The sequence below is a fragment of the Sciurus carolinensis genome, chromosome 11 (assembly GCF_902686445.1).
Source record: "Sciurus carolinensis chromosome 11, mSciCar1.2, whole genome shotgun sequence".
In the NCBI taxonomy this organism is placed as follows: Eukaryota; Metazoa; Chordata; class Mammalia; order Rodentia; family Sciuridae; genus Sciurus; species Sciurus carolinensis.
The window spans coordinates 18,900,169-18,972,257 of NC_062223.1; the positions used below are offsets into that span (position 1 = coordinate 18,900,169).

The 72,089-nt window shown below is 36.5% G+C and overlaps 5 protein-coding genes and 1 pseudogene across 5 annotated transcripts; 5 read left to right on the plus strand and 1 right to left on the minus strand.

Annotated features, from left to right (window-relative positions):
* Nucleotides 1-9,274: 9,274 nt before the first annotated feature.
* LOC124960484 (olfactory receptor 1019) lies at nt 9,275-10,207 on the minus strand. Its single transcript, XM_047519274.1, has one exon. It carries the CDS (start codon nt 10,205-10,207, stop codon nt 9,275-9,277), a length of 933 nt encoding a protein of 310 aa, XP_047375230.1.
* A 14,906-nt stretch (nt 10,208-25,113) lies between these two features.
* Nucleotides 25,114-26,061, plus strand: LOC124960593 (olfactory receptor 1020). Its single transcript, XM_047519452.1, has one exon. The coding sequence runs from the start codon at nt 25,120-25,122 to the stop codon at nt 26,059-26,061; it is 942 nt and encodes a 313-aa protein (XP_047375408.1). The 5' UTR covers nt 25,114-25,119.
* A 5,698-nt stretch (nt 26,062-31,759) lies between these two features.
* Nucleotides 31,760-32,707, plus strand: LOC124959099 (olfactory receptor 5M10-like). The gene has a single exon (XM_047517741.1). It carries the CDS (start codon nt 31,760-31,762, stop codon nt 32,705-32,707), a length of 948 nt encoding a protein of 315 aa, XP_047373697.1.
* Nucleotides 32,708-40,245: 7,538 nt separating this feature from the next.
* LOC124959100 (olfactory receptor 5M10-like) lies at nt 40,246-41,193 on the plus strand. Its single transcript, XM_047517742.1, has one exon. It carries the CDS (start codon nt 40,246-40,248, stop codon nt 41,191-41,193), a length of 948 nt encoding a protein of 315 aa, XP_047373698.1.
* Nucleotides 41,194-46,034: 4,841 nt separating this feature from the next.
* On the plus strand, nt 46,035-49,003 carry LOC124959102 (olfactory receptor 8J3-like; annotated as a pseudogene).
* Nucleotides 49,004-58,746: 9,743 nt separating this feature from the next.
* LOC124959982 (olfactory receptor 8K3-like) lies at nt 58,747-59,688 on the plus strand. Its single transcript, XM_047518488.1, has one exon. The coding sequence runs from the start codon at nt 58,747-58,749 to the stop codon at nt 59,686-59,688; it is 942 nt and encodes a 313-aa protein (XP_047374444.1).
* The last annotated feature ends 12,401 nt before the right edge of the window (nt 59,689-72,089 follow it).

Here is a 72,089-nt window from a genome sequence, read left to right on the forward strand (position 1 = left end):
TGGATGATGGAGTTGGAGAATATCATGCTAAGTGAAATAAACCAATCCCCCAAAACCAAAGGTCGAATGATTTCTCTGATAAGTGGATGATGATACATATTGGAGGGGTCTAGGCAAGAATGGAGGAAGGATGGATTGTACAGAGAAAAATGAGGAGTGGGACAGGGATGGGGCAAGGAAAGATAATAGAATGAGACAAACATCATTACCCTATGTACAAGTAGATTACACAAAAGGTATGACTCTACTTAGTGTACAACCAGAGAAATGAAAGTCATACCCCATTTGTGCATAATGAATCAAAATAAAAATTTTAACAAGAGAATCTTTTCAGTAAAATAATAGGAAAAACTCTCCCAAATCTTAGAAATGAAAAGGACATCCACATCCAGAATGCCTATAGAACACCAAACGGACAAAATCAAAGAAGTTCTCTGACACATTACATTCAGAATACATAACAAAAATAATAAAGAACAAATGCTAAAATAGTCAAGAAAAAAACATCAGGTCACATTTAGAGTCAAATAAATAAGGTTCACTTCATATTCTTTGACTCAGACCCTAAAATCAAGGGGGACATAGAATGAGATATTCCAAGAATACAATTGTTTGACAAGATTGTTGTATCTAGAAAAGCTACCATTCAGACTTGAAGAAGAAATAAAAACTTTGCTTGATAGGTTGAACTAAAAGAATTCATGACCACTAAATCAGCACTGCCAAAAATATGGATGCACTAGACACAGAAGAATTCAAAAACAAACCACAAAGCTCCCTAATGAATGAAGCTCTCTACAAGAGCCATTACAATTAAAATCTTCCAACAAAGAAAAAAAAAATCCAACAAAAACAAACAAACCAAAAAAAAAAAAAAACTCTGCCATAAGGCTCATAGAACTGAAAAATTAATTCAGCAATGTAGAAAGATACAAGATCAATATAAATCTATAGCTTTCCTATGCTGCAATAATTAATTTGCTGAGAAAGAAATTAGGAAAATTCTCCCATTTATAATAACTTGAAGGAAATAAGCTGAGGAATAAATCCAATCAAGCAGGTGAAATAACCCTATGATGCAAACTACAGAATATGATAAAAAAAAGTAAGTCCATAGGAGACCTACCATGTTCTTGAATAGAAAGACTTGATATTGTCAAAATGGTCATATAACCAAGAGCATTATATACCTTCTGTGCAATTTCCATCAAAACCAGTCACCATATATGATAAGCGGGGGCAGGGGGGGAAGAGAAGAATGAAGGAAATTTGGATGGTGTATAGGAAAATGGGGTGGGAGGGGTGGGGGACAGAAAGATAGTAGAATGAGACAGACCTCATTACCCTATGTATATGTATGATTACATGAATGGTGTGAATCTAAATTGTGTACAACCACAAAAATGAAAATTGTACCCCATTTGTGTACTATGAATCAAAATGGAGTCTGTAAAAACAAAACAAAAAAAAAAGGAAAAAAAAAAAAAACCAGTGATGTTCTTCACAGAGTTAGAAAAAAAATCTGTAAAATTTATTTATTTAAAAAATAAAGGACTTGGAATAACCAAAGCAATTCTGAACAAGAGGAGTGAAACTGGAAGCATCACAATATCTGATCTTAAATTATAGTACAGAGCTATAGTAACAAAAACAGCAAGGTATTGACATCAAAATAGGCATGAAGACTAACGGAATAGAAGACACAGAGACAAACCCACAGAGTCTTAGTCATCCCATACTTGACAAAGGTGCCAGAAACATACACTGGAGAAAAGACAGCCTTTTTAAAAAATAGTACTGTGATAACTGGATGTCTGTGTATAGAAGAATGAAACTAGATCCCTATCTCTTACTCTGCAACAAGTCAAATCAAAGTGAATCAAAGACCTAGGAATGAGATCAAAATTTGCAACTGCTAAAAATATATAAAAGTTTCAACTTCACTCCAACATATTGGAATAAGGATTGGCTTGCTTAACAAGACTCCTAAATCTCAAAAAGTGGGATGGCATCAAATTAAAAACTTCTTTCATAACAAAAGAAACAAGAGTGTGAATAAAGAGCCTACAGAATGGAGAAAATCTTTGCCAGCTACTCATCCTATAGAGGATTAATCAGAATATATAAATAACTGAAATGCTTAACATCTAAAAATAAAATCTAATCAGGAAATATGTTCAATAACAGACATTTCTCAAATGCAAAAATACAATTGGCAAAGAAACATAAGAAAATAATGAACAACATCTCTAGCAATCAGGGAAATCCAAAATAAATCTAGATGAGATGTCATGTCACTCCATAAGAATGATAATCCCCATGAGTACAAATAAAATGTTTTCTCTGATAAGTGCATGACAATATATAACGATGGGGGGTGGCAAGGGGAAGAGAAGAATGAGATTTGGATGATACAGAGGAAAAAGGGGTGGGAGGGGGTGGGGATAGAAAAACAGTAGAATGAAACAGACGGTATTACCCTATATATATGTATGATTACATGAATGGCATGAATCTACATTGTGCACAACCATAGAAATGAAAAGTTATACCCCATTTGTGTACAATGAATCAAAATGTGTCTGTAAAAATAAAAAAAAAATATTTTAAAAACTAAATAAATACTGGTGAGAATGTGGGAGGAAAAGTTACGTTGATACATTGTTGGTGGAACTGCAAATTTGTGCAACCACTTTGGAAAGCAGTAGAGAGACTCTTCAAAAGACTAGAAATGGACAATCATACAACCCAGTTATCCCTCTCCTTATTTTTTATCCAAAAGATCCCAAATCAGCATGCCTCAGTGAAATAGGCACACTGAGTTTATAGCAGCACAAATCACACTAGTCAAGTTATGGAATCAGCAATGTGCCCATCAATTGAGTAATGGATGAAGAATATGTGGTACATATACACAATGGAGGTTTATTCAGTCATAAAGAAGAATGAGATCCTGGAATTTGCTGATAAATGGTGATAACGGAGAGCATCATGCTAAGTGAAATACTCAGAAAGCCAAGGGTGAAGTGTTTTCTCTCCTACGCAAAAGCTAGAACAAAGTAAAGGGAGAAAGAAGAGTGGGCGGATTCCATGAGAATGGAGGGAAGATCAATGGGGTAGAGGAAAGAGATTGAGGCAGTGGGAAGAGAGACAGGAAAAGGAAGGAAATATGAAATGAAATTGATAAAATTATGCTGTGTACTTGTATAAATAACCACAGTGAATTCTATCTTAATGTATATTTTCAAAATACCAATGAATAAAGTTAATAATAAAAAGAAGGAAGACCAGTGAACCAGAGGAGGGGGAGCAGGCATAGGGAGGAGGGTAGGGAAAGAGGAAGTTCGGATACTGATTTGGAGTCATTATACTCCATGCATGTATGACTGTGTCAAAATGAACCTCCCTATTATGGGTAACTATAATGCACTAGTAAAAAGCATTTTTAAAATAAATAAAACAATCAAATACATTGATGTAAACTAAAAAAAGAATGAGACTCAGTTTTCTGCATTACAAAACAACAATTTTTACCTATTTTAAAGGCTTATAACAATGACATGGATATAATTTGTTAAACTCATTCTTCATGAATTTTTTTTTCCGTTGTGCTAGTTGACATTTGCATCAGTGCTTCTGTGGCATCTTTATTTCTTAAACTATGCATCAAGAGGTTCCACTCTGGAATCACCACAGCTCCAAACACAGCACGATTTCTTCCCCCTGTTCCAGGTCACAGCGAGGAGATGGTAGGAAGTAAATGAGTAGGAATAAACCATAACACAGGTGACAGTGGAGCAGATATGCAAGATGATTGTGGTGATGAAGAAGTAGGAACAGTGGAACGGGGACAGATCCCAGAAGACAGCTGTGCTATTGCTGCCTCACAAGCTTAGAGTGAATGCCTCACTGGTGGTGATTCTCGAGTTACCACAACACGCACCCTTGGACATGGGGACATAATGTAAGGGGCTATACCTGGGAATAATGTAAGGGGTTGGAGATGGCCACATAATGGTCATAAGCCATGGAGGTCAACAGGTAACATTCACTATAGACCAGTCCAGCAGAGAAGAATTGAGCCAGGCAGCCAACAAAGGAGATGCTTTTGTCTTCAGAGATGCAGGTCATCAGGATTGGGGGAGCAGACACAGAAGAATACAGTTCTCCTGTAAAAAAAATACCTGGATGTGTAGAGCCAAGAATGAGCACAGATCAGAGAAATCAGGGTGATGATCCCTGAGACATTGATGGCATGAATGATAAGATAAAGAACATTTTTAACAAACACGATGATAAGATAAATAACTTTATATAACAGAACTGAGTTGTCTAAAATTTTACAGTATGTGATTTTCTCCACCATACTCTTAGATTTTTTAAAAATATTCTTTCTTCTTTATGGGAAATCTTTGTAAAAAGAAAGAAAATGTATCATATGGTTTGCTTTCATAGCGTTTGAAGTTTGATGAGAAAACTTAATTTGATGAAGAAATGATGAAAGATGGTTAGTAGCTTGCTAGAAATTTGCTCAAGATATAAAAAACTGTATTTCTAGTAAGCTGCCCTCTCTGCCACATCCTGCATTAGGGGGAAAAGACACAAAGCAAATTGAGGCAAACAACCCCAAACCCCATGATATTCTACACAGGATTGTTTTCTTATACAAGACTTTACAAAGAAACTTATGACTCAATATTCAGCACATTGTAGGTTCACTGAGATCTTCTACAGTACTTTTTACAACACAGCAATTTAAGGATTACAAATTATGCTTTACAAATGATGACATTTCTGCTCACAGTTCAAAGCTTTGTTCTGAAAATTATAGCTATTACTGGAATTGCATTGTAGAAAAATGCACTGAAGTTAAAAGTTTGGACAAATTGTTTTATTTGCTTCACCTTTTGCATTAGCTTGGATGTTTTTGGTGCTTCCTTTTACCTGCATTTATTTGTTAGCACATCACTTCCCCTCTATCTTCTATTAAAAAATTAATCATGTTTAATCCATGAGCAAAATGATTGATGATATTATCACCACAGAAATTCAATATAAATATCTTGCTGGTTAATATTACTGTACTGACAAAACTCAGGAATATGGAACCAAACAGATCCACACTGCTGCAAGGAACCTATAGAACTTCTAGTATGACCTTGAGCTGACCAGGCCCTAAGTAAGGGACTTTATAAAAGCTTTACTATAATAACCGTAAATCCTTAGGATACAGTGTGTTATTCTGGTACAGGAATTCATTGCCTGTTGTTCAACTCAGGATGCCTAAGTCATCTACTCTCTAAAAAATTTACCATTTCTTTTTTATGAAAACATGGAACATAACTTGGTATTTTAAGACTTTTATTTATATATATGCATGACTATAATATAAATACATATGACTTAATATGACTACACATTAAGGGATTTTGGTGTTCATAAGATAATGTTTTCTAGTGGCTCAGGAAATTAGAGACAGAGGGTTTCTGAAGAGTGGTATAAAAGCTGGTTCATAAAGAAAGAGTTTGGACATCCTGAGTCAAGGAGCTGAGACAATCAAGGAATCACGATGTGTGGAAGGAAGAGAATGGACATGGAGAGAGAGCAGGATGAGGTAAGTGCCATCTCTAAAATAGTTTTATAGGAGAGCCTGATGGATGATTGGGAGTAGGGAGAAGTATCACAGAGAGATGGTTTAGGGAATAGAAATGTGAAGACAAGCAAAGGAGTTTGGTAGTTGTTGGCTCTGATCTGGAGAATAGGGGTAACTGTGGGATACATCAGCAACCTCAGACCCTTATGATTCCAGGACTTCTCTACGATGCATATAGCAAAGGCATAGACTTTAGCCTAAATACTTCCCTTGGGAGAAGACAAGACCTGGAGCTAAGTGTAAGAACTTTATGCAAGCCCTTTAAGAAAATTGCCTGACCTATTCCATTAAACCTAATTCAATAGCCAGTGGCTGCACAGATTTACTAGCCCAATGACTATGTTGCTCTGCTGGTTTCACCAAAGGTTGCTGACTGATTGACTGACTGATTTAATGACAGTATATGTGACAGCATTCCAGAGCCCAAGGAGGGATGCTCCCTGGAATCCAGAAGAGATGTTACCCTGATCCCCAGGATGTATATTCCATGACTTCACATTGGTGCCTGATGATTGAGTTGTGCTCCAGCTTACTACCAAACCCTCCCAATGGGAGCCTAGCACAAATGGCCCATAGGTGTACATCTCAGATTTTGACCACTTTGCTTCTGTTCCACTCTATTTCCTCACTGTTTTATGTAACCTCTACCTTATCTGCCTCCCTCTTTAATATTTGGTCCATGTTTTAAAGACAGTTCACATTCTCATCCTCCACAGACCCTTCCTCACCCTCCAAAAGGACATGCTATCCTCCAGGGAGCTACCATAACAATTTGCCTATGATTCTCTCTTAACACTTATTACTTTTTCCCTGAGACAAAAGGCAATTGCATTTATCTTTTCTCCCTACAAATATAAATTCCATGATATTTTATATATATATATATATATATATATATGTATATATATATATATCCCATATTTCTTAACAAATAATAAGCATAGATTGAAAAATTATCACCTGGTTTTAGGTTATATAGCTCAAAAATAGGGAAAGTATTATTGAATCTCAGCTTTATCTCACTCTGACATGTTCACAGTTAACCTCTTCCACATCCAATTTTTGCCTTCAAAACTGCTAGTTATGCTACCAACTCTTTGTTAACCAAAAAAACCCAAATTAATATGACTTTTGGAAACTATTACAGAGAATATGATTGACTTTTTCCTTGTTATGTTATTATTTTTTGTGAAAAATTTGTAGTTTGTAATTCATGAAAAAGAAGCAGATCTTTTTAAACCCAAATGATTTATTGATCTTGTATTTGTGCAAACTGATAGTATGGACATAGTGTAAATAACTCTCATTTTATTGATGAGGAAACTAAAGTGCAAAGATAGTAAGAAATTTCTGTAAGTTACTTATTGATGGGCTCTGTACTAAAACAAAGATGATTGAATTCATATCCATTTTTCTTTTACCTTTAAAGTTTATGTAAATACTTCTACCAAATCTATGGGAAATAAAATAACTAGTTTTTATTAAATCACATGGATGAAATAATTACATATATCCATAATATGGATAGGAAACATAAATAAAGGAAAATACAAGAAGTAATATTTATTCAGCATTTTCTATGTGGCAGATGCCTTATGGAGATTTCAGTATACCTTTTGAAAAATGTTCAAAATTAAGTGTTATGATTTCCACTTAAAGAAATAAGAATCTGGGTCTTAGAGAGATCAAGTAGCTTACCCAATTTCACGCAGCTACAACCTGAACCTTTGCCACTTGTTCATAGAAAGTACATCCTTTGAATGAGTTTTTAATTATATATTTTGGTTAGTTTGTTGGACTGTCTGAGCTTATGGTTTTTCACCTTTAAAGTGGAATAACACTTATCTCTCATGGTGTTGTAATAATTGTATGAAATTTAAGGTATTTGGTTTGTTGAATAATTACTGCAAACACTAATAAAAAAGAAAAGTGTTCTTCAGCAACAATCTTTCTAAAGATATAGAAAGAGAATTCGATGACCTTTCTAATTCCAAAGCAACTGCTCCTTCAATTCTAATATATACTTTGCTTGTAGTTAATTGGATAGGAAAGTCCCATTCTATTTCACACGGCATGTACGATTTACATATTTGATTGCAAAAGAGTCCGAAGGCTAGACCTCTAGACTCTGTCTGGATTGTAAACTTCATATCTGCCCATCAGCCACAGGCTGTTCTATCCCCACAGTGTGGTATCAAGGACATGGTTGGAAATTCATGATATGACTGAGTAAACCAAGTCAATTTCCACAGTGGCACCATTAGAAAACTTTGCAAGTCCCAGTAGTTTTAACTTTAAAACTCTTTGATCCCTTTCATGATGAATACGACTGGTCTACCTGTTAAGGAAAGGCTTTTAATTCCCTGACCTTTAATTACATCACACTGGAGGAAGGATTGAGAGAGAATTATCAATCACAAATATATTTAAAACTGCTGGTACAGTGAAATTGTGGCATACACCCTGCCCCCCAAATATAGTGAGCTTTCTCCATCTCTGTCTGCTGCCTTTACCTATTGCTGTTACTTGACATTTTGTTTTATTTGAAGATTTGTAGACTTAAATCCATGCAAGTAGGATCTATAGTCACATTTCTGGTCACTCATTGGCACATCAGATTATTAAGACTTCTTTGAACATTGCCTGGGCATGATGTGGAATCCATGGAGAGCTGCAGAAAGTGCCAGGGACTAACTAAGATTGAAGAGAGAAAAAATTAAAGCTGGGAGCACATAAACGAATCTGATAGACATCGCAATCTTGAAAAAAAGAATAAAGCCTTTAAATGGCTCCAAACTTGCTCCTTCTTATGGCATCAGAGTCCCAGGGCTCTGAGGACTGAAAGCATATCAGTATGTGAAGTTGAAAAGAATTCCTATGTTCACCTCTTTAAGACAGAGGAGATCAAAGAGATCTTGTGAAACCAACCACTTGATTAAAGGAAAAATCGAGAACACAAAAACTAATACACAGCTTGCGAACCAGAACTGCCTTAGATTACAGCTCTTTTTGTTAGACTGAGCAGTCCCGAATTTTGTGTTGGGGAGCCAATTTAAAGCAGTAATACTGCAACTCTAAGTACAACACACTCCATGTTGGCAATGCATGTTTTCTAATTCTATCTCTAAGAACCTGGCACGCACCCAGCACTTGTAAGTTTTGCTGACATGAGAGGATGGAACCCGGACCAAGCCAAATCATCTTTGGCACCAAGCCCATTCACCATGATTTTGTCTATATTTTTTCTGACTTTGAAAGCAGACACATTTTCAACTTTTGACCTGGTATCCCTCATGACACTTTAAAAAAAGTTATGCTTTTGTGTGGCTAGCTAATTTTTCCCCATAAAGTTCCACCTCGATTTCTAAAAATATGAGAATCAAATTTAAGTCAGAACTAATGAATCTTGCTCCAAAGTCTTTAAAGATATTAATTTAATTTATATTTCTTTCAGATTGTAGGGTGATAGAAAACTCTTCAGAATTTTAGATTTACTCAGCAAGGAGAGGGGAACATGGGTGATGTTTATTGAAGGGTCATTTGCATTTTCTATCCCCTGCCACCACCTTTCTTTCACAATTGTTTATGTCTGACAAAAACAGAATTTTTGTTTTTTTGGTATTATTGAGGTTTTTTCCCAAACAGCTTTTTGAAAGCAGCTTTCACATCCTTGTTCCGCAAGCTGTAGATCAAGGGGTTCAACATGGGGATGATGATGGTGTAGAACACAGAGGCCCACTTGTCTTGGTCCAGGGAGTAACTGGACGTTGGCCTCAGGTACATAAACATGACTGTGCCGTAGAAGAGGGTGACACCCGTAAGGTGAGACCCACAGGTGGAGAAAGCCTTAAGGCGGCCTTCAGCAGAGCGCATTCTGATGATGGCAATGAGGATGAATGAGTAAGAGATGAAAATGATGAGGATGGTGCTGAACTCGATGAAGCCGCACAGACTGAACAGCAGAATCTCACTGATGTAGGTGTCTGAGCAGGAGAGGGCCAGGAGCGGTGGGATTTCACAGAAGAAATGGTTGATGATGTTGGAACCGCAGTAATTGAGGCTGAACGTGAGTGAAGTGTGGGCTACTAAGCTCACTAGTCCAGCCAGGTAAGAGCCCAGCATAAGAGCCAAGCAGACCCGCTTAGACATGAGTGTGCTGTAGTGGAGGGGTCGACAGATGGCCACAAAGCGGTCATAGGCCATGGCGGCCAGGACATAGCACTCGGCATCCACAAAACCTACAAAGAAAGCAAACTGCGTGGCACAACTGGAGAAGGAGATGACTTTGTGCTTTGTCAGGAAGTCAGCCAACATCCTGGGGGCAATGGCCGAAGAATAGCCCAGGTCAACAAAGGAGAGGTTGCAGAGGAAAAAATACATGGGTGTGTGCAGCTGAGCATCTGATATGATCAGGATAATCATACCAACATTCCCCACCACATTGACCAGGTAGACAATGAGAAAGACCACGAAGAAGGTGATCTGGAGCTGAGGGTCTTGAGTGATGCCCATAAAGATAAACTCCGTCACTGTTGAGTGGTTTTCTTTATCCATTACTCTGATTGTATGTATATCTGGATTTGATTTATTGGTGAGTGTAGTAAATTTCCTGTCGCTAGCAATATTCAAACTAAAGAAGAGCAATCATCTGCTTCACATGTTATATATATTCCTGTAATAAATGTAGGCTTTCTTTGGGGTGAATCTCAAAAACTCCTTCCACTAATCAGATTCCATAACTGGTGGAGTGACCAAAATGACTTGGGTGAAAGTGATGGTTCTGTCTTCTCCTGGTGCCCTCACAAGGCGGGAACAGATGTTAGCTTCTTGGGAATGGTGAGTTCTGCTTCTCCAGTGACCTTGGAGCTCCTGACACCAGATGTTTGATGTGGCCAGGGCAATTATCCATCTTACTAACTAGTAAGGAAGATCAGTATTGAGGGTCACTTCCATCTTTCTAAAACAAAGGAAATATAAATGTAGATAATATGTGCACATTAATTGTCCTCACAGGTAAGGATGGAGAGGGAAATGGAAGACCCAGGGTTCTCAAAGTATAACATATCATAAGCACGAACAAGAAGGGTAAATACTTAGTGAAGAGGGTCAGGTATAGAGGATAAGGTGGTGAAAAAGAATGATTTTTAAAAAGCTAGGACTTACTGAGGATTCACTATGGGCCCAAATTTACTGAGTGCTTTATAAGTGTGACATAATTTCATCCTAACAACTACTGTATGAGAAGAACAAGGCTCTATATTAAGCAATTTAAACAAAGTGAACAACCATCAGATAGAAGTAAAACTGGGCCTGTCTCACTCTAGAGTCCATTATTCCCTTCTCTGCGTATGTGATTTCATGAAAGGTAACTCTATTTCTGTGCCTGACTTTCCTTTTCTTGTTCTTCTTGTCATGCATGGGAACAAACATAATCCTTTTGCTTTTCTGATCTGTAGATGTCCTCAGGAGTAAGGAATGGAACTTAACCAGGTAAAGCACAGCTGAGTCTCTGGATAATTGTATTGCTTAATCAATAGTCATTGCATAAGTGATCTCAAGTGTTAAGAGTGAAGGTTCCATACTCAGGGGAATACAGTGGTTCACACAGGACCATACATTTGTGATTTTTTTTTCCTGTTGGTTGGATGAGTATCTACTTAAATGAAACATTGAGAACTGTGTGCAAAATTAAACCAACCAGTCAACCAACCAAACAAAAAGACAAACACAGATAATTTAAAAATAAGTAGCATCCATTAGCTAAAAATGGAGAAGACAGACTGTACTGGCTCTAATTGGTTTACTGATCAGGAAAGAAAAGAAGGCAGAGCAGTACAATGTGTCATGCATGGTCTGTGGACATTCATAAGTTATTCTAAATCCTAGGATTTAGAAATGATGAAAGCTCTTAACCCTAGCTTTCACTCTCTCCATAGAATATAAGGAATCACAACAAAGGAAAGGAAGGGATCTTTCTTCACCATTTTATGTCATATGATGGCAGACACTTTTACAATTTCTCTTAAAATTAAACATATATATATATATATATATATATGCCAACTTGATATTCAGATATTAAAAAAATAAAACCTAGAAATAGCCTAAATGCTTGTGTTCATAGAATGGAACACACTGCTCAACAATTAAAAGGAACCAGGTATTGATACATGTGTCATGGTGTATGAATCTCAATATAATTAGGCTGAGAGACAAATAAATAAATAAATAAATAAAATATTAAAAAAAAATAAAAAGAGAACACTGGGTTCATTCATAAAAATCTAGAAAATGCAAAACAGTCAATCGTTGCAGAGGAAAGCAGATCAATGATTGTACTTGTAAGAGGTGTGTGAGAGGTGTCAGGGGGCAGGAAAGGAAAAGGCCCAAGAAAACTTTTAGGTGTGATGAATTAGCATACAGTATTGTGTATTTCATGCATACATACATATACTAAAACATATTGTATTTTATTTTTTCAATACATTGAATTTATTCTGTCAGTTATACCTTGATACAGATATCTGAAAAGACAGAGTACTCATCCTACTCCAGTTCAACTCATTACTAATACATGTTAACAAGTACTTCATTCATAGGTTAGGTTCATTGAGAAACAGAAACATATGCTGAGAGGACTTTACATTGTGAGCTATTGTAAGGCCAGAATTGAATCTGGGACTGTGAGTTTCCCAGAGGATGCTGTGTTCATTTTTTTCTCTGATGCTTCACATAGGAAATTAAGAGTAACCCACCAGGAACAATGACAATGTGTCCATAACTTGTTAGCATGCCCATCCACTTCAACAAGAGGAAAACAAGCCTATTGAACACGGAAGCCAGCTACATAGTTTTATAGATAAGAAAGCAGAGTCATACCTCAGTCTCTACAATGTAGGCTTATACCAGGCTGCAGAAATTAGAGTAAGAGATACCTTGTAAGAGCAGAGCAACAGCAATCAGGAGTCTGCCCCACAGCTGGGTAAGCACCACTCAATTCATTTCAATCATTTCGAAAATGTGATTAGAAAATCACTCTTGTCTTATGGAGGCAAGATTCTGGGTAAGTGAGGCAGGTATGAGAATTTTCACCAACTGAAAATCACTTGCCTGTTGTCTTTTATAGTGGTCTGATAAATGTATTGTATGCTATTCTCTGTTAGTATTGCTTCCCACTGCACTGCTTATCCACTTGGAGTATCTTGGATTTTCATTGGTTATTTGGGGTTAATACACTCAACTTAATAATTTTTTTCACAAATTGATTAAACTGAGTATAAAGTGCTGGATTTAGTAGCTGTCATGTGGCAAGTGCTTAATGCACTTGACCATGGTGTGTAAATATTGATGTTTTAATTTGGTAGATGAGTGCACTCATAACTCTAAAACATATCCAGTGCTTATTTCATAGAACTGATGCATCATGGACTGGTTATCCTTTAGGAAGACATAATTTTTAAATCTATAGCTCTTCTGTTATATGAAAAAAAAAACAAGTATAAGGTAGGCTATAATATCCAAACTCAGCACTTAATAAGGAAAAAGAAAAACTTCATTTTTCTTTTTAATCTCACATACTATTCAACCCATCTGATCCTTGAAGAAACGGTAAGATATTGAGAAAATGAATATATTTCTTTTTTAATAGCACACTGAAATATTTAACGAGACCAGCAAAAGTATTTTTTACAGAAGCGACTTCAGAGCAAATATATTTTAGATTTCTATGTATCACCTGAGTTTGTGAATTTATATGAAAAGAATACTAAGGGAAGAGGAATCTGGAGACTCTAGTTGCAGTCCTACATTTCAGTAATTAATTGATTTTGGTGAATTACTGCACTGGATACAGATTCTGGATCTGTTAATTAGATAGGATAGAGAACATAAATAACCCAGAACCCTCCAATCCATTTTATGAATTCAGACTTATGAGATAACTAAAAGTAAAGCCCATGGCCTATGTCTCTTTCTGAAATCTTAACATGTCAGGGACCTGGTGTCAAGCAGAATCTGTGCTGAGAAGAAGAATCAGGCAGTGTAATATTTCATCCCAAATAGATCACAACTCTTTCCCCTTCTGTCCCAAGTGTGATCTGACCTGTTTCCCACTTGTTGGGAGAGGATGAATGTCTCCTCTTCTTTGAGGAGCAGCACTGAAAAAATATCCTGAGAATAATTCCAAAATATGAATCACCCTGGTAGCTGGTTCAGAGCTTCTTACTCATCCCATCCTTGATCCTGAGTGCAGGGGGCATTTATGTCTCTGAGTCACAAGTAATTTCCCAGAAGAAATATGATGAAATAATTGTCTGCATTCACAGGAGACTCAAAGATTTGATGAACTATCGTTCCCTGAGGAACCTCACTTTCTTTTCCTTCAGTCTTAATGATAAACACAGGGATACATTTTTCAAGACTCTTGAGTGATGATTTAATCTAATGTAAGCATGACCTGGGTAAGCACTACCTGGGCTTTTTGCAGTCAAAGATGCCTACAGGGATGATTTGGGGATGACTGAGAAAGGTCTTTCTGCTGATGGTAAAAGTTCTTTGAAAGACGATGGTACTTTTCATGTCCTACAGGGTGACATTAATGTACTACTATAATGGTTAAAGAAAAATAACTAAACAGTGAATTTTACTTGGAATAAATAAAAGAAGGACACAAGGAATCTCTGGGAGGTGTTGAATGTGTCCATGGACTCTGTGAATACTGATGGTGCCATGGATGTTTGCATATATCTAAGCCCATCAAATTGTGCATATTGACTTGTGCAGTTATTTGCAGTATATTAATTATGAATTGATGTTTAAAAATCACTTCAAGTGGCACACAGTCTAATAGAAGTTCTCTGGAAAACCCAGCATTTACCTATGAAGAAAAATGAAGGATACATTAAAAAAACATTCCTTCAGAGTTCAGTATACCTGTCTCTGTGGATATAGTCATGTGCCTTTGTTCACTTTCAGGGAAAGAGTTTCCATTTCCTTTCCTTTTTTTACATGAATGAAACTGGATGCTTCCTTTGGCAAAGAGAATTTTAAGATCCCAGGTATGAGCAGATTGAAGAGCTTCCTTCTTTTTATTTTTTCAATTAAAAATAATGCCTATTTTAATAAACAATTAATCAGACCCAGTCACAAAAGGAAAAAAAGGTCAAATGACTGCACACGTTTGAAAAATCTCCATAAATCTAACTGCTAAAAATTTAGGCTGATGTAAGTTTACCCTATGAGCATCCAAGGTAGTCTTGCAACATTCTAGCTCAGGATTCAAATTTCCAAAATGATGAAGGCAGGTAAAGCTCTAAGACATTTTCTTCCTTGAGTTATGCAGTAAATGCCCCATGACAAGATTGTTTTATATAAAGTCCATTCAATAATACACCAATTTAATATTTAGAATGTTTGTACATGTAAAAACGGAGGAAGCTTTAAGGCTGACATTCGATAATTCTATCAAGTACATATGTAACTAGTGGGATATTTGGCAATCCCATGGGTGTGAGTGAGTCTTTGTGGTTGAAGATTGTCCTGTACCTTGCAGTCCTCTCATCCACTTGGTTCTGTGGTGCATTGATTGTCCGGTCACTATGGGAATCATAAATTTCCAGAGTGTTTCTGTAGGATAAGTACTTCCTCCACTGATACCTCCTTTAGATTCTAGGCACCTGGTGTCAAATAACTCCTTTCAACCAAGAGGAGATGAAGTGCACTAAGTGGGACATTGAACCATTCTACTACCCCCTATAACACCTTCCATTCACCCTTTCTCCCAGCAACCAGCCTCATCCAGACTCTCAACAGGTTGCTCCAGTCAGCCAGTTTTCCCCAGAGGAAACTGAATAAGTTTTTTTTTTTTTTTTTAATTTGTTCTCATTTGTTATACATGATAGTAGAATGCATTTTGACACATTGTACACAAATAGAGCACCTTTTCTCATCCTCTGGCTGACTATGGTGCAGTTATACCAGTAATGTAATCATACAGGTATATAGGGTAATAATATCCATTTCATTCCACATTCCTTCCCATCCCCACACCCCTTCCTCTCTCCTCGCTCCCCTCTGCACAATCCAACGTTCCTTCATTCTTCCCTACCCCACACACCATTATGGAATAGCATTCATTTATCAGAGAAAACATTCAGCCTTTGCTTTTTTGGGTTTGGCTTATCTCGCTTAGCATGATGTTCTCCAGCTCCATCCATTTACTGGCAAATGTCATAATTTCATTCTTCTTTAAGGCTAATATTCCATTGTGTATTTACACCACATTTTCTTTATGCATTCATCTGTTGAAGGTTGTTTAGGTTGGTACCATAGTTTAGCTATTGTGAATTCAGCTTTTATAAACATTGATGTGGCTACATCACTCTACTATGTTGATTTTAAGTCTTTTGGTTATAAACTGAGGAGTGGGATATCTGGGTCAAATGAAGATTCCATTCAATGTTTTCGGAGGAATCTCCATATTGCTTTACAGGTGGTTGCACCAATTTGCAGTCCCACTAGCAAATGTATGAGTGTACCTTTTCCCCCACATCCTTGCCAACAATTATTGTTCCTTGTATGAATTCCATTCTGAAAAGAGTGAGATGCATTTTAGAACAGTTTTGATTTGCATTTTTCTAATTGCTAAAGATGATGAACATTTTTTCATGTATTTGTTGATTAATTGTATTTCTTCTTCTGTAAAGTGTCTGTTCAGTTCCTTAGCACTTTTATTGATTATGTTATTTGGGGGTTTTTTTGGTGCTAAGATTTTGAGTTCTTTTTATATCCTGGAGATTAGTGCTCTATCTGAGGTGTGGGTGGTAAAGATTTTCTCCCATTCTGAAGGTTCTCTCTTCATGTTATTGATTGTTTCCTTTTCTAAGAAGCAGCTGTTTAGTTTGAATCCATCCCATTTACTGATTCTTGATTTTACTTCTTGTGCTTTAGGGAGTCTTGTTAGGAAGTCAGATCCTAAGCCGACACGGTGAATATTTGAACCATTTTTTCTGCTCTTAGGTGAAGGGCCTCTTTATTCAAGTGCCTATGTTTTTGATCCACTTTGAGTTGATTTTTGTGCAGGGTGAGAGATAGAGTTTGAAATTCATTTTGCTATGGATTTCCAGTTTTCCCAGTACCTTTTGTTGAAGAGGTTAACTTTTCTCCAATGTATATTTCTGGTGCCTGTGTTTAGTGTGAGATAACTGAGGGTTGGGGATATGGCTCAGTGGTTCAGTGTCCTTGAGTGCAATCCCCAGTACCAAGAACAAACAAAGAAAGAAAACCCCCTGTATTTATGTGGGTTTGTCTATGTGTCTTCTATTCTGTACCATTGACCTACAAATCTATTTTGGTGCAAATACCATACTATTTTTGTTACTATTGCTCTGTAGTATAGGTTAAGTTCTGGTATTGTGATGCCTCCTGCTTCATTCTTCTTGCTAAGGATTGCTTGGGTTATTCTGGGTCTCTTATTTTTCCAAATGGATTTCATTATTGCTTTTTCTAGCTCCATGAAGAATGTCATTGGGGCCTACTCTCTTTCTCAGCAAAGGATACAATCAATAATGTGCAAAGAGAGGAAACAGAGTGGGAGAAAATCTTTTCCATATGCACTTCAGATAGAGCACTAATCTCCACAATTTATAATGAACTTACAAAACTTTACATGAATAATTCAAAGTACCCATTCAATAAATGGGCCAAGGAACTGGACACACACTTTACAAAAGAAGACACATAGGCAATTAATAAATATATGTAAAAGTGTTCAACATCTCTAGTAATTAGAGAGATGCAAATTAAAACAACTGTAAGATTTCTTCTTACTCCAATTAGAATGGCTATTATCAAGAACACAAACAATAATAGATGTTGGCATGGATGTGGGGAAAAAGGCACACTTTTACATTGCTGGTGGAGTTGCAAATTCATGCAACCACTGTGGAAGGCAGTGTGGAGAATCCTCAGAAAACTTGGAATGGACCCACCTTTTGACTCAGTTATCCCACTCCTTGGTTTATACACAAAGGACTTTAAAAATAGCATACTACAGTAATGCAGTCACATCAATATTTGTAGCAGCTCAATTCACAATAGCTAGATTGTGGAACCAACCTAGATGCCCTTCAACAGATGAATGGATAAAGAAACTGTCGTGTATATACACAATGGAATATTATTCAGTCATAAGGAAGAATATTATTATGACATTTGCAAATAAATGGATGGAATTGGAGAATATCATGCTAAATGAAATAAGACAATCCCAAAAAACCAAAGGCTGAATGTTTTCCCTGATAAGTGGAGAATGATATATAATGGGGGTGGGGGGTGGGGAGTGAGAGAAGAATGGAGTAACTTTAGATTATGTAGAAGGAAATGAAAGGGAGGGGGGTATGAAAAATGGTGGAATGAGACAGACATCATTACCCTATGTACATGTATGATTACACAAATTGTATGAATATACATGGTGTACAAGCATAGTAATGAAATAATGTACCCCATTTGTGTACAATGAATCAAAATGCAGTCTGTAAAAAATTTAAAAATAAATAAATAATTAAAAAGAAAAGAATGTCTTTGGGATTTTAATAGAAATTGCATTAAAACTGTATAACCCTTTTGGAAGTATGGCTATTTTGTCAATATTAATTCTATCTATCCAAGAGCACAGGGGATCCTTCCATCTTCTAAGATCTTCAATTTCTTTCTTTAGTGTTCTGTAGTCTTAATCGTAGAACTCAGGACCAAACAGATTCTCAACTGAGTTATACAAGACCTTCAAAGAAGAATTAATGCCAATACTCCTCAAATTATTCCATGAAACAGAAAAGGAGGGAACCCTTCCAAACTTATTCTGTGAGTCTAGTATCACCCTGATACCAAAACCAGACAAAGACACATCAATGAAAGAAAACTTCAGACCAATATCCCTGATAAACATAGAAGCAAAAATTCTCAATAAAATTTTGGCAAATCACATACAAAAAACATATTTAATAAATAGTGCACCTCTATAAAGTGGGTTTCATCCCAGGGATACAAGGTTGCTTCAACCTTGTATAAAATAAATGTAATTCATCATATCAATGGACTTAAAGACAAAAATCATATGATCATCTCAATAGATACAGAAAAATCATTTAACTAAATACAATACCCCTTCATGTTCCAAACACTAGAAAAACTAGGGATAGTAGGAGCATGCCTCAACATTGTAAAAGCTAGCCATGCTGAGCCCAAAGCCAACCTCATTCTAAATGGAGAAAAATTGAAAACATTCCCTCTAAAAACTGGAACAAGACAGAGATTCCCTTTTTCACCACTTCTCTGCAGCATAGTACTGGAAAATCTAGCCAGAGCAATTAGACAGATGAAAGAAATTAAAGGGATATAAATAGGAAAAGAAGAACTCAAATTATCACTATTTGTTGATGATATGATTCTATATTTAGAAGATCCAAAAAATTCCACCAGAAAACTTCTAGAACTAATAAGTGAATTCAGCAAAGTAGCAGGATATAAAATCAATACTCACAAATCAAATGCATTTCTACACATCAGTGAGAAATCCACTGCAAGAGAAATTAGGAAAACGACCCCATTTACAATAGCCTCAAAAAATACATAAAATACTTTGGAATCAACCTAACAAAAGAGGTGAATAAGTTGTTAGTGATTATAGCTTATTTGTTATTCATATTTAAGGGAGAAGATATATTTAGTATCCTTTTTTGGTATTTTGGGGCTACAGCAACCCAAATGGTTAGCAATGCACATTCTGGAGTAAGAATAAACCTGTGCCTGAATCCCCACTCTGATTTGAATCTACTACTTGAACAAGTTTCTTTACAAAGTGCTGGTTGACTTACCTAGGGTTGGGGTGACAAAACTCTCATGTTCAGGAGGGTACTCTGCAAGTAGCACCTGTATAGTAAATATTAGTTGCTATTATAATTTGGCTCAGGTTTCTCCTACTGATGACTGGGTAGAGGACTGGATAAATAAGTTCTCACCTTCATTAATAATTCATATGAATGCCTAATCTCCTCTAGAGTGGAGATCCCATCTTTATTAGTCAACATTATGTCTGTTAGTTGCTCAGTAAGTTCTCATTGCTTGGTTGCTGGATTTAAGGGTCCCATGATTTTTATTTTTTTCCCCATTGATTCTGTTTATTTATTCAAAACATTGTGATTCATTGTGACATAATTGTAAAGATAAGGAATATAATTTGATCCATTTCAACCTCAGTTTTCTCTTCTCCCTACCCTTCCCCTCTACCTCCTGCCTTGCTCCCTCCCTCTACTGATATTTCTGTTAATCACTTTTAGATTATTTTTTTAAGTTAGTGTCCTGGGAATGAACATGATGGTGAGATTCGTTGTGGTATATTCATGCATGTGTGTAGGAAAGCTAGGTCAGATTTATTCCACTGTTCTCTTATCCTTTCTGACATGTGAAATTTGGTCAAAATAAAGGGGAGGAGAGACAGAGAGAGACAGAGGGAGAGAAAGAAAAGGAAGAGGATTTCATGGTTGGCTCTTAGTACAAATTAATTGTGACTTAACTGTCAGTAATCTATTCCTATAGATCCATTCCTTGTATCCTGTATCCAGTGTGAATTCTTCATAAGTTCCATAAATATAACATTTCATGCTAATTTTTGATTGGTCCCATTCATTTCAGGGAGATGTAGCATCACCTGGTGCTTCTTTGATAACACTCAAGGTAAAATAGAAATGAGCTATCATCTTCTTATTCCAAGTTCTTTTGGATGTCCTGATTCATAGCCTGGGAGTAACTGGGTTCCATTGCTTATCCCATCTTTGACCCAATTCCTCCTTTGTAGTCCAGGTCTCATTTCCCTACTCTGATCTCTGATGTTACCTAATCTTCTCATATCCTGTGTCTCTTACACTCACTTCTTAGTGTTATGTGATGACTTCCAACCCCACCCATACACCAACTCCAAAACTTCAATCTCAATTTATCACAGTTGGTTTCCAAGGAACAACTAATCCACACTTAGATGGGAATTATTTGGTATTTTTAGTAACTCCTCATTTTTTGCCTGTTATGTTTCATACTCGGCATTGATAGGAGCTTAATTTACTTTCACTACCATGCATCAATAAAACAAATAAGCAAACACTGGAGATTTAGATTTAACCAAAGTCATGCAAATATTTCTCCTCCAAATTGCAGAGATAAACAGTACATCTTTTTAGTATTTGAGTTCTTCATTTATTGCAAATTTTATTAATTAAATGAAACTGAAATAAATTAATTTTATCAAAGTAACCTAAATAAGGTAAATCATTATTAGATATTGATCAATTGGTGTCAGTCTTGGAGCCCCTTACACAGAAGATGTATTTGGAGGATGGAGTTTCTTGTGCATCTCAATCTTGTCTATGTGGGTTGATAACTATTTCTTCTTCTGGAGAGTGGGCAAGAGTTTGTTAGGGTAAGGGAAGATCATTGATTTTCTACATATACTTGATGCCGCAATTCACATTCATTATTCTGTCTCTAGACTCACCTGAGTCATTAGAAATGAAAATGCCTGGGTACAGAGAGACTTAGTGAAATAGACAAACTCTCACAATCTCGATTCCACAGACCTAGGATTCCAAGTTCAAAATACGCCTGTTTTCTTTTCTTTCCCCTTGTGTCTCCTCCACTCAGTTCCTTGGATATTTCCCAGGTAGCCTAAGGTCTCATGTGTAGACAGCCCACATAAAGAGCAGATCCAGAGGTACAGTGAAACTGCAATTTTGAGCACTCTTTCAATTCTTCCCAAGGGAGCTTCTCAGAAGAGACAGAAGAAGGTTGCATAATGGTGGTTAGGTACATGGGACTCGAAATTCATTCTCCTCTGGGCTCACGTATTCCAAGGGTAAAGGAGAGAAATATGAAGGAGATGTAATTTCCTTAATTTCAGAGGGGAAGAGTGAGTAGATTACAATGAGGAAACCCAAGGGGCAAAGTCCCCAAAGTCAATAAGAAATATATCCTACTTCAGTGTTAGGATGTATACTCTGGAGCCTCTTCCTAAGACTCTGTAACTGGAAAAAACTAAACTGAATTGTAGCTGCACTGCAGAGATAAACTTTATATTTTGAAAGGTACTCTATCCTCATGTAGTAATTTGGGGTATTTGTATTTACAAAGAAGTGAAAGAAAGGAAAGACTGCTGAATGCAGAGTAGTTTTGGCATCCTACATATGCGATGTGTGGTCTCTAAATCCACTCTGGTTGTGCTTACCTTGGGACATTGACAATGAATGTCTTCTCTAAGAAGGAGTCATGTGTTTTTTTCTGATTGTTTTTTAGTGAATTTAGGTATGGAAGAGGGACAAGCAAAGGAATAAAATAACAGTCAAGCAGTTGTAAAAGGTAAGGAAAAGATATTAAGAGTTCTGTTCACTTAACTTACTCACTAGAAGAAAACTCCATTTTGCTCTTCATTTCCTTAATTGTCCTTGGACCCAAAGTTCCAGAAGCACCAAGTGACTAAGAAATTATGTTAAATAAGTGTTACATCCATTTTATTGATAAGATATCTGTACATCATTAGGATAAATATAAACAGCAGCAACTATTATGATTGATATGGACTTTTTACCCACCAGAAATATCTCAGGAAATCACAGTTATTTTCAGAAATTCTTTGAAATGAAAATTCAAGTAATTCTCACTGGGCTGGAAGTTTGGTTGCAAAATCTCAACAGTATGAGGGAGAATATCATAGAGAAACAGGAAATAAATTTGTCAAAATTGTGAGGAAATGGAAGCATGTAATTCACACTGTATGTAAAACAAATCATATTTTGCTAATAATGCATATTAATAAATGTGAATTCTAAGAAAGACAATTTCAGCAATAATATTCATAGTTTTTAGCAGAAAATATGACTTATTAAAGTAATTGAGTGTATTCTGAGCTATTAAGCTCTGAAAATAATCCCATCACATGTCATATGTATTAATAACTAATCTATTATTGATAAGAAGTTTAAATGGTTTCACATTTAATAACATGAGATTTACATTGGCCGAGTATAAATTAGTCAAACTTTGTGATTTTCCACAAGCTTATCTTTTTTACCTTTCATTTCTACTCTGCAAAAGGAGAGAATTTCATTGCTTATTATATAAGACTTAACTAAAATAATACAGAAAGAAATAGCAGAGTGCTTGTACAGCATAAGAAATCATCAAACGAAAAACTTTAAGAATTTTACTAGTAGTTACTTTTCACTGATCATTTCTTTATTAGTATGCCAGGTTTTTAATTTTTTCATATATTTTTTACTATTTTTGTTAGAGAAAGAAAATCTGTCTTTTTTTTTTTTTCATTATTTTCTCCTTACTTCTGGAGACGCTGTTTTTGAAGGTCAAATATCAAGGTCAATCCAAAGAAAAGCATCTAGGCTGGCCAATGGTACCAGTGAAATGCAGAAATAAGTGATGTGATATTGACAAAGAACAAATATTTTACTTTATTTTATTTTTGTTGTTGTGTGGAGATAGAATCTAGCACCTTCTGTATGCTAGGCAAGTTCTCCACCATTGAACTGCATCCCCAGCCCCAAAGCAAGTATGTTGGCATTAAGGAACCTGTTTTGTAGCTCAGGATTCCTACTCCTGAGTAGCCAAGAACCCCTTAATTTGTTGGCATCATGTAACACAGATCATCTTTTGAATACTCTTGGGATATTAATTATCTTCTTTACTGATTCGTGGTCAAGCTCAGTTAAGACAAAAAGTGCAACAACACTTTGAATATGTTACTGTGTGAAAAGATGATGTTTTATCATGACTTATGCTATTGAGTTCATCTCAGTGGAAACTAGGTTGAGCAGAGCATTAGGAGACCCTTCTTGTATGGCAGTGTGGGTACCTGTGGTGTCAGCTCCTGCCCACTCTTCCCCCCACCTGGCTTCCGTGGACTCTTTATCTCCTATTTGAGCAGAGTATTGAGTAATGTTGATTTCATGTATTAATTTTAGACAGTAGTAAATAATTACTTTCTCTGGCTGATACACGATTTAGAATTTCGTTTTAACTTCTTAGCTACATCTTGATGGCTAGGCTGGCACAGTTGAATCTACTATTTATAAATCTGAGGTCATGAAAGGGGTGCAGGATTTGAGTGAAAAAATTGAAGAATAATTTCACTGATAGGTGTTATCCAAAATTTTACTTGGAAGATCTAGGCTGGGCATTGCTGTCGAGATTTCTTTTTCATCCTATATCTGGCTTTATTAGAACTTTGAAGGAAAAATCTTATTTCCCCTTAAATAACCTGATGTTAAATTATTCCCCTAATTTAATATGGTTACTATAAGTTTAATGTATGACTTCTGATATTTTCTAATTCTGGTGGCTTGTTAAAACTACTATTAATTAAATTCATTTTAACTGATAGATAAAATATAAAAATTGTATATCTAAACTGGGTATCATGTGATATATTCATATGTGTTTCCATTGTATAATACTGAAGCCAGTTTGAACATATCCAGTTCTTTGAAAATGTACTTCGATATGGTTAAAATATTCAAAATATTTTTTCTATCTTTTTGAGATTTATATTAGATTATCCTAATCTACCCTCACCATAACCTGCTGTAGTTTCTGTTATGATCCTGTGAATCTAAATGTTAGGAGATTTCATTGTCTCAGCTACTTAAATAATTTCCACCAGGGATTTCTACTTATTCTCACAAACTGCTATTCTAAGTACTGAAGTGAATCATTAAGAATTCTAAAATTTAACTGACGTTTTTCTGCTTTGCACTTGCTGATTCTTGAAAGTTGGGGGTGAGATTGAAACCATATTGACCACATGGGATATTCTCTATTTCTGACCATAAAATTTCAAATACCCAACTCCTTGGGATCAAGCTATTTGCCTTGCTTGGCACTGTTGACTAATATTGCTACTTTTAATGTATTTAATTAATTCTTTTTTTTTTAACTGAAAATGAATATTAGATGGTCTAAAATTTATTCTATTCTCTTTCCAGAAGGTGTACAGAGTATATTAATTTATCAATTAAATTAATTACCATAAATAATAAATACATTAATCTCTTAAGATAGTTTAATCAGATAGGCATGGTGGCACATGCCCGTAGTCCTCACAGTACTGGAGACTGAGGCAAGAGATTTGAGTATTCATAGCCAGTCCCAGCAACATATCAAGGCCCTAAGAAACTTAGAGTGTAGTCAATCATCTCAGGGTGATTAGTAGGCCACACACCTACTGTCAAGATCCAGGATTTTTACTTGACAACAGGTAGAACATACTGTTTTACTGTGCTCTTTACTTTTCCCTCTTCCTTTAGAATCTATATAAGGCACTGAAATACTTTTACAGATCTGTCATGTAATCATCAGACCAAATGCAGTGTCCCATCTTCTCTCTTATTGCTGTTCAGGTGATCATACTCATGAAAGAGATCCAGAGAAGAAATCTAACAGAAGTGACAGAATTTGTCCTCTTGGGACTCTCAGACAATCTCCACCTGCAAGGTGTCCTCTTTGCATTGTTTCTGTCCATCTACGTGGCAACCATGGTGGGTAATCTGGGCATGATGGCATTGATCAAGATGGATCCTCACCTCCACACCCCCATGTACTTCTTTCTCAGCAGCCTGTCCTTTGTTGATGCCTCTTACTCTTCTTCCGTCACACCTAAGATGCTGGTGAACCTCGTGGCTGCGGACAAGTCCATTTCTTTTAATGGGTGTGCTGCCCAGTTCTACTTCTTTGGCTCCTTCCTGGGAACTGAGTGCTTCCTGCTGGCCATGATGGCATATGATCGCTATGCAGCCATTTGGAACCCCCTGCTCTACCCAGTTCTCATGTCTGGGAGAATTTGTTTCTCGTTAGTGGGTACTTGCTTCCTTGCAGGTTTTGGAAATGCAGCCATCCACACAGGGATGACTTTCAGATTGTCCTTTTGTGGCTCTAACAGGATCAACCACTTCTACTGTGACACCCCACCCTTGCTCAAACTCTCTTGCTCGGACACCCACATCAATGGCATTGTGATCATGGTTTTCTCCAGTTTTCAAGTCATCAGCTGTGTTGTGACTGTTCTCATTTCCTACCTGTGCATCCTCATTGCCATACTGAAGATGCGTTCAGGAGAGGGAAGGCGCAAAGCCTTTTCCACCTGTGCCTCCCACCTTGTGGCGGTCACCACTTTCTTTGGGACCATTCTCTTCATGTATTTGCGACCCACATCCAGCTACTCAATGGAGCAAGACAAGGTTGTCTCTGTGTTTTATACAGTAATCATTCCCATGCTAAATCCCCTCATCTACAGTTTGAAAAATAAAGATGTGAAGGAGGCCGTGAAAAAGATCTTACAGAAACACATACTGTAAGTTCATGTTACTGACGCTCATTTTATGTAGAAGAAATATATATTCATATTAATTTTATTAGCTAATCATTTAAACTCTTTATCTTCAAGTAGATGATATCAAATGAGACATATTTGTTAATCTCCTAGTGTCTGAAGTGTGTCTATATTGGGCCCATCAGATGCATTGACTGGTTGGGTGATGGTGGTGACCAGTAAAAGTATCAAAACACTGCCAAATGTTTTCTCTGATATGCGGATGCTAACTCACAATAAGGGGTGGGACGTGGGTTGGGAACAAGAGAGTTATTTTATTTTATATTAGGTAGAGGGAAGAAGGGAGGGGAAGGGCCATGGAAGTAGGAATGATAGTAGAGTGAAACAGACATTACCTCATGTACATGTATGGCTGCATGACTGATGTGATCCTACAACATGTATAATCAGAAAAATAAGAAATTATACTCCATTTATGCATGATCTATAAAAATGTATAAGTGCATCCTACTGTCATGTACAACTAATTAGAACAATTTAAAAAATTTAAAACAAAAAAAAATTGGAATTAGCTGACTTGAGCCCATGTTTCAATTTCAATATTTAGCTTTTTCAGTCTTGGATTTGTCATATATCCCTTAGTGTTTTTGTTTGGATTCAAGGCAAACAGACTCTAAGGCAAACATTTGTATGCAGGAAATTTATTGGAGAGCAAACTCAGGAACAACACCTGTATTGGGAGGGAAGCATGATGGGCAAAAGAAGATGAAGTATGATAACCTTCAAAAGAGGGCTCAGTTGCTCTCATAGGAATGCTGGAGCTGAGTTGTGTGAAACTTGTAACTCCACATGCCCAGTTTGGGACATGAGTCACTAACTACGAGGATGTATAATCTTGGGCAAGGCAATCTTTCAGGAGAGGGAATTCTAACAGCAGAAGTTAGATGTGAACTGTCAGCTGCAAAAACACCTGGAAGCTGGAATTGTAAATGCTTCAACCATGAAAGGCACCCCTGGGTCCCTGGGTAGTTCCAGAGTCTTCACTACAGATAATGGCACCATAAATCACATGGGAGGATACCAAATAAGGTACATAAAAGTCTTATCAGGTATTTTAATAATATGGAAACCACAGAAATAATATGGAACATTTTACTAAACTTGTGTATTAAATGGAACATTTGGTTATATATCGATGCACTTGAACTTTTTGTTTCTGCTCCTTCCAAAGTTTCTTGTAATTTTCAAAAAACTTCAGTCAAATTAAATCACTTACTTCAGTTTAGTGGGGAAGCATCACTGTTGGAGCAATGGGACCACAACTTTTCTTGATGAGAAAAATGCAAGTCAAAGGAGATTTAAGTATTGATTTGGAAACATTCCATGAAAATTCACCCCCGAAACATTTGTTGGAGCCCACAAAGGAGCTAATATCTCACCCTGACCACCATAAGCAGTCCTCTCATTTCACCACAATTTCCATTTTCAACATTTAACCAAGGTTTATCTCAAAGATATCTTAAATGGTCTCATGATTTTCAGTCTGCTAACTTTTTCTTCTATTCTAGTTAATATGCCATAACATCCATCTTTTTACTTATTTTTATTCATCAATCTAAGGAAATTGACACTTCATCACTATCCATCACCACACTTCAGTATGAATTTCCTCATTGTCTAGTTGAGATTCCATGGTCCATCAAGGAAGGACTTGCTTTTGATCATTCCCAATTCAATGGTTCCACTTTCTTCTCTTTCCAAATACCATCTTACTAAACACTAACCCAGGAAAGTTCAATTGTTTCTTTGCTGTATCCTCTACTGAAACTGCTTCATACAGCTCAGGTAAACCCTCCACGCTTTTTTGCTGATATTACCTTATACTTTATCTTACACCTCTAAATCCTTACACATTCGTTCTCCCTGCTCTCCTGTCATGGTGGACATGTGACTTTTCTATCTGAAACCAGTTCTTTCACATTTTGTGGGCCTTTCATGGACTTAATTTCTGAAATCGTATTCTTCTCTCCCTAAGCAATCCCTTGATTGTTTGCAAATATTATCTAATATCAATCTTCTTAATAATTTCCTGGACTGGAAGTCCTAACCAGTATCAACTTACTTCTCTGTCCCATTGGCAATGAAGTTCACCATTAATTTCCTCATTTTCCCTACTCCCTCAGAGTCCATATTCTCCATACTATGTCCCACTTTTATTTTGTGCCATGACCTGCACAACAATAAGGAAAGATCTCCAGGAGGGGCAACAGGATATTAAGAAAAACACAGAGACATTTTTAGGTGAAGCTGGGGCCAGGCCAGACACTGTTCTCTGATGTAGGAACAGTGACCCAGAACTAGCTAAACATGTTTATTATATAGGTTCTTGTGCTCAGGAAGTTAAGCTACAGAAGCTCTGAAAATTGTTCCAAGTCCTGTGAGTTATCAAGAGGCTTCTTTGTGCACTAAAAATTACAGCGTTAGACACATCTTGTGGCTATCCTGCTGTACCCAGAAAACCCACTGTACTGGAACATATGTGACTGTCGGCATTGGGGCCGAGTGTTAAAGTTGTTCCCATGTCCTGCCTTTGACAAGGGATGTTTCCCAGGCATGGTTTTGCAGACACCACAGAATCCGCTGATGACCAGGGTTCATTAGCTCTCCACAATTTTTGTAAGACTTCTTCATTGATCTGTTCTGTCAGGGAAGCATGAGTCCTCAGCTCCACTGCATTAAGAGATTATTATCTGTCTTAATTTCTTATTATCTCAGGAGGAATTGCCACAACTGCTTCCTCTGGCTACGTCTATGGACCCATTTCTAGGTTTCAGATTTGCATCTCTCTTGTTTTTTTCCTCTTTTTCTTCCGTACTCCTTCTTTCCAGGTAAATTCCTTGGTTCTTCCTCCTTAATGTTTGTTTGGTTATCTGCATTATTCTTAGGTGATTTAGGAAGTCTGCAATGATTTCAAAAAATTTATCTCTAGTACTGACTGCTCACCTAAGTTCCAGATTAATATACTGAACTAATATCTTGACATCAGTGACTTCAGACAGGGTATGGTTAAGAAATTAATTTTCCTACCTAAAGTACTCAGAGGTCAATAAAATAAACATTTACGGACTCACTTTATTTACACTGTCATCTCGTGTTCCCAAAAAACAGGTTCACATTAAGGGGTTGGGAAATTAGACACACTAATTAAAATTTGTCTTTCAGTTCACAGAAATATTTAAAATTAAGATTGTATTTTTAAAATTTGCATAATTTTTATTTATTCAAGGAGTCAGAATGATAGAACAATTGAGATAAATCTTTCCACCTCAATTTGAAAAAGAAAATAAATGGAAAATATTCACATTTTATATTTTGGGGGGTTAAAAATCCATGTTTTGATATTGATTTGATTAATTTCTTACAGAATTACATATTATTTATATGTAACAAAATTGACCTGCCTCATCTGGCTTGATGTGAATACAATTTGAGCAATTGGATTGTAATGACGTGGTACTATCTGCAAAAAAACACCTCTAAGTTCCTTCTCCTCTAACAAATGTTTTGTCCAGCACTGTTTAATAACAGTCTATACTCTACTTTCAACTCTTCTCTTCAATCGCCAGCTTTCTGAATCATTAACTACATGAGTGATCGAGTTTCTCACAAATGTCCGTGATTCCTAGCATATTGATAACATTAATTGAATAGGTCAGCCTGGTGCCAACAGAAATCCATCCGCTCCACCCACCACAGGACCCTCAGCCCTGCCCAGAACCTCCACCGCAGATGAGCGGACTCTTCTGCTCTCTCCATCATCTCCTATCCTGAAATCTCCACTTGCCATATCTTCAGTCTTATTAGATGGCCTCACCTCAATGTTTAGAGAAGAACCCAACAGACATCTCATGGGCTACGTTTTGTCATTAGTACACTAAATATACAAAATATATCTACCTCTATTTTCCTCCATCTAAGTAACTGAGCATGGTGATTTTTTTCTCTATCTGTGCTCAAGATCTCTTGCACACTCATCAAGTTGTGTATAAAAACATTAGGTAGGGATTTGAATCTCTAAGGAGAATCCAGGTCCACAGAGAATCAATTAATGTTAAGCCCTTAAGGATCAAATACATTTTAATTGTTTATTTAAACTGTTATTAAAAATTTCAAGGAACTATACCAAAGAGAAACCTTATAAATATTCCCACTTCGTGTGTACAAAATATGGTGTGTTGATATTGTCAGGTAGGTGACTTTTTCAATTTTTTAACTGAAAGTGTGCAGAGATTAGTATTCCATTTAGGCAGGGAAAATATTTGGTCAATTCTCTTTCTTCGCTAAAATTATTTTGCTGACTAGAAATTGAACCCATAGGCATTTTGCCACTGAACTACATCCCCAGTCCTTTTTATTATGCTTTATTTTGAGGTAGGGTCTCACTAAACTGCCTAGGGTTTCACATGGTTCCTGAGGTTGATCTCCTATTTGTGATCCTCCTGAATTAGAGGCATGTACCACCCATGCTCTTTGTTATTTTTATGATGATATTTCTTTGATGAAGAATTAATCATTTTTTGCAAGCTCTTTTGATGTATTTGTGAGATTCCAGTGCACAATAACCTTAGGGTACAATACTTCAGAATTAATTTTTACAGTAGAGTCATATTTTTGCAAAAACCTGAGTGTATCCAGGTGAAAACTGAGGATATATTTAAATAGCACTACTTCTTGGAACTAATATATTCATGAATGGATCAATAAGAGAAATATAGGAACCAAAAAATTCACCCTCTTCCCCAGATACTTTCATTGCTTATTTGCTTTCCGAAGGCCACCTATTCAGGAAGCTCCACTGGCCATGTAAAGCATTTCACCTTGTTCACTCTTCATAGAACTTCTTTTTATCTAACAGTAGTTTGTATAGTTCTGGGAACTTGTAAATTATCTTTCCTTCTGCTCTGCAATGTATGCTTTATGATGGTGCAGAACTTGTTTACTGTTGTAGCCTCATATGCTAGAACGGCGGAAAAAAGCAAGTTGTGAGGTATATATGAATAAATGCTTGGATTAAATTCTGAACATGAAGTACAATTCATTAAGAATTATTTTGATCAAATATCCAGATAAATTTCCAAATATCTTTGTTCTCTGAATGAAGGTAAATCAGATAAAAATGGATTTCCAGTGAAGTATTTAACTGAATAGCCATCCTTTATTCCATATCCAAAAACAACAAAAAATATGAGAGTATATTTGGTGTGTGGATGACCATGGGAAGCAAATATCCTTGTTTATCAATCTGTATGAAGGAAATGACCTTATGAGGTTAATTTCTTATTCCCTTGGATATAGTTTTTTTTATTTTTTAAAAAAGAAAGTGTGGGAAAAATACTAATAATAGCAATAATTTAAAAAAACCTAAAATATGTGCATATATAAGCATACCAATATATACTCATATATAAGTATACAAATAGGACAGTGAAAAAGAAAATATAACACCATGGTCTGTGTTTAGATACAGAAGAAAGAGAGAAGCATTGTAAACATCCTATAAGGTATAAAGGAAATCTACAAATCTGAAGTATTAGATGAGAAGAGCAGAAAGTTGTCCCCTAGGTGATTGGATCACTCAGAGAATGATGATGTGAATGGAACACATGCAGAATCTGGATCACACTCAGTTTCTCTGTCACTTAGAGCTCCCAAGAGAGAGGAAAATGTCTTCCCCCAACCACACTGTGGGGATGGCATTCATTCTCTTGGGACTGACAGATGACCCAGTGCTGGAGAAGATCCTGTTTGGGGTATTTCTGGTGATCTACCTCCTCACACTGGCAGGAAATGTGTGCATGATCTGGCTGATCAGCTCCAGTCCCCACCTGCAAACTCCCATGTACTTCTTCCTCGGCCACCTCTCCCTTGTAGACATTTGCTATTCTTCCAACATCACTCCCAACATGCTATACGATTTCCTCTCAGAGCAAAAGACCATTTCCTATGCCGGGTGCTTCACTCAGTGTTTCCTTTTCATTGCACTGGTGATCACCGAGTTTTACCTCCTTGCTTCCATGGCCCTGGATCGCTATGTGGCCATCTGCAGCCCTTTGCATTACAGCAGCAGGATGTCCAGGAATGTCTGCATCTCTCTGGTCACCTTCCCTTATGTGTATGGCTTCCTTAATGGGCTGTCTCAGGCACTGCTGACTTTCCACCTATCCTTCTGTGGCTCCCTGGAGATCAACCACTTCTACTGTGCGGATCCTCCCCTGCTCCTGCTGGCCTGCTCTGACACCCACGTCAAGAAGATGGCCATGTTTGTGGTGGCTGGCTTCACTCTCTCAAGCTCTCTCTCAGTCATTTTTCTGTCCTACCTCTTCATTTTTGCAGCTGTCCTGAGGATCCATTCTGCTGAAGGCAGGCGCAAAGCCTTTTCAACTTGTGGCTCCCACCTGACAACGGTCACCATATTTTATGGAACACTTTTCTGCATGTACTTAAGGCCCCTGTCAGAGAAATCTGTAGAGCAGTCCAAAGTCATTGCAGTATTTTTTACTTTCCTGAGCCCAATGCTGAACCCGCTGATCTATAGTCTCAGGAACAAGGATGTCCTCTGTGCCATGCGAGGAGTGATCAAGGGAAATTTCTTTCAGAAAATGGCATTTTAGGCTTGTATTCAGGATTAAGTGCCTGTGATGACAATGTGAGTCCTGAAAGGACAAACTACCACTAGAAGGTGATGACTTATCTAGAATCATGAGCTCTCAGTGGGCACTTCTTTTAATTTCTTCAAAAAATGAACACTTTCTTGATCATGTTTAAACATAAACTCTCTAATATTGAAACTGAAAAATAAGTCCTTTACCAGAGAAACTCTGAATGTGCTTTGGTGAGTAGTCAATGATCACACATAATGACTTCATGTCTTTGTTTCTAGGGAGGTATATTTCTTACTACTTTACCTTAGTGGAACAATATAAATCATCTTCTCTGACAAACATGGTCCACAGGGATACAAGGATTTAAAAGGTGGTGATTGGCTTCATGTCTCCCAGAGAACCATGGCTCTACTGTCTGTTTAATCACTGAAAGAACCTTGCACAAAGTTTAACTATATAGTTCTTCTGTGTGTTTAAAATTGTTGTAACATTCTCCCACCCCTAAATCACCTAAAGCTTTTTGTCAATTTTTAATAATTCTGATGATGCTCCTCAATTTTGAAACTCAGTGCCCACTCCAGCTTCTGAGTACCCAAGTGTGTAGATTCAAATAATCATCAATGGAAGTCAAAGTTATTTTTCATTACCATAGTTCTGACCTAGACCTAAGTTATTAGGAGCCAGTCATATCTCTCCATGGGCTTCCTTAAATGCATCCATACACTTAAAAAGGATATAGCTAAATAGTTGTGTACATTTCACTCTGGAGGAGAAGTCTCATATTACTTTGGTTCATAAACCTCTCTATGAATCATTATTTGCTAAATTCTTTACTTTTCAATACTTCTCATGAAATATCAATAGTGGAGGATATTAACACGTTCTTCACCTGCCTAATTCATACTTTGTTATTCAACCAGATGGTTGTGTAGTAAAACTCAAAGTCTTCTTCATGAAATTGCCTTAGACATATGGTATTTTAATATTTTGCACTTTAATTGTAACCAATACCATTGTAAGCTTCCAGGAAGTCCTAATAATATAAATTATGAGTAGAAGAACTTGAAGGTAAGCATTTTATTGCACATTTTATCATTTTCAGGAATTATCATTTCAGATTACTTTGTACTTTTTTCTCTCAATTGGAATTCTTAGAAATAATCTTTCATAATGAAGACAAGAAGAATTGAAATATATATTGAAGAAATAAAGTATAACATACATTTGGTAATTACCTATCCTATTATTTGCAATGATTATTTAAATAAATTGTGTGACAATTCAGAGAAATATTATCAATTTTTGTTTGTTAACATTTCCTCCATCTAAAATTTAATAAAACAGCACTTCTATAAGGTTGTTGATATATATGGTCATATTACATAAAAATTTATTAAATTATGGTGGGAACAATTATGTGATATCCTGTAACATTGTATATAACAATGAGGCTTGCAATTTTACCATTTTCCCCACTATTTATTAAGTAAGCCTTTGATTCCTGCAGATTTGTGATGTCATCTTATTTTAGAGTAAGCAAATTTATTTTTGTTCTAGTTCTTCAATTATTCTGGCTACACTCTACAAATTTTTAATGTCTTAATCTATAGTAAATAGTTACCTCATTATTATTATTCTTCAAATTTTTCTTATAAAAATGAAAACTAGAGGCATGGTGCAATATAATACCTTTAACCCTGAAATTATACATGCAATGCCTCAGGGTTGAAACTATGTGTAAAATACAAATGTGGCTACACATGTAAAATGCATGCATTGTACATTACTGTGAAAAATCTGGAAAATGATGTATTAGTACTATTATTTCTATGGCAAAGTCCCTTGGATCCCAGGGAAATGTTTGGAACAGAGGTCATTGAAAGGATGGATGAGTGATTGAGTGATGAAGGATTAGAGATCAGTTAATTTTTCTTTTTCTTTTTCTTTTTTTTTTTTTTTGCCAGAAAAGCAGGGAGGTAGTATTGACCTATTAATGAGGAGATTAGCATTTACCCTGGGACATTAATGTATATACTCATTGACATTATTACACCAAAATTTGTTTTTGTCCAATCCAAAGTGCCCAAAGATTTTCTTTTTTTAGAGAAGACTTAAAGTGCAGAATCTAATCCCTAAGAAAGCTGTCCAACAGTACCTCCCTCAAGAAATTACAGACCACATGTACTTCTAAACTTCGTTCAAACATAGAAAAAAATTCTGTCTTGATTAGAATTTTAGATCATGTGGAATATGGACATCATTATAATAGTGTCTGACATTTATTGAGTTTCAATAAATGGTATCTGATGTTTGGATTTGATATATACTATATTCACACAGAAAATGGGTATGAAAACTGTCATTGCTAAGGAGGATACAGTAAAATTTTGATATCCATTTGCCATTGGTAATTTTATACATCAGGAAATTCCAAGAAAAGTAAGTAGCAACTAAACTGTCCAAATATACCTCAATAAAGTAACAGTTCATAAGCAGAAACTTGTATTTGCAAAGACTTTCTTAAAGAAAAAAATGCTGCTTAGATATGAAAAGTGGTGTACTAAAATGTGGTATAACAATATTAGATAACGTACTTAAGAAAAAGCTGATTTCCAAGGGTTTTAACCAAACTGTAAGTACTTGTGCCTGATTTAGTTGTTCAATACTAAGACCAACTTTTCATGGGTATTAAAGAAAGAGTTATGCTTAAATAGTTTATAAAATTAAATAATTGGCAAAAATCATGTAAAATTATCCAGGTGTCATGGGACATGTCTGTATTCCTAGCAACTCAGGAGGCTGAGGCTGAGATTGGAAGTTCAAGGCCAGTCTCTAAAACTTAGCAAGACTGCGTCTCAAAATAGAGAATAAAATTTAAAAAGTTGGGAATGTAGCTCAGTGATACAGGAACCCTGGGTTCAATTCCCACTACCATCGAAAATAACTAAATTTATATAACTTATAGTTACTAACACTATTTCAGGGAAAATGATATAAATCATCCCTGAAAAGGAAAGTTCAAATCAAGAGTGGATATCTTACATTGAGAAAAGGGCCATCTGATAATATCCATTCTAATTGGAGTAAGATGAATTATCAAGAATACAAACAATAATAGATGTTGGTGTGGATGTGGAGAAAAAGGCACACTTTTACATTGCTGGTGGAGATGCAAATTGGTGGAGCCACTCTGTAAAGCAGTGTGGAGAATTCTCAGAAAACTTGGAATGGACCCACCTTTTGACCCAATTATTACACTCCTCAGTTTATACCCAAAGAACTTAAAATTAGCATACCGCAGTAATGCAACCACATTAATGTTTATAGCAGCTCAATTCACAATAGCTAGATTGTGGAATCAACCTAGATGTCCTTCAGCAGATGAATGGATAAAGAAACTGTGGTAAATATACACAATGGAATATTATTCAGCCATAAAGAAGAATACTATTATGGCATTTGCAGACAAATGGATGGAATTAGAGAATATCATGCTAAGTGAAATAAGCCAATCCCAGAAAACTAAAGTTTGAATGTTTTCCCTGATAAGTGGAGAAGGATTATAAATGGGTGTGGGAGGGTGAGGAGTGAGGGAAGAATGGAGTAACTTTAGATTATGTAGAAGGAAATGAGAGGGAGGGGGTATGAAAAATGGTGGAATGAGACAGACATCATTACCCTTTGTACATGTATGATTTTACGAATGGTATGAATTTACATCATGTACAACAATAGAAACAAAATGATGTACCCCATTTATATACAAAGAATCAAAATGCAGTCTGTAAAAAAATAAATTAAAAAAAAAAAGAAAAGGTTCATTGGTTTGATTAAAGGAAACTGATAAAATCCACTGCAAGGTCATAAAAAGCTCGAAAATACTACATTCTTTGTGAAAAAATAAAACAAATATGACTTTAATTTTAAAGTAGGCATACCAATTCAACTAACCTGGTAAGAAAAATATGTGAAATTAAAGATATGGGTTTACTTTGAGAAGATAATCAGTTTTTACAAAAGGAAACTAAGCTACACACATCATAAATGTGAATCATTTTCAGGGTTTACATTACTCACTTTCTGATAAGGGTAGCTCAGAGAGTCTGAATACTGATGAGGTAGGAAGTGAATGATAGAACTTATCTGAAAACCAACCCATGAGACCTCAGTTGTTAAGACTGAACAGCGGAAACTACTTAGTCACAAACAACTGACCACAGAAGTGCCTGATAGTGTGGCACTGAGGAGGTGATTAGTTCCTGAGAGTTCCAGAACCTTACAGAATGACTGGAGGGTAAAATTTAGCCACTTTTAGCCCTTCTGCCATGTCAGAGTACAGTGTTCAAGGAGTCAACGTGGATGAAGAGACAGGGTCCTCAGTGCACACTTTACCTGCCTATAACTTGATCTTGAATCATTCACCTTCCAGAACAATGAGGAATAAAGTTTTATTATTTATAAATCACCTGGTGCCCCATACTTGTTATAGTAGCACAGCTACACTAAGACTTCTGCTATAAAAATCCAATAAAAATAACCACTGAATCATCACCAAAAATAGAAAAAATTCACAGAATCCACAGGACCAGGAGGTTATACCCAGATAACTGATTAGTGTGAAATTTGTAGAGCTGAAGCCTTTAGGTGACACTAACTGACACATCAGTGGGGATTCCAGTGAAGTAAAGTAACTTGACTTGAAGAGGAAAGCCCTCAAGTAAAATTTAAACACAGCCTATGAAGACTTTGTAGGTGAAAAAAAAAGATGAATGCAAAAAACTTTGGGTTATTATAATAAAACTAGGCAAAATCTATGTCATCTAACCCTGTTCATTCCTGTATAAGTGAGTTAACATTGCATTTTTAATGTAAACGTCTGATCCTGTGATGCCTACTGATATCTATGTGTCTAGATTGAAAATAGATATCAGTGGGTTTTTGAAAATTACCCATTTGGTTACTATTCAGATCCTCTTATTTCCTGTTATAAACATCTTTGGTAATCCTTATAATTTATCACAAGGTTACATATAATGCATATCAAAAAATATAAGTATTTAAACAGCTCAAGGAAGATTTTATTCATACTGAAAATTTGTCACATGGATTTCCAAAAATGGGAAAATCTGAATTAAGGCCTCAGGAATAGGCATACTAATTGGCAGTCCTTTAAGATGTTTTACTACATGGAAGTAGTTAAGCTGTGTTTAGTGTTTTAAGTGAGAAATCAGAATAAAACAAAAATTTGAGATGAAGGAATGTATTCTCCCTCAATTTGAGAAAAAGTATGGCAAATGCTCAAACTTCAAATTTGAAAAGAATAATAGAAATCTATATTTTGATGTTGATATGAAAATTCACATTATTGATCACTGCTCTCAGCAATAATCATTATTTGGATTTTTTTGGGGGGTGGGTGCTGGGGGTCGAACTCAGGGCCTTGTGCTTACAAGGCAAGCACTCTACTAACTGAGCTATCTCCCAGCCCCCTCATTATTTGGATATTAACAAATGTCTCTTCTGGCTTGGCAAGACTGCAGTTTGAAATGCTAAGTTATTTGATTGGATGATCATAGGAATGTCTGTGCACTGGAAAAAAAACAGACTAATGAAAGGATCTCTAGCTTCCTTCTCCTCTCACAAATGCATTGTCCCACACTGTTCAACTATTCTCCATGCTATTTTCAAACTTCCTCTGCAATCACCAGCTATCTGAATCATTAAGTGCATGACTGATCCAGTTTCTCACAAACGTCTGGGATTCCTTAGCATATTGATGGCATTAGCTCAATAAGCCAGCCTGGTTCTAGCAGAAATCCATAAGCTCCACCCTCCACAGCACCCTCAGCCCACACCAGAACCTCCACGGTGGCTGCTGATAGCACTCTTCTGCTCGCTCCCTCATCTCCTGCACTGAAAGCTCCGCCTGCCTCACTTTCTCTTACTCAGAGTCTAGAGAGGAACACAGTAGACTTCCCACGGGAAATGTTTTGTCTTTACTACATACACTAAATGTACAAAATTATCTACCCCTATCTTCCTCCTTTTAAATTACTGAACACAATGGATTATTTCTCTATCTGTGCTGAAAATATCCTGCAAACTCATATCAAACTGTATGCCAATGTTAGGTAAGGATTTGAACCTCAAAGGAGAATCCAGGTCCTCAAAGCATCAATTAATATTATGCCCCTGAGAATCAAGAATATTTAATTGGTTTTTAAAAATTATTACTATTTTTAAAACACAGGAGACTATACCAAACAAAACCTTATAAATGTCCCCACATTGTGCCTACAAAATATGGTGCATTAATATTTGCAGGTAGGTGAATTTCTGCATTTGTTAATTAAAAATACATTTTACATTTGTGTGCAGGTTGGTATTCCATTGATATAAGAAGAGTAGATTGATCATTCCCCTTTCTTTTCTTCTTTTGATGACATTCTTTTGACTCTGAAGAATCCATTATTCTATATGAGCCCTTCTAATGCATTTGTGGGAGTCCAATAAACAATGGCTTTGGAGTATAATATATGAGAAATAATGTTTACAGTAGAATTACATTTTCAGAAAATCTTGAGAGAGTGTATCAAGATGGAAATCAAGGATACTTTCAAACATCTATGCTTTGTTTGTACCTATTTAGTGAACAGACTAGTGACACCAATAACAGGAACCAAAAAATCTACCCTCTTCCCAGAAAATTGGGTTGATCATGAGCTATCCAAGTGCTGCTTTCCTAGGAAGTTCTGCTGGCCATGTAAGAGAATCCTACCATCAATTAGTTTCCTATAGTTTACTTTCATCTGACAGTAGATTTTACGTTTTTGTTTATGTGTCACTCTCCTTTCCTTTCACTGTGTTACATGTGCTCAGTCAGGATGTGTACCCACCTGTAAAGTCATATACTAAGGGGAAAAAAGTGAAGTGTTGATTACATATGAATACATTTATGGATAAGTATCAAAGGAGAGAGAAACAGTCATCATTCTGTAGGACTTTTTTCATGTATTAAGAGATGCATTGTACAACTTCATTATTTTGTGAATAAAGATGAGCCAGAAAACTATGGATCTGAAGTGAAAATATACATTGATTGTTCATCCTTTGTATTATATCTAGAATAATAGGTTATTAAAGTTGTTGGAGTCTGGAAATCAAAAATCCTTCTTTGTCCAATAGGATGAAGTTTATTTGTTCTGAAGTTTTGAGGAAAATAAAAGCTATAGAGATCATTAATAGAAGGTATAATTGTCTGGATATATTTTTAAGTGTAAGAATGAATTTATGCATAGATATGAAAGTATGAGGGAAACAACAGAAAAACACTGAATATGTGTCTCCCTTTTCAATATAGAGAGAAACAGAGATAACAGACTTAGTAATAGCATCTTGTAGAAATCCTGAAGCATTAGATGAGAAGAGCAGAAAGTTGTCCCCTAGGTGATTGGATCACTCAGAGAATGATGATGTGAATGGAACACATGCAGAATCTGGATCACATTCACTTTCTCCATCACTTGGAGCTCCCAAGAGAGAGGAAAATGTCTTCCCCCAACCACACTGTGGGGATGGCATTCATTCTCTTGGGACTGACAGATGACCCAGTGCTGGAGAAGATCCTATTTGGGGTATTTCTGGTGATCTACCTCCTCACACTGGCAGGAAATGTGTGCATGATCTGGCTGATCAGCTCCAGTCCCCACCTGCAAACTCCCATGTACTTCTTCCTCGGCCACCTCTCCCTTGTAGACATTTGCTATTCTTCCAACATCACTCCCAACATGCTGTACGATTTCCTCTCAGAGCAAAAGACCATTTCCTATGCCGGGTGCTTCACTCAGTGTTTCCTTTTCATTGCACTGGTGATCACCGAGTTTTACCTCCTTGCTTCCATGGCCCTGGATCGCTATGTGGCCATCTGCAGCCCTTTGCATTACAGCAGCAGGATGTCCAGGAATGTCTGCATCTCTCTGGTCACCTTCCCTTATGTGTATGGCTTCCTTAATGGGCTGTCTCAGGCACTGCTGACTTTCCACCTATCCTTCTGTGGCTCCCTGGAGATCAACCACTTCTACTGTGCGGATCCTCCCCTGCTCCTGCTGGCCTGCTCTGACACCCACGTCAAGAAGATGGCCATGTTTGTGGTGGCTGGCTTCACTCTCTCAAGCTCTCTCTCAGTCATTTTTCTGTCCTACCTCTTCATTTTTGCAGCTGTCCTGAGGATCCGTTCTGCTGAAGGCAGGCGCAAAGCCTTTTCAACTTGTGGCTCCCACCTGACAACGGTCACCATATTTTATGGAACACTTTTCTGCATGTACTTAAGGCCCCCGTCAGAGAAATCTGTAGAGCAGTCCAAAGTCATTGCAGTATTTTATGCTTTCCTGAGCCCAATGCTGAACCCGCTGATCTATAGTCTCAGGAACAAGGATGTCCTCTGTGCCATGCGAGGAGTGATCAAGGGAAATTTCTTTCAGAAAATGGCATTTTAGGCTTGTATTCAGGATTAAATGCCTGTGATGACATGAGTCCTTAAGGGACAAAATACCACTGGAAGGTGAGGACAATCTATCATCATGAGCTCATTGGCCACCTTTCTTGGTTTGTTTTTCCTTGAAATTAAGTTATTCAAGATCAGTTTTTGAACAAAACTGTAATTTTGAGAGGGGGAAATATGTTCCTTAGTAGACAAACTGAATCTATGTTGGTCAGTGTTCAAGGATTCCAAGTACTGACTTTGTGTCTTTACTTACTTTGAGGCATGTATGATAGGTATCCTGTCCTGAGGGAAACACTGGCAGTTCATCTCTGACGATGTAGTCTGCACAGCTACACAAGTGTCCAAAGAGTTTTTCTATTTTTGTATATATTTTTTCCAACACCGAAATCATTTTTTCTTTGTTATGTGGTATAAATAAATAGCTTTGATATCTGAATAATTACTTGAATCTTTTGACAGAAAACTTAAATGCGTCATCTAACCATTTAAGGTCTCTGTTATTTTTTCCTAAAGCTTACATCATATTTACCTTGGAAAACATTTTCACCTTCAGTGACACGGTCATGTTCTTCCCTTTTGAAAATGAACTCTCAACACTCTCTTTCAGTTTTCCATGTGTGTGGATTCAACTCAATTTTCAATAATGTCCAGGTAGTTATTTTTTTCTTTTTCTTCTGTCCAGTATGTCTGAATAGGCCTAAATTATGGTCAATTGGTTCTATTCATTTATTTCTGTACAACCAATCATACTGAAACAGCTGTATAAAGAAATACATTCCTCATTCCCCTCAGTTCATTATTAGTCAACCAAATGGCTGCATACTAAAATGTATATTAACTTTCATTAAATTGACTATGATATTTGGTAATTTGGTATTGTGCACTTTGGTTTCACATCAAAGCTGTATAGGAAATTTTATGAGTTTACCTACTATGTTTATTGTAAAATGTTTAAAAATATTATGCAGAAAATAACTCAGACCTATATTTTTTGCAAACTTGGCCTCCTATCTTAATTCTTGATTGATTTAACAAACTTGGTTCCATCAAAATCTTGTTTCAGAAAGAGTAGTAGAAAAAGAGAAAATATCTCTCTTGTTTCCATGGAATTTCCCCTCCCTCTTTACTCGCCTTATTTTGGTCTGGCTTCCATGTATCAGAGAAAACATTTGGTCTTTGACTTTCTGGGTCTGGCTCATTTCACGTAGCATCATAGGCATAGGCTCTATTCCTTTTCCAGCAAATGCCATAATTCTTTTTATTGGAATAGAGAAAATGGATTGAGGAGGTGGGCAGAGGGATGGGAAAGGGGAAAATGGTGGAATGAATCTGAACAAACTTTGCTGTGCATGTACATGAATATACCAAAGTGCATCTTACCTTTATGCATATTCACAAAGCACTAATATAAAATATATAAATAAATGGAAGATCAGTAGAGTAGAGGAAAGAGAATGGGGAAGTAAAATGGGGAGGGTATCTGGGACTGAACTGGAGCAAATTATATTCCATGCTTGTGTAATCATGTCAAAATGAACCCTAATCTTGTATATATAACCAAAATGAGCTAATGAAACTTTTTTTAAAAAGAAAAAAGAGAAGATATTTCTGTGCACTAAAATGCAATATTTGAATTTCAGAGTCCTTTGTTTGCCTGTATTTTTGGGTTTTTTTTTTGTTTTTTTAATGGTTATGGCTGTGACAGTTGGTCAATGAGAGGAGGCAATCTCCAGAGACAGCAATGAAGCTGAAGAGCTGAGAAAGAAGTGGCAGAATATATTTTTTTTTAATAGTAAAGTCTCTGAATCTACTTGCACTTTGAGGAGCAGTATCGTATATTCTGGGCTAACCCTTTATCTTATAGCACACTTCCTTTTTTTCATTGAAGAGTTCTTTCCGTTTATCGCAATAAGAACTATTCAACATCCAGATTTTAATCATAACTGAAAAATATATTTTGTAATCACTGCAAAAATACTCTATATTTTTCCAAAATAACTGTATGCTTCCTCTGATATTGTAGTTTTCTGTGGCTTACAGCAACCCAACTTAAACTCAGTTTTGTCCCTTTTCTAATCCCAGGATTTAGCCTAACTGTAGTCTTTCTTTACTTGTATTTGTTATTTACTTTTATTTGTAATTTTTTTGTTCCATTGTGTTATGTCAGACTTTTGTGAAAGATACATTGGAGCTGGGGTGCTCTGTGGTGCAATCCCAGTTGCTTGGGAGGCTGAGATAGAAGGATCATGAGTTCAAAGCCAGCCTCAGCAACTTAGTGAGGCACTTAGCAACTCAGTAAGACCCTGCCTCTTAAAAAAAAAAAAGAAAGAAAAAAAAAAAAGAGCTGGGGATGTGGCAGGTGGTTAAGTACTCCTAGGTTCAAATTCTTAAAATAGATTAAAACATAAATAACCATGCCTAGAAAAATTGTGGGACTGGACATGTACCTCAGGGATAGAGTGTCTGCCTATCATGCTTCAACTTCTGGGTTAACTTCCCCGCAACATCAAAAAAAAAAAAAAAAAAATGTGAGTGACATCTAATCATATAGGTCAGTGATCACATTTCTAACACTATTATTTTAATCATCACACACGAAATGGTGAAAGGATTATTTTCATGTATGATATTTGGAGTCTTAAGCACTAAGAGATTAAATGACTTGACCAAAGTCACTTAGATACAATGCAACCCTAAAGAAAATGCTCTAATTCCAACTCTCTCTCTTTTCCAATTCACCCTCATCCCCCTCAACAAACTCCAAATGCAGTATCATTTGATAGGTATCCTAGAAATAGCTAAATTCTATTTTTCTTAACATTGCATTTTAGCATAATTTATGTGCATAGTAAGCAGAATTATTTGTCTATACCATGCAAAATCAGGGATTTTGATATTTTATAGATCTTTTTTTAAAATATTTTTCTTGGTTGTATATGGACACCATGCCTTTTACTTTTCTGTGATTCTCAGGATCAAACCCAGTGCCTCACACATGCTAGGCAGGCACTCTACCACTGAGTCACAACTCCAGTCCCTATAGATCTTTTTTGACATTTCATTATAAATATACTCCAAATTATAAAGGCACATGGTCATTATAAAAAACTAGGGAGTGCAGACATATGTGAAGAAATCAATTTTATTAATGAAATGCTTAATCTTGTGGGCAGCTTGTTTGTATTTTGTTATATTTCATCATAATAAATTTACATGTAAGTTGTTCATGGTGGCATATGCCTATAATCCCGGATACTCAGGTGGCTGAGGTTTTTGTGGATCAAAACCCAGGCCTTGTGCATTCTAGCCAAATGCTGCACCACTGAGCCACACTCCCATTTCCTTACACACATTTGATCTCTAACTAGATTATCTTTTTACCAGAAAGTTTTCGCAAGAGGGTAACACCAACCAACAAATAAATAAAAACCCATATGAACACATACTGCATAAAGAAATGCCGAGGTTCTGCAGAGGGCTTGATGAGAAATGGAGTGTGGGCTGCTCCCCTGGTCCCTCAGGGGCCCTCCAAGGCCTCCAGTCCCAGGCCCTGAGCGAGCTGGGGAACCGGGGAAAGGCCACCTGTCCTACCCTGCAGATCTCTGGAGCTCCCGCTGCGACTGCCCACTGGCTGGCCGGGCTGTGAAGGACCGGTGAGCCTCTCCCCCTGGCTGGAAGACCTGCTGGCATTGGTGACCTGTTGGACTGGATGTAGTGAGCATGTTAGAAATAGGCCAGCCTGGTGCTTGACCAGAGCATGCTTATCTATCTACTCCTATGCTGGACACGTGGACACCATGGACACCATGGATATGGTTGAATGGACAAGCCTAGGCTAGGCCCAGCTTATCCTACACCCCAGATGGGTGTAACCTTGGGGTGGAAACCCACAACCAGAACTTATAAACTGCGCTGAGCCCCAAAGCCTTTGGAGCAGCAGAACCAGAGCAGACGCAGAGGACATGAGAGAGAACGCCTGATGCTGAGCTGTCCTGCGATCCTCACTGCAGCCGAGGAGGAACCCAGCTACAGCTCCGCGAAAAAGACACTTCTGGTGAGCCTGCTCTGGGTTCAGCACTAGGAGAAATTGGCTTAGAACAGGTTTGAAGTGAGGTGTGATGCAAAATAAAATCAGTTAACTCGACAACAGACTCCTAGTCAATAAGATGCTCCTGACACTCGACCCCGGGGGTTGCCCGGTCTCCAGGCCCAGTGGTCCCATCGCTGCGAGAAGAATGGCGGCCGCCCATTTGCTGCGGACGCGGTGGGGACTTCGAGGGTCCAAGAAAGCAAGTGGACGCCCAAGAGCTGGATCAGACGTTGGATAGCGGAGCAGGGCAGACCAGGGACCTAGAAACCGCTCCTTGAGGGCTCCTCTAGGCCGCGCCTCCAGCACAAGGCACGCAAAGGCCTTAGGGGTCCGGAAGGTGGGCGGGACCCCGGATGACAGGGTCTGGAAGGTGGGCGGGGCCCCGGATGACAGGGTCTGGGAGGTGGGCGGGGCCCCGATGACAGAGTTTGGAAGGTGGGCGGGACCCCGGATGACAATCATGGTGTAAAGGGTAGCATATTCAGCGGTTGGGGTTCCTGTACTGGCGAGAAACCCTAGAGAACGTGCCGGGTGTGACCACTTGGAAGTGCCCACCGCCCTTGGGAAGACTTACTGGCCATTTGCAGAAGGCCTGTGTAGATAAAATGAAAAAGCTGCTCTCAACTCCTTCCCCCTTTTAAAACGGGCTACATCTGGACATTCTGAATGTAGAGGTTGCCCGACATACGACAGAGTTAGAAGCAAACCTCTTGTAAATGCCCATTTGTTTTAAAAAATCCAAAATGTCCTCTGGAAGTGACTGTGAAAGGGCGTTGTTAGACCACCTCTAGGAGCGACACTTGTACAGGTTTGTTCAGCAGGCTGGAGGACGTGGAGAAGACTTTGACCTTGAGCAGGGGGTCCTGTGGTTTTATGTAGAAGACAGTTTTCGTATAGAAACCATTGCTTTGTGTGTGCATTTTATGCCTCGTTATTGTATATGTAGTTGAAAATGCTAAGTACTTCTTTTGAAATATCTAGACTTTTTAGATATTCTAAAGTGCCCGATATTTGTTAAAAGTAGAAGTGGAAATATGACTCATTTTACAAATTTCTTTTTGTTAAAATTCTTATGAAATGTTTGGGGTTTGGGGGGTTGCGGCAATAGCCAAACCCTTGTTGAGTAGTACAGAGTCGTGTGCTGGTCTTTAGGAGCACCATGCCAGGATGCTTACCATGAGGCAGTAGTTGTTTCTCATGTCTGTGAGTTTTGTTATGCTTTGTTGGGTACATAGTGTATATAGAGGATAAATGAGTCCTGGTCTACATCTACTCTTACTAGATAAAGAGGTTAAAGAGGTTGACAGCATATGACATACATAAAATTAGTAAACAAATATTATATGTTTTGTGTTAAAATTCCTAGGAAGTATTGTCTTCTGAAAATTTGGGCATTATAGCCCTCTGGGTCAGTGAAGGGCCAGAATGTTCATACTTTGAAGACATTTTCAAATTAGAACGATTGTTACATGTGTACAGTTTATTCAAGACTGTCACATACATAGTGGACAAATTGAGTCCTTATTGAACCATTTAGTCTGGCTGGATGTTTAGAAATGTGTGATGTATGCTAAATGTAGAGATAGTAAAATATCTCTTTGTAGATATCTTTTTACTAAAATTCATATGAAATATTGTCTTTTGGGAATGGAACTGATAAACCACCTCTGTAAGCAGTATAGTACTGTTATACTTGTTCAGGGATGTGGAGGAGATGGGAAGGAAACAATGGCGAAAGATAATATGTTAGTGTGTTCATACTTGGACTTTTTCAGACATCAGTTTTCTGTATGTTTTGTACATTTTGTCTTGCTGTGTATACACTGAATATAATGGACAAACGAGCCCCAATTTCACAACATCTATTCTCTAGATGTTAAAGAGGTTGCCAGTGTAGACCAAGTAGTTAGTAAAATTAGCACATTTTGTACATTTTGTTCTGAAATTCATAGGAAAGCTTGTCCTCTGTAAATGACTTCTAAATATGAATTTATTCAACCACCTCTAAGTGTTATCTAGGCCTGTAGAGACTGGAATGAAAGTAGAGAGAAGGAAGTGAGAAGGGAAAAGGTTGACAAAATAGTCACATTAGGAGGAACCTCAGATTATAGCCATTGTTATGTGTGCAATTTTATTTACAGTGCTGTGTGGGTAGTGTTCTTATGTGGAATGTCTAGTCCTTCTATATATTTAGAAGTGTTTGATATATTTAGAAGTTGAATTAATAGAATAAAACTTTCTATAAAACAAGCAAAGTATTGAGGTTCAGGACTCTTTGCAGGCAGTTGAAAAAAAAAGTGGTGTAGCAATTAATAAGGAAAAATCAAGTGTTCTGAAAGTGTTTCCCATAGAAATACTGAAATTCTGTACGTTGACTGATGGCAAGCATAGTGTGAAAAGGACACCTGTGTAAGTCAAGAAAAGGTAACTGGAAGTAACTTTGGTTCATTGACTTCTTAAAGGGCACTCTGTGGCTGTACGTATACATGTGCATGTATAAATGCATGTATACTCATCAAGTTTGATGTTTATGTAAGTAATATTTGCATTATGGTAATCCCAGTGACTCAGAAGGCTAAGGCAGGAGGGTCTCAATTTCAAAACCAGCCTCAGTAACTTAGCAAGGCCCTCCAAATAAAATTTTTTAAAAAAGAGGGCTGGGGATGTGACTTGGTGGTTAAGCACCCATGGGTTCAATCCATGGTCCAAAAAAATTTTTGAGATTATATATATTTTCACTTAATATAAACTATTACATATATAGTAAACAAATACATTGTTTAACCAAACAGATATAAGAAACTCAATTGTTTCTGGTGGCCTCGTGTTTCTGAGAATTGTGAGAAGATGGGGAGAAAAGCAGTTAAGCATTGAAACATTTAAAGGTGTGTCAGTCGGAAAAAACTGATTTTAAATAACACACTTAAAAATCTAGCATGTAACAGAGAAAGTGACATTGACTTTTTCCTCCGACATCTGGCTGTCATCAATCTTGGCAACTCTACCATCATTGCCCCTAAAATGCTGGTCAACTTCTTAGTAAGTAAGAAAATCACCTCCTACTATGAATGTGCCACCCAACTGGGAGGATTCCTGGTTTTCATTGTGGCTGAGATCTTCATGCTCGCGGTGATGGCCTATGACCCCTATGTGGCCATTTGCAACTTCCTGCTCTACATGGTGGTGGTATCTCGCAGGATCTGCCTTCTGCTGGTGTCCCTCACCTATTTCTATGGCTTTTGTACAGCTTTTATGGTTACGCCTGTGTGTTCTCTGTGTCATACTGCTCATCCAACAAAATCAATCATTTTTACTGTGATAATGTTCCTTTGTGAGTGTTGTCCTGCTCTGATACCTACGTTCCAGAAACAGTGGTATTTATCTTTTCAGGGACAAATTTGTTTTTCTCCACAATTATCATTCTGATATCCTACTTCAACATTGTCCTTGCCATTTGGAGAATATGTTCCTCCAAGGGACATCAAAAGCCTTTTCCACCTGTGTTTCCCTCATGGTGGCCATCACTGTGTTCCAAGGGATGCTCCTTTTTGTGTATTTGCAAGCAAGGACCAACCGCTCATTAAACACAGACAAAATGTCTTCAGTTTTCTACACCTTAGTGATACAAATGCTAAACCCTGTAATTTATAGTCTAAGGACCAAAGATGTAAAAGACATTTTGAAGGGATTCCTCTATAGTCCATGCAAATAGTTCAAATCCATGTAAATTTAAAACTATAATTTTAGCAAAAGACATATACTAAACAAAAAGTATTTAGTACACATGTAAAAGAACATGTAGAAAAATAAACTAAAACAAGTCAACATATGCATTTTCTTCTTTAATCCCTCTCACTTGCTGCATGTACAAAAAGCAAAATTCTGTCATTCACCCAAAAAAATGCATGATTAATTTTTCTACCTCATTTTGAAACTATTGTAGAAAGTTAATTTTCTTTGTTATGAAGCCATACCATTCAATGTCACTTCTTTTAGTATTTTCATGTATTTTCTTCATATAATTGGGAGTGAAATAAAATCATGCCCTCCCTCATAAAACACATTGTCCTATTTTCCTGAAAGTGTCACATACTCTCAAGAGTCTTCCGTGATCAAGAAAAAAATATTCCCATGGGTCAAATCTCTGTACATGTAAAATACTCCCAATACACAATGGAGTAAAGGAGGAAGAATCAGAAACTTGAGGTAAATGCAGTATCTGGAAAGAAACTGCATTTATGATATTTTCAGGGAGATCAGAAATAAACCAAACTCTGGGACTCAGATAATTAATCATCATGTAAATCTAGTCTTAAGGAAGCAGAAGAGATTAGATACACACTAATGGCTTTCTAGTCTTGAGGGACAACATTATCAATAGCTTGATGGTTTTAGCTATGACCATTTGTATTTTTGCGTGTGTATTTGTACGGTGACAGAAGTCTGTTCCTTCAGAAACCTCAAGGAGATTGTTTCCGTAGTTTTCAGCTTCTTGAGGTTTCCCTTTGGCCTGTGCTCTACTTCCAGCCAGCTATTCCATCACTCTTCCTATGGTCACATGTCCTCTGATTCTCATGGTCTTTCCCTTGTGATTATGATTGTCCCAGCCAGGCCATCCTTGAGACCCTCCCAATCTCAAGATCCTTAGTCCTAATCACATGGTCAAATTTCTTTTTCAATTCAAGGTAGCATGTCTGCAGGTTCTGGGAATCAGAACATGGAATTTTTTGATGGGAGAATTATTCTCCCCCCAACATCTCTTTTGGCATGTTTTATGAAACAGGACTACCTAAAATCTGGTATATGTCTCATCAACTAGTGTTCAATATTAGAGCTCACAAATATTTACATATTAGCTTCACTTTCTACATTGTTTAGTTACAAATGTTTTCAAAAAAGAATACACAGAGGCTTGCTTGAATAAAAGATAAACATTTAATTCAAAGGTTCTGCATGAAGGCACAAACATAGGCACTCGCTCATATATTTGTCACACTTCCATTCAGATGTGATGAATCCAACTCCATCATCCCAAGCAGGTACATCTACCAATCACAAATATTTAATGACGCAAGATAAGAAAGTAGTTGGTCAGCTCTGATCTCCTATTGGTCAAGGGAAGATTATACCATTAGCTCCTCTGATATTTTAGGTTGTGCCTGGTGCCCAGGAGGATCGATGGCATATCCTGTGTGAGACCTTGCAGTAAAAAGTGTTTGGAGGGACTAGAGGAGATAGGAGATATAACATACAGTCAGGAAGTGAGGCACTGTCTGAGCATACTCATGAAAGTGAGGGAGGACTTGAAAAGAAATCCATAAAGGTCCTTCATACTATATCTGTAGCACAGCAGTAGCTCTGACCCAATATCTTTATATAAGGATGCTCTGTACAGAAAGCGTCACAAGTGTAAAAATCTCAGTTGGGGCAAACATCAGACCTCCTCAGGAACTTAAATATAACACAAGCCATCAAATGTCTCCAAATTCAGAAGACTAGTAAATTCTATTTTACAAATTTAAATCCAAATATTGACTACAGGATCACATTATTTTTTAAGGAATCCATTTTGCTTTGAAGGACTATGAACATATATCTCAATACTTTGCTTAGATCCCAAGACTTTATAGTTTTAATGGGTTTTCCACTACTTTAATAACCAAAAAACATGATTTTAATTAGCATCAGAATTTTTACAATTCAAAAACATTGAGGAATTTTAACATCTCCAGTGAAGATTTTCTTGCCTTTTATGTTTGATTTGAAAAACTGATGCTATTTCCTGGAAATTCTTAGGCATTCAGGTTGTCTACAATGTGGTAAGCCACGCCATTGCTACAAAAATGTACAGGTGACATTATTCAGGACATTGTAATGGGTAAGGGTGTTTTGGATATGAACCGAAATGCACAGACAATAAAACTAAACCTTACAGATGAGACTGCAACAAACTAAAAAGCTCTGTAGAGCAAAGGAAGCAATACATAGAGGAGGAAAACAACATATAGGATGGGAGAAATATTTGCAAGGTATTCCTCTGCAAGGTTTAATTTCCTGAATATGTAGGAAACTCAACTAATAAAGAGCAGAGACATGAATAACTCAATGAAAATGTTGGCTAAAGATCTGCAGACACATTTCTCAGAAGACATAGACACAGCCAATAGATACATGAGAAGATGCTCAGTGTCATTAATTATTAGGCAAAATGAATTCATAATCACTATGAGATACCACCCCTTCTTAGTGAGAATGGCTATTATCAAAAGCTCAAGCAATTATCAGATGTTGACAGGCATGTGAAAAAAGTCTATTGCCGTACACTGTTGATGGTAATGTAAATTAGTTTAGTCTTTGTGGAGAACAATGTGATGACTCCTCACAAAATTAAAAAGAAATTATGCAATCCAGAAATCCAATACCCAATGTATACACAAGGGAAAGGAAACCAACATGTTGAAAAACACCTGTACTCTCCTAATTTTTGGAAGTGCTAGTAACATTAACCAGGATATGAAATCTACTGAAATATCCATCAGCAGTTGAATGGATAGAGAAAATGTAGTTACATAATGGAATAGTATTCAGACACAACAAAGCTTGGAATTATCATTTGTGGCAATATGGTCAGTCCTGGGACATTATGTTAAGTGAACTAAGTGAGGTACCAAAAGATAAACATTACATGCTATCACTCATAAGGGGAATCTAAAAAGTTTGATTTCATAGATGTTGAGAGCATTACAGTGATTACCAGCCTGGACAGAATATGAGAAGGAAGAAGGTGAAGAATTCCAACCATGGGTAAATTACATTGCTTGATAGGATTTTATGGTTTGGATGTGAGCTCATGTGTGACACAATGAAAGAGGTTCAGAGGAGAAATGATTGGGTTGTGCGAGTCTTAACCCAATCAGTGAATTAATAGCCTGATAGGGATTAACTGAGTGGTAACCGAAGTTGGGTAGGGTGTGACTGGAAGAGGTGGGTCTTTGCGCGTGTGTCTTAGGAGTTTGTATTTGGTGAGCTGAACTTAGTCTCTCTCTGCTTCTTGATCATCATGTGAGCAGCTTCCCTCCACCACACTCTTCCTCCATGATGTTCAGCCTCACCTCAAGTCCTGAGGAATGGATGACTGGGACTTCTGAAACCACAAGCCCTCAAATAAACTTTTCCTCCTCTAAAAATGTTCTTGTCAGGCCTGTTAGTCACAGCAACAAAAAAAAAAAAAAAAAAAAAAAAGAAAGAAAAAAAACTGACTAAAACATAGGAGGAATACATTCTGGTGTTCTATGGCACACAAAGGCGAATATAATAAATATAATATTATAACATTTTAATATCATGCATTAAATAACTCAAAATAGAAGAGAGAAATTTGAATGTCACTACCATTCAAATAAGGGATGAAAATTTAAGGTAATGGACATGCTAATTACCCTGAGTTGATCATGTTCTAATGTGCACCTGAGTTAAAATACTACATTCTGTATTCATATGTATTATGTGTTGATATAAATAAGTTATGATTTTTAAAAGCCATACCTGTCATCTGTACTTTCTAAAGTGCTACGTACACAAATCACTTTCAGAGAGAAGAAGATATCATTTCAATGGGATTGCTTAGAATAGGAATACGCTTTGGAGAAAATCATAGATATGCTAGAAAGAGGCAAAATAAAAGATTTTATTGTAACATCAGGCCTCCTTACTCCAGGAGTGACTGAACAGAATTCCTCACTACCCCTCTTACAACTTCCAGCTTAAATCATTGTGTGGGCTCTATTACTCTTCTTCTTTGCTTCCTTTATTATCTCTGCATCTCAATTCTTTAGTTCTTATATTGCATAGAGATATTGCATTGCATTATGAAGCTCAAGGTTCTTTCGCAAGTTACTCCCTTAAGTTTCACCTTCCAAACCAAGTTACTGGCCAGCAATGGTATTGACTCTGATTCTTCGTTGTTGTGTTGTTATGGGAATTGAACCCAGAGGGGCTTAACCACCAAGTCACATTATGGGTGAATAAATCATGCATCTAATAAATAGTTTACTTAATCAGATATGTGAGTGGTGGCAGACGAAGTTAATAAGAAAGGAAAGCAGCTGAATCAGGGTAAAAGAATTCCTCAGTAGGGAAATCAGTGATACTTTGGATAAGTAACAAACACCCAAGTGGCATTGGTGCCATTCCCAGGTGCTTTGGGACTAACCAAGAAATTTCTTTCAAACTCTCAGGAGCATCTTTTAAAAAGAAGAGTTACTTATCAGTTTTTGGGACTGCAGTTAAGTTTGCAATCAAACAGGAGAGCAAGAACCCTTTTCTCATTTTGGGTGAGTAGTTGGGACTGGTCATCATGATTATCAAATTAGCTGCAGTGATTGACACTGGTCTGCAATTTAAACTACAGTCACAATCATAGTCAGCAATGCTAGACTTAGTATACTCAATAATCTGCTTCCCATGACTATGTTTTCTGGAATAACTATGTGATTTTAACACTTTTTTTGCTTTTTGAAGGTGGTAAGGGGCCCTGTTTCTATTTGTTAGTATGACTGTGCTATACTGTTCTAATCAATGATCAATGAACATTCTGAGGAAGAAAATAGGGTGAGGGTGCTGAGTGTAATTGCCTCAATTATAAACAGCTTTCTGATAGGACTTCCAGTTATTTAATATACTAATATTATTGTTTTCTCTTTCTATCATGAATCAATAGAGTTGCATATGTGCCATAGCTAAATGTGGTCTGCTTCATTAACATCATGTAAGACTGGATTGGTCACAAGTGTAAGTTCTCCCAAAAGCAACTTCTGAAGAAAAGATCTAAGTTTATGATTTAATTTGATAGGTGATTCCAGAAAGCACAAATGAGGGAATGGAGAATATGAGACAAAAGAGGGTTAAAGCTAATGATGTGTGCAGCAAAGAATGGCGTAAAGCCATAGACAACTGAGGTTCATTCATTTAAGATGTTTTGAAAGGTTCTGCAGAACTCTTCCTGGAGTGGTTCCAAGAAAGGGTACAGGAGCTTTTACTCATTGATTACTAGGAGCCCCTTATTGGTTGAGCATTGGTCCTTGTTATTTGTTAAAACCAAACATTCAAACTGTCTTGAAAGCACTCTAGGTAATTTGTCTTCAGGAAAGAAGCAGAATACTCAATGTGCAAAGCTGCCAAGGTGTTAGAAAAAGTCCACTGTGTCTGCAGACGGTAAGTGTCACCAAGTGATGACAGATGAGGAGGCATCAGAACAGTGGGATTTGCAATTCCAAGAGATGACAAAGACTGATTAAATAGTAAACATTTTGACTTGGGCTGGTTTACACAACAATAACAGGACACCTTCTGTATCTGCTGTCTCTGTTTTGAATCTGCAGTGGTTCCTGTATGGATGGTGAGGCATAAGTCTTGGAACTCCTCCACAAATTGTTCCAATGGGGATGAAACTGAGTTTATTACCAGTGAAGGGTTAGGGAGGGTCACCCGTGGAATCATTAGAAATCAAATATTTGGGCTTTGATTTCTGTTTTGGTGAACTTGCCACACCTTAGAGACTTCTTAGCTCTAGACTTGGTTTATCCCCTTCTCTTGTATGGTGTCATCTAAATGCATTAAGAGTTTTCTTCCAGATCTCTTTTCACTAAGGGATTAAGGATCGCTGTGTCAGGAAGTGTGTCAAAAATTTAATAATTGTTTTTAAAATGATATGACCAATGTCATGCAAGAAATTGCAAGTTTTTAAGAATTATCTTCTAGGAAACATGTCAGAGAGAGAGAGAGAGAGAGAGAGACTGTATGTTTGCTATTAACACACTTCTTTAACACTTCCCAATTCTATGCTTGGATATACCCTTTCTTTGCTGTAATTAGCTAAAAGCATTGATAATATCTGTTTTTAACTTTATAGATTATACATGACACAAGTGAATATGGAAAAGTATTTTGGAAGATGGAAAAAAGAGAGTAAGAGAGTAAGAGACTGCCCATACTGCTCCACAGGTACTAGTCACATGGCACAGGTACCAAAAAAAAAAAAAAAAAGCATATAAATCAACCCATGAAATTTTGTCCAGTTTTTTAGAATCTTACATAATGGAATATAATTTTACCGAATAATGCAGTTTTGAAAAGCCTATAAGCTTAATAAAAAGTGATTTTTAAAAGTTTAAAAAGTAATAAAGATCTTAGGCAAAATAAAAATAACTGTCCACACAATAGAAAGGTATTTAACACTTTTGAACTATGTACACTTAAAAATGGTTAAAATGGTGAATTTTGTGCTATGTATTTTTTCCTTAGTACCAACAAACAAATAAATAAACAAAACAAAAAACTCATTGAACTGGTAGGAAACGTCTGCAGGGATCATTACAAACCATATAATCTGGATTTGGGGATTGACTTTAAAGCCCAAAGTTCACAGATAAATAATTGCCTTTTTTTTTTTTTTTTTCTGAAGTCACAAAAATTTAGAATTTTCACAGCAGCACATGTTTCAGAGTTGAAGTTAAGGAAGATTGATACTGATTATCCCAATGCAGTTAGTACTTATCTATTGAGACAGTGCAGTGCACCTTTTGAAATAAGGAATGGAAACAGGAACAGCTCTCATGAACTTGTCAACTGTGTTGTTTGAGACAATGTAGGTGTTTGTCCTTTTCAATTGTGATTTTAAACAATTAATACGTGTACCAATTTCTGCTGATGCCTACTCACCCAAAGACTGCTGAGCTGAATACATGTGTAGAACTATTCATGATTTTTCCTTCCTAAGTTCCCCCTCTGTCAATTTGCCTCCCTCCTTTTACTAGGATCACAATGTTCTCAATTTGATCAATTTATTTGTTTCCCAGTTGTAGCTGTTTGCCAGGTTTTACAGAACATGTGAATGAGGTCCCTTGTTGCCATTAGCATAAGAGGCCTCCATGGCCTTTGGTTCCAGCCCCCAGTTCTTGGTGTCACCCTGACTCTGGAGTGCAGGCTCCCTGGGATAAGGGTCAGACTTGTGGGTGAGGGTACTTGTTTGTTTTCAGTCATGCAGGGGTGGGGAACAGTGTGTGGGAAGGAGCCAAGACTGTCAACTCAGGTGTTTCTAAAGCACGCCTGGGCTTTGAGAAATTAAAAGGCAGTGGATGTTGAGATGAAAATCTTTACCAAACTCTGAACAGTTCTTCTCTGTGAATATGATGTTTCTTTAGGTTAAAGTATCAGAATTTGTCATTTTCTTTGTTCAGTTGTTGTTAGAGAATGCTCTTCATTTTTCCATGTATTTTGCTAATATAGTGAATAGAATTTTGAAAGGAGAAAATTTGATATGAAGATGTGTTCTACCAAATTTATCTGGAATTCCTAACTTGATTTTCCTAAAATTTCATTTTTCATTTAGGGACATTTGGAGATTGTAGGTAAGGGTAAAAGAGTTTTAAGCTGTCTTTTGATGTTGTTTCTTATCTGTCTAGTACTAATTTTTTAAATGGGTTAAGCAAACATACAATTTCACCACTGTCTGAGTCTCATTTACTGAGCAGAACTTTTCTGCCACACTTTAAATGTTACCTCTTTCATACACCACAATCCATTAAAAACGTTTTGTTTTATTTTGTTTTCTGAGTACCCTGCCACATTTCCAATGCCACTTTGTCTGAAGACTCCTTAAAATTCTGGTAGCAGAGGTAACTTTAAGGCATGTCTTGCATTTTTTTAAAATCATTTCCATTTTGTATATAAGTATAGAGTCATTGTCAAATCCTACAAAATACATTACTAAAAGTTTGGAAAAGCATCAAATACATTGATTACTTTGGGCAAAGTCAGTTGTAGTCACATGCATGTGAAATAAAATGTATCAGACACAGAAAGAAAAATAACACATCATTCTTTGGTGGAAGCTAAAAAGTGCATCTCATAGAAGAAGAGTGGAGTAGTGGTCACTAGAGGCTGGGAAGGCTAGGAGTGAGGGACAGGGAGGAATCAGAAAGGGCTCCAAAATGTGGTAGGAGAGGAGGGACGTGTCATGGTTGTCTATAGCACAGCAGGGTAAATATAGGTAACAGCAATCTGTGATGTATTTCAAGAAGTCCAGGAGAGTTTGAAGATGATTCACATTCTGGCACATGAAAGAGATTAACATTTTAGGAGATAGAATTGTTCATTACACCAATTGGACCATAATATGTTACATATAGATCTATCAAATAATCATAATTTATATCATATACATGAACAAACATGTCTTAGTCAATAAAAGGAAAAGAATTGGCATTTTATGACATTGTGTAATCCAGGAACATAGCACTTCTACAAATTTATTTTGGCAGTCTATAACTTTTTTCAAAAGTTTTAATTTTCTCCTTTTAAGAGTAAGTACATTGAGTTTTTCTGATATATCCTATGAACCATGAAATTGCCCTCCAATTCTAAATGTGTATTGTTTGGAGACATTCTTTTTTGTGGTGGTGGTGGGGTAATGGGGATTAAACTCAGGGGCACTCGACCCACTGAGCCACATCCCCAGCCCTGTTTTGTATTTTATTTAGAGACAGGGACTCATCGAGTTGCTTAGTGCCTCCCTTTTGCTGAGGCTGTCTTTGTACTTGCCATCCTTCTACCTCAGCCCCTCAAGCTGCTGGGATTACAGATATGAGCCACCATGCCCAACTTAGAGCCATTCTTAATGGGATTATTTATTCATTTATTGGAATATACATTTTTATTTCTAGTTTAATCCAATTACATAATGAATTATATTTGTAGATTTCCTAAAATTAAATTTCATAACCAAACTTGTGAGTAACCCAAGATGAATGTAGGTTTTTATAATTCATCTATAGTCCTAAAATGATATTATTGAGACGTTAATAATGGTTAGAACACTTACATCTACATTAGTGAGATGGTATTGAGACAGAGGTCCCCATGTTTAACAGGACCGCTTAAGAATAGGGAGTAAAATTTCTCAGCAAGGAATAAGATAGGGGTTAGTAGACATACCCATAAATTATGAGGTAAAAATGGAACAGTCTTCAAAGCAATGGAAATAAGATAACCTAATGCCATAATGGTTTCCAAGTTAGGTTTTAGATTCAGTCATAGAAGAGAGTCATTTTAAAGTACTTCATGTTGAAAAACATAGGCTTGCTGTGCATGGGCACCCATGCTTAAATTTTAGCTACTCCAGGAGGATTGCAAATTCAAAGCCAGGCTTGGAAAATCAGCAAGACCCTGTCTCAAAATTGAAAAAATAAAATAAAAATTAAAAGGGGTGGGGACATATTTCAGCGGTAGAACATCCATGGGTACCAAAAACGAACAAAACATAGAAACAAAAAATCGTAAAAACCCCTTAGTTCTGTCTTACACATAATTATTGGATCATCAAAATTTTAACAGGTGCTACCTCCTAAAATCCAGTAATTTTTGATGATACTTCTCACAATCAATTTAATGGTCTGGATGAACAAAGAAAATCTTACAGCGCTGGATGAATTCATCTTAATGGGCATCACAGACCACCCTGAGCTGCAGGCTCCCTTCTTTGGGCTGTTTTTCATCATTTACTTGGCCTCACTGCTGGGCAACTTGGGCATGATCCTCCTCACCAAGGTGGACTCCAGGCTACAAACACCCATGTACTTTTTTCTCAGACATCTGGCTTTCATTGATCTTGGTTACTCAACAGCTGTGGGACCTAAAATGTTGGTAAATTTTGTTGCTAATCAAAACACGATTCCCTACAATTGGTGTGCTACACAGCTAGCTTTCTTCATCTTGTTCATCATTAGTGAGCTTTTCATTCTCTCAGCAATGGCTTATGACCGCTACGTGGCCATCTGCAACCCTCTGCTCTACACAGTCATCATGTCAAAAAGAGTTTGCTGGGCGCTGGTGACAATCCCCTATCTCTACAGCACCTTTCTGTCTCTGATAACCACCATAAAGATTTTTATCTCTTCCTTCTGTGGCAATAATGTTATTAGTCATTTCTATTGTGACAGTCTTCCCTTGTTAACTTTGATTTGCACAAATACACGAGAGATTGAGTTAATAATATTGATCTTTTCAGCATTTAATTTGGTTTCATCTCTTCTGATAGTCCTTGTCTCCTACATTCTGATCCTCCTGGCCATCCTCAGGATGAACTCTGCAGAGGGCAGGAATAAAGCCTTCTCCACCTGTGGGTCTCACCTGACAGTGGTGATTGTATTATACGGGACTCTATTCTTCATGTATGTGCAGCCCAAGTCCAGTCACTCCTTTGACACGGACAAGATGGCTTCTTTATTTTACACCCTGGTGATACCCATGCTGAATCCCATGATTTACAGTTTGAGAAATAAAGAGGTGAAAGGTGCCATGCAGAGGATATGGAAAAATCTATGCAAACTTTCTATTTAAAGTTCAATATAGGGAGTGAAGGGGCAGGAGGGAAGGGGGTGGGGAGGTAGGAAGGATAGTAGAATGACTCAGACATTATTACCCTGCACACATATATAACTATGACTGGTGGAATTCTACATCATGTATAACCAGAAGAATGAGAAATTATAATCCATTACAAATGATGTATCAAAGTGCATTCTACTGTTATGGATAATGAATTAAAACAAATAAAAAATTTTTTAAAAGTTCAATATAGACTGTGTATATATTAAATACAGTTGTTGTTAACTGCTTATTATATGTAATCAGTCTTTGAAAGCTCTATGCAGAAACGGCATAGGAAACTAGAAATGTTTTCCTTGAGTTCACCATGTAGATGTGTGGATATTGATTGACCTTTGGGTACCCACTTTGATTTGTCCTCCAGATCAGTATAAATATCTGAAGTCCTTGCCACTGTCTTTCCACTCAGAACTGTCCTGACATACTGACATGCAGACAAAGGCAGCTACTGTATTGTGTTCTGCTCATGTGCACTACAAAGAATAATGCCTTTAAGGCACTCTGTCACCTTTGTGTTGAGTGTCATCTCAGATTTCTATTAAGATAGAGTGTCTATCTCTATTATGCATATACATGTTTGTTTATAAATATGTATGTGTATATATATGTATGTGTACATGTATATGAATGTGTACATAAATGTATATGTATACTTACATTTATGGTGCTTTAAGGAAGCAAAATATAAAATTGTAAGCAGTTATTTTCAAGAGACTTAATTTTTACATGAAAATCTGAAAGTACAAAAACACAAATTTTAAAAATGAGTGACATTGGCAAAATTGTTAGTATAAGGTCATCATATAAAAAATCAATTATTTTGCTACATTAGAGAATATAATGAGAATTATTTTAAAATATTAGCTATACTAGCAATGTAAACTAGAGTATTTAAGAAAAATTCAATGAATGAGTCACATGACTTCCATGATATAATGTATACAAATATCACTATAAATTTTGAAGAAAACTTAAGTTTAACAATATACTATTTATGAATTGAAAAAAGTGAATTTTGAAAGAAGTCCATTCTCCTTTAAGTTTTCTATGTATTTTATGTAGAACAAACAAGAAATTTAACAGTACTTTAAAATATTCAAATAGACATGAAAATTTATTTTGAAATTCAAAATACCTAGAAAAAACAGGACAAAGTCTTGAAAAAGAGAGAATCTGGGCAGCTTCCAATAATAGATACCAATACTTAAAACAAAACCACATTATTTTTTAGAAATTGTGATGTTGGTACGCATGTGGACAGATAGACTATTAAACAAAAATAAAGTTCAGAAGCAGGACCTCTTGTATAGTTTTTGTTTTAGTTTAAAACAAAATTACTGGAATTTTGTTCAGAAAAGATTAGACTTTTTATTACGTCGAAATAGTTCACTTAGATTTCCTATGGAAAACAATGAAACTTAGTCATTTATGTGTACCTAATGTAAGACTTAATTGATGATCAAGTCAATAAGTATTGAGGTAGTGCAAGTTAAATAGTGTATTTATCCATCTCACAAGTCATTCCTATATATTTCTATATCAAAATATCATTCTGTGTGTCATAAATACATGCAAAATATTTGTCATTTTAAAAATTACACATGTAAAAATGCAAAGAATTTGAGAAATAGTATGAATTTAAATACACAGTCCAGAACCAGACATTTTCTAGAAGAACATTCAAGTAATATCTTCAGGAAAGATATTTTAAATATGGCACAAGACTGATAACATAAAACATAAATAATACTCTATAAAACACAAAAAATGACCAAACAAAATAATGCATTCTATTTGTATAACTATACCAAAGAAGAATGTAGAGGCAACCCAGTCAAGACATCACCAACATGTACAACCAAATATGCTGAGGTTGGTAAATTTGAAATAGAAAAATATCCATAGAAAACAATAATCACAAATCCTTAATACTAAAACCAGCATTAGAGATCCAGTTAATATACAGAGAAAAGAGAAAAAGCACCCACAGAAATACTTAACAAAATAGGATATCAAAACACTCTAAATATATAACTACATTTAAAAATCATCAATCATTGCACAAATACTGTCATATGAAAAAACAATCATTAGAGTGGCTGAAATTCAAAACTCTGTTTTTTTGTGTCTTTTTTTAATTTGTTTGCTCCTGGGAAGGAATAAATAAAGCATTATTTTTTAGTAGGTGGTCATGATAGTCTATGCATAAAATCAAACAGAATTGAATAACAACTAAAATATTTCCTGAATGTAATAAACTATATAGGGAGGTTGCAGGTTACAAGGTTAACTTACGATTTTAGTATATATGCTGCAGAAGTGAGCACAAAATTAATATACAAACATCAGTGGCTTTCAGTAATGAAAAAGTCAAATTTACAATTAGAAACACAGTACCATTTATTTGTATTAGCATCCCCTATATGAATAATTTTGATATAAATTTGGCAGTATGAGCACAAGATTTATGTGAAAAATTTAAATCAAAGAAATCAAGGAACTAAGTAAACAGATGCTCCATGTATGCATATATATATATATATGTATATATATGCATACATATGTAAAAACACAGTTGTCTAGGTGGCAGTTCTTCCAAAACTCATATATACGTGCGATCCAAAGTCAGAGAATGTTATTTTATGATGTAATCTAATTCTAATATTTTCATGGAGAAGTGAAATACGCAGAATAAGCAATACAATATCAAAGAAGAAGAAAAAAGTGGGAAGGCTGACATATGCAACTTCAAGACTTAACATACACTTAATCGAGAAAGTATTATATCGGTGAAAGAGTCTATAGATCTATATATACCAATGACATAGACTAGAATATATTAGAATTGAATAGGATAGAGTGCAATGAAAGAGTAGAATAGAAAGTCCAGAAAAAGACCCCTGAAATAGAGTGAATTCCTCTTTGAAAAAAGGAATAAAGGAACTATAATGCAGAAGAGATAGTCATTTCAACAAACTGGACAGGGACATGCATGGAATATTTAAGTAATCTTTGCATTTTTCTTTTTATTTTTCTGTGAGCTGAATACTGCTCAAATTTTTTTTTCTAAAATGTCTGTTTTGACCAACATTTCAAAGTTTTGATACTGAAAATCTTTTTACCTTACTCTAGGGTGTGCAAATTATCATAGAACTTTGGAAAGGCAGAGGTATAAAAAACTAATTCCTCTGTATATTCTCTAAGATTTAGCAAAAACATGACTAATCATGACCCTGGAAGATGAGTGATAGAATGTTGTTGCAGATGGAGTCATGACAGGCTTAAAGTGAAAACAATGCAGATGCTCATCAAAAGAGCAATGTGGAAATAAATCATGACACAGCCAAAAAATAGATTCTACATGATGAGGCAAAAAGAAAGCCACAGAGGAGATGAAGAAGAAGCAGGAGGAGGAGGAGTGCAGGGCCAAGGAGGAGAAGAATGAAGAGATTCTTACAGAAATAACAGGAAGAGAAGGAAGCAGAATGTTCCAACACTGCAGTGACATAAACAAGGATAGAAGCTGTGTCACTCCACTCATTAGACACTGGACCTTGATGTAAGTCACACTGTATTTAGAAAATGGGATACAGTTAATGGAGCACTACATATGGAAAAAATGCAAGGTCTATTTCATTCTTGAAAATCTATCTGTGTAATTGACATTTCTGTAAGTTAAAAGAAAACAAAATAGGTTCATGAAAAAATCTGTCACTCATTTGTAATAAATTGTCTACTGGAATGTAATGCAGGAGAACCTACTGAACTTAGTAAATGATATCTATTAAATCCTACATAAGACTTTTCATCTGTACGAGGTCTAAAGTCCTCCATATCCCAATTAGAATGACAGTCATCACAATGACAAATATAACAAAATATAATAAATGCTGGTGAGGATGTGTATAAAAGTGAACTATTGAACCCTGGTGGTAAGATTGTACATTAATACAACCATTTGGGAGAACAATAAGGGAGTTTCTCAAAAGAAGTAAAAATAGATCTATCAGGTGATTCCTCTATTTCATTCCCAGTTATGTATCCAAAGGAAATGAAATCACCATTCAAAAACATACCTGCACATCCATGTTAATTGCTGCATATTCAGAATAGCTGAGATCTGGAATTAACCTGGATAACTATCAGTGGGGAAATGAATAAGATAATGTGGTATATAGAGAGAGCAGGAGATGATTCACCATGAAAAAGAATGATGTCTCATAATTTGCTGCAAAATGTGGAACTGGAAGGGATTCTGTTAAGTAAAATAAATCAAACATAGAAAGATAAATATTTCATATTTTTCTCAAATGTGGAAGGTCAATATGAATTTAGAACAGTGGTTACTAGATGCTGTAAAGGGTCAAGGGGGATAGGGAGAGGGAAGTTGTATAAAGGGTACCAAAGCAGTTAGATATAAGGAATGAGTTCTAGTGTGGTATATTACAGTTTGGGTGATTATACTTCAAAATAACCCATCATGTTTTAAGAATAACTAGAAGAAAGAGGTTAAAGGCTCCAGACACTAAGTGCAGTAAGATAAAAATGTTAAATAACCAAACTTATAAGTGCATTGAAATATCACACTGCACCCAAAGATATGCACTAGCACTACATGTTAATAAAACATTTTTAAAGGTGTAAGGAAACATCAGTGCTGACTACCCTTTTTTGATCAGTATTCATTATAAACATGCATCAAATTTTCACAGTGTATAATACAAAAAGCAATTAAAAAATTAAGTTTAAATAATGCTTAATACTGTTGTTAAAATCAAAGAGCCATTGTACACTTTTGTGTATGAGGATAGGGAAGGAGTTCGTGGTGAAAAGGAAAATGAAGGATTCTTCTGGATTGGAAAATGTTTTATCATTATTATTTTTGTTGCTGTTGTCTTATCTGAATTCTTTTTACTTAGAAGTGTTAAGCTTGTAAAAATTTATTTCTGAAATTTGCATTTGTTTACATGTGCATTCTATTCAGTAATACATTTAGAACACCAGAAAACAAATAAAAACAGCTAATCATACGCGTTCCTTATGATTATTTAAGACACTATGATTATCTGTGTTTAAACATTTCTCCATTGTGTCCTTAGTCATAAATTACAAAAACAAAATATTTAAAAAGAACTATCAAGATGTCCTACAGGCACAACGTTTTCACTTTGAAACTCCAGGTTGCAGTAGAGAGTTAACCTAGAGGAGGTGTGGAGAGGGCTCTAACATGACCTCAATGACATGGGAACCCCACGTGCACTCTGCAATCAGCTGATATCCCACTGGTTTTGTGTGAACTTTCAAGTGCTCAGGAATCATTAACAAATTGCATAGCCTCTCCTCAGGGAGACTCTCAAAGGAGCAAAGATGTTCCATAAATTAGCGGGCTATGTTAGGATCACATGGAGAGCCTGGAAACAATCTTCCTTGGAGGTGAGTAGTTGACCTGTTTCTGTGACTTCCCAAGTCCCAGTGACTCTTCACCAGTGTAGCCACAGCTTTCACAGTCTGCTTTGATAACCACAGTTTCTGGGCTAGTCCAGTATTTCAGACACCTGCGTTATACTCTTTGGTAAATGTTAGGTGTTTATACGCAAGTGGCTATTTGTTATTCTGTAAATGGTAAAATCAGAAACCAAAAATCAACTTTTAAAACAGCAGATAGCATTTAAGAAATTCCAACCTCAAAATTCCTAATATTTTTATTTTCTTTCATGCAGATCTTGAGAAATGCAAATTAAAACAACTCTAAGATTTCATCTTATTCCAATTAGAATGGCTATTATCAAGAACACAAGCAATAATAGATGTTGGCATGGATGTGTTGGAAAAGGCACACTTTTACATTGCTGGTGGAGCTGCAAATTGTTGCAGCCACTCTGGAAAGCAACAGGAAACTCCTCAGAAAACATGGAATGGACTCACGTTTTGACCCAGTTATCCCACTCCTCAGTTTATACCCAAAGGACTTAAAATCAGCAAACTACAGTAACACAGCCACATCAATGTTTATAGCAGCTCAGTTCACAATAGCTAGACTGAAACCCATTTTTGATAGCATGCAGAAAGCCAACATGACTTGGATCTCTTTAACTCTTTACATAGCCTAATTTTATAATGAAGGTTCTATGGGGAAAAACTGAATGTTAAAATGCCCGAATAGGCCATCTTCAGAAATTAAATAAAATATTTTAAATGCAAATAAAATTATATAAAATAATTCTGTGCAAACTGTTAACATGGTTAGAGAAACAGTTATTTATTTTTCTTTACAAATATGAAAACTAGTATTTATTAGCATGGATTTAAAAATGACCCCCCTTTATAAACTCAATTTTTCCATTAGGGATGGCTGCTAATGCTTTTCACAGTCACTGAAGTATGTGTCTAAAGGCATTGTCACTTGAAAATTAATTCAGAGGTCAAGAATGTGACTATAATGAACAGAAAAGGACATGGGAAAGACATTTTTTTATAAGCCTTAATTGATGTGACTTAATGATAGCTGACTGTTTACTTTCATAAATTTCTCACTGAGTTAGAACAAGATATATTCCATGTTTGTATAATTATGTCAGAATGAATTCTTCTGTTAGTATAACTAAAAAGAACCATTAAAAAATTGGCTATGAGTATGTATATATATATATATATTTCTAAAGATTTTCAGTAAAATCACTCAAAGAATGCCCAGGGTTTTATAATTTCACATTAGCATTAAGTCACATTGTATTAGATGAGATGAAAAAATAATTGAGGCAAAATAAAAACTGACACCAGACAATAAAAAGCAGTTTCTCTGATGAACAAATAAATGAAGTGAGTACTGTGATATGCTCAACTTTTTGACTTAATAATAGGTAAGGGATGCCTAGAAAACTACTGAGATGAAAATACAAAGTCAAGAACATGATAAGAACAAACCAGTCCAAGTTTGAAACACACACACACACACACACACAAACACACACACACAAAAGCATCAAGCATCAGAGAGAGAGCTTGATTATTTTGATGATAACTGTCTTCAATTATTCAACAGGTGACTGATTAGCACATGCAGATGGCAATCACCAAACTCTGAAGAAAACTCATCTAAACATTGAAGAGAGCAGTGTCCAATACTTACATGCAATATATCAGGGGGATTTAGGTGTAGCTCTCAAAAACATTTACTCCATTAAAGCAGAATAATTTGCCCTAGAATAATCACTGCTCTAAACTTATGAAATCATAAAAGTAATATCTGAAAGAACTAACTTGTTTCCAACTGTGTGTATCTCAACACAAAACTCAATAATATTTTATAAAATACAGAATTATTCAGCATACAGAAATAATAATCACAAAGTAAGAGATGCATTCAATTATTTTCAAGCATATGAAGAATCTGGGAAATAAAAAGCATGCTGAAAAGAATAATCACTCAGAATTGATCAAGAGAGCTCTCAATTGAAAATGAAACTTGCATACTCAAAAATATGTGATTGTTTTTCCAAAAAACTGCGTTCAAGAAAAATGAGGGATACTTTTGGAGTTTTTAAGACACTACTTTTTTTTTTTTTTTTTAGTTGGGAGACTTGATATTGAACTTCTCTTCATTTTACCAAGTTTTCTCATAAACACTCTTCTCAAAGTCCATTTTGCATCCTTGTTCCTCAGGTTGTAGATAAATGGATTCAGCCTGGGACTCGCCAACACTGCCACAATTCCCTTGCTCAACAGATCACTCATTTGCTGGTCTCTGATACAAACAGAGGAAGAACCCATACAACACAGTGACACCATCAGGTAAGAGCTAGCTAGGCAGGGAAGGCTTTTTGCTGCTCTCCTTTGGAATGGATCTTCATAAAGGTGACGAAGAAGAAGATGTCAGAGATGAGGATAATGAGCAGGGAACCTGTGAGATTAATCCCTGCAGATAAGAAGGGGGCCATTTGCTTTATGTGAGTGACAGAACAAGCTAACATTAAGAGGAGTAGTCAGCAGGGTAGAAAAGAATGATGGTCTTGGGGCCACAAAAGGATAAGTCAGACCTGCCTCAATATTACCTGCCTCATGTCCACCATAGAACCCCCAGAGGTAAGGAACAATGACCAGGCAGTTGTAAACTAGCTCAAACGTTTTGTTGCTGTAATGTAGATTATTGAAGATTGTCATGTGCCTGTCATAGGCCAATTCACCAAGCAAGTAACAGTAAGAAGCCAGGTCACAAAATCAAAACACTGGGCCAGACATCCCCTGAAGGAAATGGCCTTCTCTACAGACAAGAACTTAGGGAGCATCTAGGGGAAACTTTATTAGAATAAATATTATCCATGCATGTTAACTGGGTCAGGAAAAGTACATGGGTGTTTGCACTTGAGCAATAAATCTGATTGGTAAAATTCTCCCCAAGTTCCCAGTGAGGGTGATGAAGTAAATCAGGAGAAACACCTGGAACAGCATGGGCTGCAGCTCTGTGGGGCTGGCCAGTCCGAGCAGGATGAACTCAATCACCTCAGTGTCATTGGGTTTGGGACCTTTCCTCATCTTCACATTCTCTAATAGGAAGAATAGAGAAAAAATAAATACAACCCAAGAAGAACCCAAATCAATGAACACTAAAACAAACTGGAAGAGTCTCAACATACCTGCAAGTGGTTTATGGTGCTGATTAAACCAGGTCATTTGGGAGATTTTTTTTTAAGCCCCTGCATTGTACCACTTTGCAATTCCTACCTGGACTCTGCTAACATATAAGGGATTTATTTTTGCTCATCAGTGTTGCTAATTGGGCCATAGAATCAGGACTCCTGATCCTCCATCATGGTTACTGCCAAAGTCCGATCAGGGAATGGGGACAATGAGTACTCATTCATAGACTGGTTTTACATTGCCAGCAAAGGCAAATCTTCAATCAATTGGTGTCTGCATCTTTCTTGAGAATCTATCCTGCATACATTCACCTTCTATTTCTTCTTCCTTTCTTTTGTTCTCTTCTGTGGCAATGACTACTTCCCAGATCCTTTGTGTTCTATTCATTTCAGCCCCTTTATTCCAGATCAACAACTGTTAATTTGGATTATTTCATTGCCTAACTATTCACATCTGATTTCACAAATCTCCTTTGATCTCACAGTATTCCATTTTATTTCATATTCCATGTTTATACTTCAATTTGTCTCATATACTTTAACTCAGATTTTATATCTGAGCCACCAGGAAGTCTTGTCATTTCTGCTATCAGTCCTATGTAAGGCAAAATGATCCTCTGTGTAAGCTACTGCAATGATTTCCCTCTTTTTACACCTAATATTCTGTGTGGTTCAACAATTATAAGAGATAAAATGAATCACATCATGTTATTGACTTAGTAAAATGGTCCAAGTTTTACCATCATATTTGGGCTAAAATATAAACTTTCTACCAGGGATCTATGTGATGTCTCCCTACTCATGTCTCCAAACTCTTCTTTAGATCTACTTCTCCTGGCACATTGATATTCTAGTGGTCCTGGGAACAGGCTGATCACACTTCACCACAGGGCCTTGGCATATGCTGTTACTCTGCCTAGAATGTTCTTTCTTCATACCTTCGAGTGACTTGTCACCAACTCTGCTTTAGAGAAATAAGAAATAGCTTATTCTCAATCAAATACGAATGACCCTAGTTTAGGAATGCAGATTCAGTTACACAAAAAGATGTGTTTGTCTATGTTTACATAAGTTGTTCTAGAACAAAGAAGGTCATAAATCAATACCTTCAACAAATATGTTGGTGGAGGCATTAAGTGGGTAGCCACACAGAGCAAGGGAATCTTTTCTGTAGGTTTCAAATATTATGACATTCTTGATTTAGGGTCAATGAAGAATATGTGTCTTTAAAGCTTAACAATATTCTCCGTGAGGTTTACCTAAGAGTTATAAGAATGTTTGAGTAGATGTGAAGTTTAAAAGTAAGTGACTAGCTTTCTTAAGGGCCTAAGATCATTTTGGCTCTTTATCTGCCACATTTCATGTCTCCACAAGCATGATCGTTCTTCTTAGACAAAACATCTGTAGGACCTTTAATACACATGGGGCTTCTTAGCAGAACTTCAGCTGCACAGACTCATTTCATCATTGGACTTAGATGGCTCTTATAGTGACAAAAGTCATCTAACTGCTGACTTAGATGGTGAAAATATGAAGCATAATTGAAGGTGCCTGGCTCTCAATCTAAACCATGATGTTCTCCTACATGTTTGATATGAATGCTGGGTCATTCATGACCCTGGGAAGGGAAGGAGGTAATGAGAGTTATTCTGTTGCTCTCCTGTGTCTGTATGTCATCAATTCAGAAGAAAGGGGCAGAAAAGCATGTCTCAGACTGAAAGTTACCTGCAGCACCGTTAGCAATTAAACTATCTGGTTCCTTTGTAAAGTCCTCAATTGAGTTAGGATGCAAAAAGAGGGTGTTTCCATGGCCTGCAAAGCTCTAACAGTGATGAACCCAGAAATATCCTAAATGTTTAACAACAAAAATATTGCTATCATGCCTGCTATTACCTCTACTACAACCTTAGTTGAAGAACTATTGTGACTCATTCTGGCCTGGGTCAGAGTTAGCACAGAACAAAATTCTGCTCAGATGGGTCAGCCTACGGGCATTTAATGAAAACGTTGAGAATAAGCAAGATTAAAGACAACCACTGAAGGAAATTGAAGCTACAGAGATTAATGACAAGAAACACAATGTGTCTCTAGATATGAGTGATTGTTTCTATTAAAAATAGAAAATCACAGATTCTAAATCAGCAAGTAACTAGCCCATGTTCAAAAAATGTAAATTGAACTTCCAGTGCTTTCCAGACTCCAGAAATTTCTCCCTATCCCATGCACAATTCTATTTTACTGGTTATAAATAAGGGAACTTAATATTTTCTGAAATTAGTGAATATTAAGACAGGTTGAACTAAAATGAATAATGAGCCCCATTGCTTCATCGTCCTTGAGAGATTTGATTCCCTGGTGACTGTGGGAATTGAGCAAAGATCAAGTTTTAATGAGCTTAGGATTTTCAGAATAGCAAGATGGTGATAGCTTATAATCTTATTTTATATTGGGCATAATATAACTGGACCATAGGGATTAGGTATCTATGAGAAAATTCCCTTATAAACTCTTCAGATTCTTCATATGGATGCTGTCATTGTGAAACCATCCACCTTTTTCAGGTAGGACTAGACACATTTTAATTTTGAATCCAGAAATAAACGTGTCAACTGATAAAAATAAACTGAGCTAGATTCTAGTCTTATGAATTGGCAAATTAATTTATTAAAATGCTGCTATTGTTCTTAGAACATGGTACATATAAATACATGTACAGTAGAGTGTTGTTTCTATATGGTAAAGAAATGAGGCCAAAGAGAACATCAATTCCTTCAATTATTAACTGTTTCCAGTTGGGAAGACATTCATTCAGATGCTGCTGTGTCTAAGTATAGATGAGATCTAATCCTTGGCCCCAAAGAGCTCATGCTTTGAGGCTGAGTTTTATTCTAGAGTATTCCTGAATCTTTCACCATAATAGCAGTGGGCACAGATTTTTAAATGCTTACTATATGCCAGACTTATTTTGAAAGATTTCCATGATTTAACTTCCTCCAGCAGTCATTGTTATTAATCAAATTTTATGAATACAGTAATTGAGGCACAGAGAGATTAATAATTTGCTGGAGATCACAGAACTGGGAAGTAGAGAAACATGATGTATTCAAGATGAACAAATGCAAACTCCCAGTGACTGTTAGTTGGCTGACTTTCTATAATTAGACATGGTTCCTCTCTCTTGCTTCATGGAAGAGAAGTGAAATAATGGGTAGTAAACTTTATGATTCTTTTGGGTTCACCAATTTACTTTATAATTATAAACATTACATTTTATAATATCTGTACTTGCTGGTTGAGAAATGACTATTTTCAGTTTTATAATCTATATTGATTATTTAAAGTTAATTAGAAGATGTGTTTAAGAAGGTGTGTTTAAAGATGTGATTAAGAAGGAGTCTTCTTTAAATTTATCTTTCTGCTTCAAATTAAGCCATGAAAACATGCCAGTGAGATACCACCTTCATTCAAACAGAAGACTAATGGTTTAGATTCTTCCTGGCACTGAGAAGTGGCAAGAAGAATTTTCATAAGAGAACTTCAGAGTAAGGTCAATTTCAGGAGCTCAATGGCTGGGATGACCCCAGAGCCACTTATGTTGCTTGCAAATGTTTTTCTCTGAAGTTTCCTGACAAACCATCTAGGATGTTGGATACATTTTCTTAAAAGGAAGGCTATTTTAAATTACTCAGTTAAACTATCTAGAATGCTCACTGCTTG

Excerpts from the sequence above, each read along its gene's own strand:
- LOC124960484 (XM_047519274.1), bottom strand. The coding sequence starts at position 10,207 with ATGGATAAAGAAAACCACTCAACAGTGACGGAGTTTATCTTTATGGGC.
- LOC124960593 (XM_047519452.1), top strand. The coding sequence starts at position 25,120 with ATGAAAGAGATCCAGAGAAGAAATCTAACAGAAGTGACAGAATTTGTC.
- LOC124959099 (XM_047517741.1), top strand. The coding sequence starts at position 31,760 with ATGTCTTCCCCCAACCACACTGTGGGGATGGCATTCATTCTCTTGGGA.
- LOC124959100 (XM_047517742.1), top strand. The coding sequence starts at position 40,246 with ATGTCTTCCCCCAACCACACTGTGGGGATGGCATTCATTCTCTTGGGA.
- LOC124959982 (XM_047518488.1), top strand. The coding sequence starts at position 58,747 with ATGAACAAAGAAAATCTTACAGCGCTGGATGAATTCATCTTAATGGGC.